This window comes from Equus asinus, chromosome 17, assembly GCF_041296235.1.
Source record: "Equus asinus isolate D_3611 breed Donkey chromosome 17, EquAss-T2T_v2, whole genome shotgun sequence".
NCBI classification, from domain to species: domain Eukaryota; kingdom Metazoa; phylum Chordata; class Mammalia; order Perissodactyla; family Equidae; genus Equus; species Equus asinus.
In genome coordinates this window covers 13,477,317-13,549,405 of record NC_091806.1, presented here as the reverse complement: position 1 = coordinate 13,549,405, position 72,089 = coordinate 13,477,317, and the positions used below count along the sequence as shown (strand labels likewise).

At 39.9% G+C, this 72,089-nt stretch overlaps 1 protein-coding gene and 2 pseudogenes across 1 annotated transcript; all 3 read right to left on the bottom strand.

Annotated features, from left to right (window-relative positions):
* Positions 1 to 6,724: 6,724 nt before the first annotated feature.
* LOC106823630 (olfactory receptor 4B1-like) lies at positions 6,725 to 7,654 on the bottom strand. The gene has a single exon (XM_014829457.1). It carries the CDS (start codon positions 7,652 to 7,654, stop codon positions 6,725 to 6,727), a length of 930 nt encoding a protein of 309 aa, XP_014684943.1.
* Positions 7,655 to 21,334: 13,680 nt separating this feature from the next.
* LOC106823616 (olfactory receptor 4B1-like) lies at positions 21,335 to 22,220 on the bottom strand (annotated as a pseudogene).
* Positions 22,221 to 42,378: 20,158 nt separating this feature from the next.
* Positions 42,379 to 71,771, bottom strand: LOC106823617 (receptor-type tyrosine-protein phosphatase eta-like; annotated as a pseudogene).
* Positions 71,772 to 72,089: the final 318 nt, after the last annotated feature.

Here is a 72,089-nt window from a genome sequence, read left to right as displayed (position 1 = left end):
TCCTGGACCCTGGGTTGAGCGACAAATGGGAAGGGCTGACTAGACACAGCACATGATTGTTGCTGGTGCCCCTTGTCTGTGGGGCACCTTTGTCAGGGGAGGGGGTGATGAGCAGATGGCTATGTGAAGATGCATTAGAAAAACTGGTTAGTAAGAGATGAGATTAAGTGTAATCAGCCAGGGACCCATCAGGCTTTGGTCACTGGAGCAATCTTGTCCCTCATCTGGAGTAATAACTATAAGTTTACAGCACAGGTAAACACTGAAGTGAGGTAGACCTTTGCTACCCAATTTGATAGCCACCAGACACATGTGGTTATTTAAATTTAAGCTAATTAACATTAAATAAAATTAATTTAATTCTTCAGGCAAATGAGGCACATTTCAAGTGCTCCACATGGCAAGGTTCTGCCATATATTAGCACAGATATAGAACATTTCCAGCACAGAATGTTCTGCTGGCAACACTGATTCTAACCGCAGCAGCTTCAGAACAAGAATATTTGCCTAGAATATAAGTTCCATGTAGGCAGTAACCTTTGACTTAAGTAGCACTAGCACTTAGAACAATGCCTCTCCCATAGTACATGCTCATCAAGTCTTGTTGAATAAGTTGTTAAATGAAACTGAAAGCCCTGATGGGTGAATGAATAAGTAAATTATGCTACAGTTGGACTCCGTGATATTACCAAGCCATTATAAATTACCCTTATGAAAAGAACTTTTTTAAGTTAGCTGAAATTTTTTATTGAGATATAGTCGGCATATAGCATATTAGTTCAGGTGTACAACATAATGATTCAAAATTTGTATATATTGTGAAATGCCACAATAAGTGTTGTTAACATCCATTACCACACAGTTACAACTTTTTTTGTGATGAGAAATTTTAAGATTTACTCTGTTAGCAACTTTCAGATATATAATACAGTATTATTAACTACAGTCACCATTCTGTACATTACATCCCATCACTTATTTATTTTATACATGTAAGTTCGTACCTTTTTACACACTTCATCCATTTTACCTACCCCCTACCCTCTGCCTCTGCCAACCAGCACTCTGTTCTCTGTTTCTATGAGCTCATTTATTTGTTTGTTTTTTAGGTTTCACATATAAGTGAGATAACACAGCATTTGTCTTCTTTCTCTATCTGATTTATTTCCCTTAGCATAATGCCCTCTAGGTCCATCCATGTTGTCGCAAAATGGCAAGATTTCCTTCATTTTCATGGCTGCATAATATGCCATTGTGTATATATACCATGTTTTCTTTATCTATTCATCCATTGACAAACACTTAGATTCCTTCCATGTCTTGGCTACTGTGAATAATGCTGCAATGAACTTGGGAGTGCAGGTATCTTTTTGAATTATTGTTTTCATTTCCTTTGGAAAAATACTCAGAAGTGGAATTGCTGGATCATATGGTATGTTTATTTCTAATTTTTTGAGGAACTCCCATGCTGTTTTCTATGGTGGCTGCACCAATTTACATTACCACCAACAGTAGATGAGGGCTCCTTTTTTTCCTACATCCTTGCCAACACATGTTATTTCTTGTCTTTTTAATAAAAGCCAGTCTAACAGATGTGAGGTGATATCTCACTGTGGTTTTGATTTGCATTTCCCTGATGATTAGTGATGTTGAGTCCCTTTTCATGTACCTGTTGGTCATCTGTATGTCTTCTCTGGAAAAATATGTAAACAGATCCTGTGCATTTTTTATTTATATATTTGAGGAAGATTAGCGCTGAGGTAACATCTGCCACCAATCCGCCACTTTTTGCTGAGGAAGACCGGCCCTGACCTAACATCCAGGTGCATATTCCTCTGCTTTATATGCGCGACGCCTACCACAGCATGGCTTGCCAAGTGGTGCCATGTCTGCACCCAGCATCCAAACCAGCGAACCCCAGCCCGCTGAAGCAGAACTTGCAAACTTAGCTGCCATGCCACTGGGCTGCTCCTCCTCTGCCTTTTTAACCTGATTGTTTGTTGTTTTTTTAATTTATTTTTTTGCTATGGATTTGTATAAGTTCTTTATATATTTTGGATATTAACCCCTTATCAGATATGATTTGCAAATATATTCTCTCATTCAGTACATTGCCTTTTATTTTGTTGATGGTTTCCTTTCTTATGGAGAAGATTTTTAGTTTGTTGTAGACCCACTTGTTTACTTTTGCTTTTGTTGCCTTTCTTTTGGTGTAAAATCCAAAAAGTGTTCACCAAGACTTATGTCAAGTAGCATTCCCTCTATGTTTCCTTCTAAGAGTTTTATGGTTTCAAGAATTGCATCTAAGTCTTTAAGCCATTTTCAGTTAATTTTTTGTATGGAGCGAGACACTGGTCTATTTTCCTTATTTTGCATGTGGCTGTCCAGTTTTCCCAACACCACTTATTGAAGAGACTGCCATTTCCCCTTGCATATTCTCTGCTTCTTTGTTGTAAATTAATTGACCCTATATGCGTGGGCTTATTTCTGAGCTTCCTGTCCTGTTCCATTGATCTAGGTTTCTATTTTGTGCCAATACTATACTGTTTTGATTACTATAGCTTTGTAATATTGTTTGAAATCAGGGAACATGATGCCTACAGCTTTGTTCTTTCTAAAGATTGCCTTGGCTGTTCAGTGTGTTTTGTGGTTCTATACACATTTTAGGATTGCTTGTTCTACGTTTGTGAAGATCGCTATTGGGATTTGGTAGGGATTTCATTGAATCTGTAAATTGCTTTGGTAGTATGGACATTTTAACTATATTAATTCTTCCAATTCCTGAGCATGAAATATCTCACCATTTATTTGTATCTTCTTCAATTTCTTTAATCAATGTGTTATAGTTTTCAGTGTAGAGATCTTCACCCTCCTGGTTAAATTTATTACTAGGTATTTCATTATTTTTGATGCAATTGTAAATGCAATTGTTTTCTTAATTTCTCTTTCAGATAGTGCATTATTAGTATGTAAGAATGCAACAGATTTTTTATATGTTGATTTTGTATCCTGCAACTTTACTGAATTTTATTATTAGTTCTAACAGGATTTTGGTGGAGTTCTTAGGGTTTTCTATGTATAATATCATGTTATATGCAAAAAAGGACAGTTTAACTTTTCCATTTCCAATATGGATGCCTTTTATTTCTATTTCTTGTATAATTACTCTGGCTAAGACTTCCAATACTATGTTGAATAAAAGTAGTGAGAGCAGGCATCCTTGTCTTGTTCTTGATCTAATAGGAAAAGCTTTATGCTTTTCAGTGTTGGGTATGATGTTAGCTGTAGGCTTGTCACCTATAACCTTTATTATATTGAAATATGGCCCGCCTATATCCACCTTCTTGGGATTTTTTTTCTCACAAATGGATATTGAATGAATGTTGTCTAATGCTTTTTATGCTTCTATTCAGATGATCATATTATTTTTATTCTTCATTTTGCTAACGTGATATATCACATTGATTGATTTGTGGATGTTGAAGCATCCTTGCATCCCTGGAATAAATCCTACTTGATCATAGTGTATGGCCCTTTTACTGTATTGTTTAATTTCGTTTGCTACTACTTTGTTGAGCTTTTTACGTCCAAATTGATCAGGAACATTGGCTTGTAATTTTCCTTTCTTGCGGTGTCCCTGACTGGTTTTGGTATTAAGGAAATGTGGCCTTATAAAATGAGTTTGGAAGTGTCCCCCACATTCTACTTTTTGAAAGAGTTTGAGTAGGATTGGTGTTAATTCTTCTTTAAGCTTTTGGTACAATACACCAGTAAAGCCATCTGGTCCTACGCTTTTGTTTGTTGAGAGGTTTTAGATGACTAATTTAATCTCTTTACTAGAAATCCATCTGGTCAAATTTTCTGTTTCTCCCTGATTCAGTCTGGTAGGTTGTATGTTTCTAGGTATTTATCCACTTCTCTTAGGTTGCCCAAATTGTTTGCATATAATTGTTCATAGCCATCTTTTATGATCCTTTGTATTTCTTTGGGATCAGTTGTAAAACCTCTTGATTCACTTCTAATTTATTCGAGTCCTCTCTCTTTTTTCTTGGTAAGTCTAGCTAAAAGTTTGTCTTTCTGTTTATCTTTTGAAAAAAAAATGCTCTCAGTTTCATTGAATCTTTCTATTCTCTTTTTAGTCTCTATTTATGCTCTATCTTTCTTATTTCTTTCCTACTAACTTTCGGCTTCACTTCCTCTTTTTCTAGCTCCTTGAAGTGTAAGATTAAGTTCTTTACTTGAGATCTTTCATGTTTCTTTTTGTAGGCTTTTATCACTATTAACATTCCTCTTATAACTGCATTTGCCACATCCCATAAGTTTTGAAAATTTTTTAATTACAGAGGAAATTGTGTACATAATTCACTGCCTCGAACTATATGCTACAGCTTACATTCATTCTCTCCTTCCTCTTTAGGGAAAGAACAGAATGGAACTTTGATTTTTAACAGAACACAATGTCACACAGAATAAAAGTGATACTTTCCAGGTTCCCTTGTAATTAAGGGTGATCATGTGACTAATTTTTATTAAATAAGATGAAGGCAAAAGTGCCATGTGGTGCTTTTGAAGCATCTCCTAAAAGGGAGAGAGATTAGTTCATCTTTTCCCCTTCATCTTGACTGCCTCCTAGAAGACAGATAAAATGCTAGAGCTGTGTTGTCAAATATGGTATCCACTAGTTACTTGAAATTTTAAATTAAACTTATTAAAATTAAATAAAATTTAAAATTCCATTCTTTGTTCTCACTAGCCCCATTTCAACTGCTCATTAGCCACAACCCTATTGAAGAGCATAGACGTAGAACATCTCCAGCATGGCATAAAGTTCCACTGGACAGACTTGATATATATCACTAGCAGCGCTTTGAGATCATGAAGTTGAATCTAGAGGCTGAAGATGGCAAAGTCTGGATTTCTAATAACATTGTCAGACTTCCAAACAGTGCTGGATTTTTTTAAAATTTTTATTGAGTTTATGATAGTTTACAATCTTGTGAAATTTCAGTTGTACATTATTGTTGGTCAGTCATATTGTAAGTGCACCAATTCACCCTTTGTCCCCACCCCCCAACCCCCCTTTCCCCTGGTAGCCACTAATCTGTTCTCTTTGTCTACAAGTTTAACTTCCACATATGGGTGGAGTCATACAGAGATTGTCTTTCTCTATCTGGCTTGGATTTTTACCTCTGTAATTCCGAAGTTCTACTCAATAAGCTTCCTTTTTTCTGTTATAGGCAGTCATATGTATACCTAAAAGGATACAAATAATAAATGGGAAAAGAATACAAAATTGTATATGGAGACTAGTTTGCATCACTCTATAAATTTTTCTTTAATGAAATCACATTATATTTATATTCTAAAAACTGTACTTTTTAATGTTGTGACAGAATCAACAATAAGACCTAACTATGTGGTCTCCATACACAGACATAATTAGTGGAGACACCAAGGGAATTGAGGATGATTTCTTCGTGCCTTCAAAACCATTATTGACCTACATGCTCAACCAGCACATAATGGAAGGGAAAAGTCTCTAAGGCCTATAGTACACATGTCATGCTCCATCCCTCTGCAAGGACATTGCCTCCATTATTTCTCCTGGTCCTCAAGGACAGAAGGCAAATGCAAAGCCAGTCTGTGTAATTCCAAAGCCAACAGGGGCAAATTATATTATGTTCTCTAAATTGCCCACAATCATATGGGTTGATTGGGTGAAGTGGAGTATCTGAGAGGTGAAAAAACAATGCCCACAGGCTGTCTCCTCCACATTCACCAAGAAACATTAATAGGCATGAAAAGAAATGGAATTGGCATGATCACGTAAAATAAATGACAGAAGTCAGGAACAGAAACATGAGTAGACAGTATTTTCCTGTCCTTCATTCTTCAAGTTAGGCCTAAAAAGCATTTTCTACATTCTGTATTTATTTACATCAGGATAAATCTGAAAATGATTTCCTTTTTGTTAAAATGTTTGACTTAATCTTTTTCCCTATTGATAGCTAGAATCGAAACCTTTTTGTTTTGTTTTGTTTTTTTTAATTTATGGATGCTGGGCATTGTGACAAGTCCCATGGAGATATAAAGACTATTGTTTGTGCTCGCATATGACAAGAACCGAAATTACTTCAGGGAATTTTCTGGTACTCATGATCAGATGGTCCATGGTAAAAGATATCAAGAATCAACCAGAAGAATAGAAAAATTCATGGATGCAATTTTCAAAGTGTCCACGTTGAAAGAGATCATATTGGTACCCTCCTCCCCAAATATCCCCTAATAATTCCTCTGTTCAGTTTCCTCTTCTGATGTTACCATGTGGGTGGCTGAACCGAGAGAGGAGCAGGAAGGAGAAAGGAAGGAAGGAGGGAAAGAAGGAAGGGAATCAAGAGAGAAATGATTTTAGCAGACAAAATATTTGTCAGAATGTTCTCATTTGGATTTGCACTTATTTTGAGTCTTAATATTACCCAATCCCAACTCATTGTTGGACATCATGGAGACAATCAAGTTCTCTAAGATTCAGCAAGACTATCTGATCTCTGTCCTTGGAACATACACCAGGATACCAGAGGTCTTTGTTGACTAAGGATAACCACAGTGGCAGTAGCATTAAGTCCTATTTGTTTCTGCCATTTGTGAATGCCCCACTAAAACCAAAATCCATTTAAAGAACAGAGAATAATTAGTCATGCAATTCTGTAACACTCTCTCATTTTCACTCCATTTCTGAATTCTCCTTTTTGCCCCATAACCTCCTCATGGCAATTTTCATCTCTGCATTTCTGAGTGTGTAGATGATGGGGTTTAACATGGGGGTGATGACTGTATAGAACACAGCCACTAGTTTGTCCTCAGTGAAAGTGGAGGAGGGTCGCATGTAGAGGAAGATGGCAGGTCCAAAAAACAAGATGACAACTGTGATGTGAGAGGCACAGGTAGAGAGAGCTTTGCGCCTCCCCTCTGCTGAATGGTTCCTCAAATTGTACATGATGATGATATAGGAAGACACCAAGAGGAGGAAGGAGAAGACGGAGATTAATCCACTGTTGACCAACACAATAACTCCCTCCAAAAATGTGTCACTGCAAGCAAGCTTGAATAAGGGATGGAGGTCACAGAAATAGTGGTCAATCACATTGGGACCACAGAAGGGCAACTGAATGGTGATGAGAATCTGAATTATGGAGTGAAAAAAGCCCCCCAGCCAGGAACCAGCCACCATTACATAACAAAGTAGGTTGCTCATAATGTTCATATAATGAAGAGGCTTGCAGATGGCCACATAGCGGTCATAAGCCATCACCACAAGCAAGAATATCTCAGTGACCCCAAAGAAGTGAGAGAAGAATATCTGAGCCACACAGCCCTCCAGGGAGATGGTTTTAATCTTGGTAAGTAAGTCCGTGATGAATTTAGGGACAATAGTAGAGGAGTAACTGATCTCCACCAGAGACAGGTAGCTAAGGAAGAAATACATCGGGGAATTCAGACTCTTACTGATGTTGACTGTCACAACGATGAGACCATTGCCCACCAATGTGGCCAAGTACACAGCAAGAAACACCGCAAAGCACACTCTCTGCACCTCTGGATCCTGGAAAAGACCGACGATAATTAACTCAGTCACATTATTTTTACTCGCCATGGGCCATGGAATTTGTTCAAATGTGCTGCATGTGAGCTGAGAGACCTGCCATTAAACAAAAACTGATTATCACCAATTTGCCTCATTTGTAGCATGTTATACAGTCTAAACCACTTTATAATAAAAACTTGTCACAAACTCATTTATTTAGCAAATATGCACTCACTCAGCATTAAATATTAGCATTCTAATAGTTTATATATTAGAAAATGAAGGCTCAGAGAAGTGGTTATTTACCCAGGATTACGCAGAAAGTGGTGGATGTTCAGAATCAGAACCAGGCTTTTTCACTTCTCTCTAGAGTTCTGTCTAACTTACCACCAGGTATTCTGAATTTGGGGTCATTCAAGTTCATAGCCCATATTTTTCTTATCTTCATTGTATTTTCAATGCTCTTTCCTGTCAGGGAATCCTGATGACACACTTCTCCTCCTGAATTTCTTCTTCCCTCCTTCTCTACCTCGGACAATCATCTTCCCACTGCTAATCCTTCCAATTCCAAAAGGTCCTCTGTACTGTTTATTCACTCAGTTATATTAATCTTGAATTTACTCAGATGAGATTTCTTCACCTGGCTTGTAGCTTCAATAAGTACATATATATGGCAAATGCTCAAACACCCTGGAGAGAATTTAACTTACTAGGTTTTTCCAGCATTTCACTATTACTTTCACATCTCTTGGCCCACTGCTTAAACTACTGACAGATACTGAACTCATAGAGTTTGTCCTCTAGACGACTGGTATGGCTGGTTAGCCTACTTGTTCAGGTTCCAGGCTGATAGTCAGCAGCAAAGTATATGATAACAAGAGTGAAGATTTCTCTCTAGGTTACTCCCCTGGAACAGGTAAAGCTGTGCACCTCTTATACATCTGTATACTCCCCCAACTACACATAAGAAATATAGACCATGATACACACTCAAGCTAAAAATGTCATGTGATTCAAAACAATATTCTCTAGTTTAAGGTGCCATTTAGGATTTTTTTCTACCACATAAAATCCATGAGAAATAAGAAAGAAATAGTATGAAGATTTTTATTCTCTGCTATAAATTTTATCCTCAGTGCTTTTCTCTTTATCTCTGACTTCATACTGAAATATTAAAGAAATATACTTTTTAAAATGTAAAAATCCACATGAACAGCAAGGACCAGAATCAAAGGAAAAAACAAAAGTCAGTGATGTTGACAGTTGGAAACAAAACAGTGTCTGTCAGAATTCCTCAGATAAGACACTTGCTGAACATTGAATTTTCCTAACGCAGCTGATTATAGGTGTTCTCACTAAAGACAAAGGTAATTATAAGAGGAGAAGAATATGTTAATTAGCTTAAGTGTAGTAATCTTTTCATCATAAATGTATATCAAAACATCAAGTAGTATGTATTAAACATAGGCAATTATTATTTAAAAAATTAAGATTAAATAAAGTAACTGAACCTAAAAAAATTGCGAAAATGGTATTCTGGAGCAAGAAAAATATTAGAGAAAGAGACTATTGTATCTCAGAGATACAGAGAGTATCCTTGATCCTTGATGCTTCCATCCCCGTTGCTGTCCATTGTATACTTGGGTATAAGAGAAAGTCCTTTATTCCTCAAATCAGTTCTTCTCTTTGCTTAAGCTAGTTTGATGCATTTCTGTTTCTTGCAAGCAAAATCCACTAATATAAAGCCAGGTAAAAAATAAACAAATAAAACTTAAAACCACTAGCAATAATAAGAAAGTTCAAAATAAAATTTCTAGTGAGAAAACCCAACTGAAAAATACTCCCTTTACTATAGGCAATTTTTTTTAAAGCACTTAAGGAGCCAGTCCTGTGGTGAAGTGGTTAAGTTCATGTGCTCCACTTCAGCGACCTGGGGTTCACTTGTTTGCATCGTGGGTGCAGATCTACATACTGCTCATCAAGCCTAACTGTGGCAGCATCCCACACAGACGAACTAGAAGGACTTACAACTAGGATACACAATTATGTACTAAGGCTTTGGGGACAAAAATAAAAAGCACTTAAAATATGATATAGTTATGCAGAGAAAAATCACAAAAATGTTAAGGGAAAGAGAATACACATGTATAGAAGGGAGAACATATTCACCAATAAAAATTCTTGCAAAATCATCTTTAAATGATAAAATTCAACACAATGAAGATTTCAACTCTCCCTAAATTTGTCTACAAATTTATGCTAGCTCAATCAAAATCCAATGGAATTTTTCTTTCAAATTTATATTATTACTTTAAAGTTCATTTGCCAAAAAAAAGGAGGCAGGATCAGCCCTCCAGGGAAGCAAAAGTAAACAGCCCAACCAAGAGCTAAAGTTTCAGGAAGGTGAGTGCCTCCGAGAAATTACATTGATACACATGACCTAACGCAAGCAATATTGCTAAAGTCATCATAGTGTGGTGCCCTTTCCTGTAGGAGCAGTGTTGTGGGCACCAGGCACCCAGAACCTTTATGAATATCTGACAACATCTCAGCACCTCAGAAAATCAAGTAGCTGAAAGGCTAGCAGATAAGATTGTGAGACTTCTCAAAAATCTCTTTTTATCACATCACAAGCCCAAAAGAGGATTTAAACAGAGATTAGGGCTGAAGCTGATGGTAAAAAGCTATAGATTAACAGGAGACCAACAGACAAGTGTGAACTGAAAGATACTTTGGTACCACCATTACCCTCCAAGGTGTCCAAGTTGTAGCTGGGATGTCATACGTGACCTATGACCCCACTTGTTCCCGTACCCAGTCATCACCATGTCCCAATAATTTTACCTGTAAACCATCTCTCCTGTGGGCACTTTCTCCCCATTCTTGTTGCCAACACCTTCTCACACACTGTCAGATGATACCTAAATTACCATAGCACCTTAGTTTACAGATGCTCCCACAGCATCCATCCTGCATGGTGCAGCCAGAAAATTGTTTCCTGACTCTTCTTTCCTCAGATCCTCCTCTGCTTGGAAATAACTGGGGAAAAACCTGAACTCCTCTGACCACTGTTAAAGACCTTCACAGACTGAGCTGCCTCAAAAATCACCCTCTTACCCACTAAACTTCTCCACAATTTCGTTCAACTCAGGAACTTGTTCACATCCCACAAGCCCACCCTGATCATTCCCACCACTCAGCCTCCCTTCTCACAAAGGGCCTCTCCTGTCCTTTCAACTCTACCCACCTTCCAAGCCTAACACAAGTCTTGTGTGTTCATTGAAGCTTGCCCTTAATAATCCAACCCATATCTATATTCTCTTCTCTGAGCATGTAAATTCTTTGGTAATTTTCCTTAAATGCATATTAAATCATGTTACCAACCTACCTAAAATCTGTCAACACAACCCCATTGCCCACAGCCTAAATCCCAATAGTGTTAGCATGGATCCAAGGTCCTTCTTGAACTGGCCATTGCCTGTCTTTCCACCCTTATTGTCATTCCCTAAATGAATGTTATACAGCTATTTCCTAACCACGGTATCCTTTATCCCTTCTCTACGGTTAATATTCGTTCCTTCTAGATTGCATGAAGATCCTCACTATTATAGGAATAAGTATTCTCTCCTTTGTTCTCCTACACTAATTTATGATACTTCTTTTTACCAGTTTACAGAATCTTTATAATGGTAACTCTGTGCCTGTACTCTGTGTCTTTCTACTAAGAATAATGCTAGCATGGTATTGAAAATTATCTGTTTAATTTTTTAATCTTTATTATTAATTGCATTTCAGTTGATAATAACACCTAATCTTTCAATAGTACCATATCCCTTACACTTTACAAGTGCTCCATAGACATTAATTCATTCAATTCTTAGGAGCAACCTGTGATGTGGCTATTATTATCATATTTTTTTTAAATATGAGAAAACAAGAGCACAGATAAGTGAATTAACTGACCTCAGGTTACACAACAGTGCAGCCAGGATTTCGATCTGCACAGCCTATTGACAGATACTATGCCCTTAATACTGCCCTATAGAATTTCTAGGTACATAATACATAAGTGAATTTTAATTAAATATGCTCTTTTGTTAGAAGTCCAAGGTATATTTATTATGACATAGACAAATATTTCTTATATTAGTATGAACTCAATATTTCCTGATCCATTAGAGAAACTAAGGAATATATTCTAGGACCAATCTGAGAGCTCACTCAGAGATAAGAGAGGAAACAGGTAGGTTCCAGTCTTTCCAGTTTTCATCCCTTAGAAGGGATATTTGATAGGCTTCCTCTTTGAAAACAAACTTTATTATCTTTTCTGTCATCTCTGCCTGTCTGTATTTATTCCTCTATCTTCTATCCTACCCCTCACCCATTCTACCATCTCTCTCAGATAAGTGGTAAGAAATACATCTTCTCTCCCCAAAATGCTACCTCTTCTAAAAGAAGGAAAAGAAAATGTGACCAGCACGTAAAAGTCTAGATCAGCATTTGAGCAAGTGGACTCTCCATCAGGTAACCTGCTGGACTCTGGACCAGAACATAATGATAGACCACAGACAATGACCAGAGAATATATAAGAGAGAGATTGACGTGCTGATGTGACTGATCCAGAGTGAAGTAATGGCACTTTGTAATTTCTATATGGTTACCTCACAGAACCCGAGAATTATAAAGTACTTTAAATCCATCAAATTTTATGTTTCCTATAATTTTACCACAATAAAGATAAATAAATAAATTGAATTCAATAAAGATAAATAAATAAATTGAATTCATTGCCCCTCCAAAAATCTTCAAACCCAGCCAGATCATTTTACAGATAAAAGTTTGTTGCTCTAAGACAGGAACTGATTTACCCAATGTCCTTTCACTGCTTAGAGGTTGTGCCCCTTACTTCCAGCCATATAACCTACCTTTATGTCAGAAAATATGGTGTGGTTTTGTTCTACTTTAGAACAAATAATTAGATCTGATGCATCCCAAATGCGCTCAAGTGCCTCCAATTCTGCATGAAGTTAGTCACTCCGCTAGAATAGATCACTACTCAAGGAGCTGATCTGGTTTGGGAAAACTGGGATGAGATGGAGCATTGGATTCCTCTCTGGGAATCCTAGTCGTGGACAAGCAAGGTGCCTTGCCCAATATTGCACACACAGCTGATTTTTCACTGAAGGCTCCCAGTGAGCAAAGTTCAGCTCACATTCGGCTAAGAGTGGTCCTGAAAATATTTAGAGAATTGAGCTCAGACCTATGTTTATAAAAGAAGTGACAGAGGCTGAGAGGTTAATTAGCTTCCCAAATCCTCATACTAGTTATTTGCAGGTAACTAACAGAGAAATCAGTTACCTTTCAAAAACACTAGGCTGCCTTGCAAAGGTCCTCGGTGGTAGTTGCTCCTGGATTCAAGATTCAGACCTTGTCCCCAAGAATTAATCACGAGTGTTCCTGGAGCTTTCAGAAAACAAAGTAGATGCTCTCTAAGATGAATCATAAAAAAAAGGAAAATTCAGGGGATCTGGATCTGGATTGATATTTGGATTTACAATATCTAAGAAATAAGTAAATACCACAGAAAGCAGTGAACTCAGAGATTTTAATGTCCCTGATTTTAATGTAGAAAACCAGCCCATCCACTGAAAGTCCAAGGGTTACGATTAAACGCTTAGCTCCTTGAACTATTTAAAATAAATTCAGCCACATACTATAATCAAGAGAACAATTTCCCCATGGACTGTCCTTTCTCTTGGGTGAATCTTTGTCAATTAAACTACTACTTAAGTTCAAAATATGTTTCAATTAGTTTAGTGAGATTTTTATAAAGTTTTTGCACCCAGTAATAAGGTAGTAAGAGAAGAAAGTTGAAGGAAACACATAAAGGGAGCCATTTCTGCTCCGAACTACTGAGAATGGGAAGGAGAATGAATAAAGAAGAAAAATGAGGACCAGACAATGAGCCAGGCCACTGGACACTAGCTGTGGTTCAGTAATTGATTAGCCATCTAACTTAAGCTATAGCATTTCACCTCTCTACTTCTCACCCTCCGCTGTTCCCACTTCTATATAAATCACAGTTGTGCTAGAGTATGTCCATTTAACTTTCCATCTAACACTCCTGGATTCATGTGTACTTCACTTAGTCTCCCTGTACTTCAGCCTCTCCATCAATAATGATAGTGGTAATAATAACGTAATCTAGTGAGAATTTCCTCAAAAAGAGACATCATTCATCCCTCTGTTCATTCACACATTATTTCAGCAAACAGTATTGGGTCCTTTATGTTCCAAGCACTGTTCTATGTTTTGGAGATTTGACAGAAGAAAAACAAACTCCCTAGACTCATGGAGGTTACGGTTTCATATAGCCATCAGGACATAATGGGGATGGAGAAAAACAATGAACAAATAAAACTTGATGTGCACATCAGACAGTAACAAGTCCCATAAAGTAAAATAAAATAGATTAAAGAAGATAGTGAATTATGGTGGTTATTACTTTATACAGGAGAGTAAGGGGAGGCCATGTCTTGTCAAGTCTCTTTCTGATGTCTTGAGAAAAAAGAAGGGGAAGAGGGAAACACAAGGAAACCAGTTTGGAGATCATATGATCCAGTCAAGAGATGACTGTGACTTGGGACATGATGGTAGCAGTGAAGGTTTTAGGAAGTGGTCATATTCTGGAAATATTTTGAAGGTAGAATTAACAATATTTTTATGTTTTGATTGAGAAGAGAGAAAAAAATGAGAGGGATAAAAGATACCTCCAAGGTTTCAGACTTGAGCAATCAAAGTGAAATGTTAAACAGAAAAAGGTAAATGCTATGTCATCTCACTTATATGTGGAATCTAAAATAAAACAAAACGAAGTCCACAGATGTGGAGAATGGATTGGTAGTTGCCTTAGGTTGGGAGTTGGGTGTGGGTGAAGAGGGTCAAAAGGTACAGACTTACAGTTGTAAAATGTGTCATAGGAATGTAATGTACAGCATAGTGACTATTAATACATTGCGTTAATACAATACAGAGTACATTAATAATACTCTGTTGCATATTCGAAAGTAGCTAGGAGAGTGGATCCAAAGTTTTCATCACAAGAAAAAAAGATTTGTAACTATGTATGGTAATGGATGTTAACAGGACTTACTGTGATCATTTTGCAATATGTAAAAATATAAAATCATTACATTTCACACCTGAAACAAAACTAATATAATGTTATGTCAATTATATGTAACTGTAAATTATATATATAGAATAGACTTATGCAATCAGACCAGAGCTGCCATTTACTGAGGTGGGAAGAACTGTGGGGGAACCACAATAACAGGGAGTAATAAGAATTCTGTTTTGAACATTTTAAGTGAAGTCACCTTTCAAAATGCCCAATAAATTACACCAGTGTGGTGACATCGCATATTCATGACTTCAATCCCCCTCACAAGAAGACCCACTAGGAACAATCCATAGACAAGACATCATTGTGTAAATCTGAGAAAAGAAAAGTGAGGTTGAAGCACCCCTCTCTGGACAGCAGAGCCCAAAAGGTCTATTTTGGAAGGGTGAGATGAGCAGTTTAACTTTCACTGTATCTCTCCTCACTCAAATCAACCCAGCACTGCATTGAGAGGGGCTACTTGAGCCTACAGACTCTCCAGTAAGAAAAAGAGAATCCAAGGAAGACATCCAGTTTCCCCAGCATCAAGGGATACTTCCCAGGAGGCCCATTCTGGTCTCACATGATGGGGATCACTATATGAACTTGCAGAACTCAACAACTGGGGATCAGATAGAGACGGAGAAGAGGGTTAGGGCTTACAGCAACCAGTATTCATATCTTGGAGGACCAGGTTCTTCCTTGCAGTGGCTCCAAAGCAGAGACACAAACCAATGGCTCTGCCTACCTGCAGAGCCAACCCAGGGACCCTGTCTGGCCAGGGAGCTCAGTTGTCATTTCTGCCTAATTTAGATCTCCAGCCAATGGGCCAGTCCAACTGTGGAGCCCATTTTATGACCATGACTGGGCAGGTGAGCAAATTCCAGTCCTACACAACTGCACAGCATAATTTCCAGTCACCCCTCTGGGAAGCAAGGCCACAGACACCAAGCAGTCTTGGAGTACTTCCTTTGGCACACTAGGGCAGAGGAGCAAATTTGCAGTCCTGCCCAACTACTGAGCATAGACTCCAGGCCTGCATCTCTGGGAAGCATGGCTATAAACACCTGGCAGCCATCTAGCACACTCTATAGCCTGTCCAGGCAGGGAGCCAAGCCAGCAGCCCTGTCCAGCTGTTGAGTACAACCTCTGTCCTTACATAACCAGTGTGAACATTAATGCTGAGAAGCCTCAGATCCAAGCCTATATAGTAATACCTAACCTTGGAGCCCACCCTACAACCCTACCCACCATCAGAGCCTACCATAGAGGCCTACCCAATTGCTAAACTTATACTTCAGCCTTGACCAGGTAAGGAATGGGCCAATGACCCTCTCCAATCACAGATTATAGCCTGCAGTTCCACCCAACCAGACAGCAACCTCACATAACCATGAACTACTGTCTCCAGCCCCACCTAACTTCAGGGAATAGCCTGAAGCCCCACCTAAACATAAAGCATAGCCAGTGGCTCCCTCCAATTTTGGAAACAGCCTGAGGCCACACCTGACCAGGAACTATTGGATGGTATGTTCCAAAATATTGAAGGTAAAAAACCTTTAATCAAGTACAGTATACCCAGCAAAGCTGTCCTTCAGAATAAAGGAGAGATACTTTCCCAAATGAACAAACATGGAAGGAGTTCATAACTACTAGAGATGCCTTACAAGAAATGCTAAAGGGCATTCTACAAGCTGAAATGAAATTCACATTTCACTAATTAACATAGTAAAAACATATGAGTATGTAAAACTCATTGATAAATTTAAATATAATTAAAGTCATATTCTCTCATATTATAATTGTGGTAAATAAATCACAGTCTAGTAGAAGTTAAAAAATAATTATTTAAAAATAACTATAATTGCAATAGTGTTAGAAGAACTGGTTAGTGAGAGATGAGATTTCAAAGTAGTCAGTCATAGATCTATCAGGATACTGGTGCACAGGAGCAATCTTGCCCCTGATCCAGAGAAATAGCTGCAAGTTTGCAGCAGAAGTAAACACTAAAGTGTTGTAGACCTCTGCTATCCAATGTGGTAGCCATCAGCTGTGGGTAGCTATTTAAATTTGCTAGTTAAAATTAAAAATTTAATTATTCAGTCATGCTAGGAATATTTCAAATACTAATTAGCCACATGGTTAATGACTACCATGTATTAGCATAGCTATAGGACATTTCCATCAACAGAGAAACTTCTTTTGGCAATGCTGATCTAGCCCACAGCAGCTTCAGAAAACAGAATGTTTATCTAGAATGGAAGCCCCATATAGGCAGGGACATTCTCTGTCCCATGTACCACTATGTAGTGTGTCCCTAGCACTTAGAACAATGCCTGGCACTTACTACATGCTCATTAAGTCTTGTTGAATGAATTATTAAATAGATCTAAAAGTCCTGAGATAGGTGAATGGTTAAGTAAATTATGCTACAATTTGACTCTGTGCTATTACCAAACCATTATAAATAACTTTTAAAGATGTTATTTATGTTTTTTAAAGATTTTACTTTTTTCCTTTTCTCCCCAAAGCCCCCCGGTACATAGTTGTATATTCTTAGTTGTGGGTCCTTCTAGTTGTGGCATGTGGGACGCTGCCTCAGTGTGGTTTGATGAGCAGTGTCATGTCTGCGCCCAGGATTCAAACTGATGAAACACTGGGCCGCCTGCAGCAGAGCACGTGAACTTAACCACTCGGCCACAGGGCCAGCCCCTATAAATAACTTTTATGAAAATTTGTAATTGCTCTGTAATAGAGTGCCTGAGAAGGTATGCCAATCCTTTTATCCATTCTCTCCTTCTTTTTTAGAATAAAAGAAACTGGATTTTAGCTAAACACAATTCTACACAGGATATTAGATTATAGTTTCCAGTCTCTCTTGCATTAAGGGTGACAAGATCATTAATTTCAGTCAAATAAGATGAAAGCAAAATTGTCATGTGGCACTTTTGGAAAATCTCCTAAAAGGGAAAATAACCAGTTTATCCTCCTTCCTTCCTTTTCACTGCCTCTTGAATTATAGATGAAATGCTAGAGTGGTATTGCATAATATGCATCCAATTGCTGCATGTAGTATTTAAATTTCAACTTAATCAAATTAAAATAATATTTAAAATTCAGTTCCTTGGTCTCACTAGCCACATTTTAACTGCTCAGTAGCCACTACCCTATTGGATAACACAGGCATAGAACATCTCCAGAATGGCATAAAGTTCTATCAGACAGCACCGGCATGGAGCACTGCCAGAACTTTGAGGATGAAGATACAGACTGAAGACAGTAGAGTCTGGATTTCTGGTAATATTATTGGATAACCACAATCATGCTGGACTTCCCACCTCCGTATTTTTGTAGTTCTATCTCATAAGTGCTTTTTCTTCTGTTACTTGCAGTCAAATCTATACCTAAAGGAATACATACAATAAATGGGAAAAAATGCAAACAGTTTATGCAGAGTAGTTTGCAGAATGTTACTGGTTTTTCTTTAATGAGATTATATTATAGTTATCGTCTAAAAAATGCATTTTTTAATGCTGTGACAATCAATAATTGAGAACTAAATACATGGTCCTCATGCTAAGATGTATTATTAGACTGTTACTACTTCTGTGAATTGAGTAGGCATTTTTATAATGTTAGAATATTCTCTGTCTCTTAAAACAATGGGGAAAATGCTTTCCTTTGACAATTGTGTTTATTCGGTGAGACCAGAAACCCAAGTAATTAGCTCTCAATAGACCCACAAAGTCTCAACCCTCAGTAGGTGAGGTAATCCCTGAGAATGTTGACAGTTTAGTAGGAGTAGATATTACCTGCCCCTGACTCAGAGTTCATTGATGATGTTCTTTCTGTAGCTCTCAGTGAGCAAACCAAATGTGCATATGAGTGAGGGAGTCCTATCCCAGCCTGCATCCTGTAGTCCTAGCCTGCTACAATACAAGCAGAGCATCCAGAGAAAGGGAGCGAAGCGTCACTGAGTTTAGTTCAACCAAATGCCTTAAAATACACATTAACAATGTATAAGTGTAATCAGCATAAAAGATAATGAGGAGGCTGTGTTACAGTCAACATCTATTTAACAAATACTTATTGAACACCTACAATGTGCCAGGTACTGTGTGAGGCACTCAAAAGCAACAAATCAGCAAAGAATGTTTAGCTTAAAGAAGCCTCAAAACAAAAGGATTGAACTGCCTTCATTTGCTTGAAAGTCTTTTGCAGTATAATCAAGGCCTATTTTGAGTAGCTCAAAAGGACATAAAGAAGATATACAAGTGGACAGACATGCAGTCATCATGCAAAATAAAAGTAATGACTAGCAGTAATAATAATCATGATGACAGTTATATTTATTCAGTTCATGGCACAACTCTATACCATGTTCTTTTCTAAAACTTCTACATGTATATAATATTATTTATTATTCAGAATAATCCTATGAAGCTCATTCTATTGTTAATCTTATTGTATTTGTGCAACACGTGCTCAGAGAAGTTATTTAGCTTGGATCTTGGGTTGTAGCTGAGAGGTGATTGGAACAACCTGATGAATTTCAGAAGCTGAGCTCTGCATATTTTAACAGGAAGTGATGTGCTCCTCCCCATAAAAGTGCTCAGAAAGAATTAGTAAGAAGCGACCTAGAAAGGATTACCCATGGGCCTGAAGGGTTGTTTATTCAATGATCACTTATAAACACCAGCTATGTGCATGATGTTTAGATCTGCAAAGAAGAAGGTTAGTGGATAGTATTGCCTTTGAGAGCTTACAGTCTAGTGAGACTGGTGCACATACAAAATAACACAATCAAAGTGATAAGAGCAATGAATAAAGTATGTAAAAATAACCATGGATAGGAGACAAAATTCAACCTAAGGAGAAGAGAGGTTAGAGAAGGCCTCACAAGAAAGATGACTTTAACCTAGGTCATAAAGGATACATTAAAACTTTTCCAGGAAGAAGTGGAATTTTCCTATGGATCAGTGATGGCCACCCATGGCCATGACTAGTGGGGACACCGGGGAAGTGGGAAGATTTCCTGGTGCCTTAAAAGCCACTATTCACCTACATGCTCAACCAGCACCTAACTAGAAAGGGAAAAGACCCAAAGACTTATAGCACACCTGTGATGCTCCATCCCTCTGTAAGGAAGCTGCCTGCATTATTTCATCTGATCTTCAAGGAGAGGTGGAAGGTCAGAGTACAGAGTAATTCTCTGTAATTCCAAAGCCAATAAGCACCAATTTTTCAATATTCTCTAAACTTTTGACATTGATATGGGCAGTGAGTTGAGGTGGAGATTCTGAGAGGTGAAACAACATTGTAGACACAGACTGTCTCATCTCATTTCAACAAGAAACACTAATAGGCATGAAAAGATATGGACTTGATAAGGTCACTTAGAATAAAGGACAGAAGTCTGGAGTAGAAAGATGCATGGACAGTATTTTCCTCTCCTTCATTCTTCAAAATGAAGCCCAATAAGCATTTTCTACATTATTTATTTTTTACATTTGATTTAGTTGAAAGTTATTTCCCTTTTTTAAATGCTTGCTTGATCTACCCCTATTGATAGCTAGAATCTATGCCATTTTGACATTTGCTGTTGTTCATGGAAGTTGAACATTGCGAGAAGACTCATGGAGATTTAAGGACTATCTTTTGTGCCAACATGTCACAAGAACTGAAATTGCTCTAGAGATTTTTACTGTGCTTGTGATAAAATAGTCTATGGTACAAGATGCCAAGAACCAACCAGAAGAATAGAAAAATTCATCGACAAACTTTTCAAAGAAACACTCGTCCAAATTGGAAGAGATCAGATTGGTACCCTCCTCCCCGAATGTTCCCTAATAAATCCCATGTGTGGTTTTCTTTCTTAATGAAAACTAGGTTGCTACCATGAGGGAGGTTGAACAAATGGAGGAAAAAGGGGCCTGGCCCATGGCCGAATGGTTAAGTACATGCATGCCACTTCTGCGGGCCAGGGTTCACCAGTTTGGATCCTCGGTATGGACCTACACACAACTCATCAAGCCATAGTTTGGTGGCACCCCAAGTAAAAGAACTAGCATTACCTACAACTAGGATATACAACTACGTACTGGGGCTTTGGGGAGAAAAAAAAAAAATCAGAGGAACATTGGCAACGGACATTAGCTCAGAGCCAATCTCAACAAAAAAGAAAGTGAAAAACCAGTCCAAAGAAAAAAATAATGGGAGGAACGAGAATGAGAAAGGAATGAAAGAAGGAAGGAGGAAAGGATGGATGGTGGTCATAGGAAGAAATGAATAACCCACAAAACATTTGTCAAGATGTTCTCCTTTGCATTTGTGCTTAGTTTGAGTCTTCAAACTCAAACTAATACAATGATATTGTTGGATATCATGGAGCCAATCTGCCCTCTGTCCTTGGAACATTACATAAACATAACACCAAATTATCTGGGAGCCTTTGTTACTGAGGAGAACCAGAGCAGTAACATTAAGTCCTTATATTTTTTTCTGCCATGCATGAATATCCCACTAAAATCAAAATCCATTTCAAAAATAGAGAATAATCGGACATATTTTAATCACTTTCCCATTTTCACTTTATTCCTAAATTCTCCTTTTTTCCCCACAACCTCCTCATGACAATTCTCATCTAAGTATTTTTGAGTGTGTAGATTATAGGATTCAACATGGGGGTGATGACTGTACAGAACACAGCCATAATTTGTCCTCATTGAAGGTAGAGGAGGGTCACATGTAGAGAAAGATGGTAGGTCCAAAGAACAAGATGAACACCATTATGTGAGAGACACAGGTGGAGAGGGATTTGTGCTTTCCCTCTGCAGAAGGGTTCTCAGGTTGACCAGTATGATAACATGGGAGGTCACCAAGATAAGAAAGGAGCAGACAGCAATTAAACCACTGTTGGTCAACACAATGACCCCCTCCACAAAGGTGTCAGTGCAGGCAAGCTTGAATAATGGCTGGAGATCACAGAAATAGTGGTCAATCACATTGGGACCACAGGAAGACAAGTTGATGGTAATGAGAACCTGAATTTTGGAGAGAATGGGCCACAAGCAGATAATACAGTTGGCAGGTCACAATGTTCATATAATGAAGAGGTGTGCAGATGGCCACATAATGGTCATAGGCCATCCCCACAAGCAAGGGGATCTTAGTGATGCCAAAGACGTGGAAGAAGAATATCTGAGCCAGACATCCATCCAGGGAGACTGGATCTCAGCAAGTAAGTCTGTGATTAATTTAAGGAAAACAGTAGAGGTTTAACTGATCTCAGCCAGGGACAGGTGGCTCAGGAAGAAGTACATGGGGGAATGCAGACTGTTACTGATGCTGACCATCAGAATGATGAGGCCATTGCCCACCACTGTGGCCAAGTACACAAGAATGAACACCTCGAAGCACACTCTCTGCACCTCTGGATCCTGGAAAATGCCAGTGAAAATTAACTCAGTCATGTTTATTTATACTGGACATGGATCACATTTGAAGAAGATGGATCTCAGAGAAGATCCCTGTGACAAAACAGACCAATCATAACACGAATCTTTCATGTTTATTTAGCATTTGCCTGTTGATGGAACCCTTTCACACGCAACATCTGACTGGTTTATCTACTCATTTGTTTGTTTCTTAATATAGCAAATGTTTATCCATTCACTGCTCAATAGCCCACTCTATATGGCACTATTCAATCTACCTCAAAAAAATCTGTGATGCTCATACCCCACGTGAGAAAACTGAGGTTCAGAAAGAATGTGAACTATCCAAGCCCCCCAATCAGAAGTCAATCCAGAACAAGATCCAGATCATTTTGTGCCAACAAGTATGTTGTTTCAAGTATACAATGCAGAAAAAGATAATCAACATTTTCAGCATTAATAACCATCAACATTAATTACTAACAATTCTCCCATTCTCAATGTGTTCTCAAGATGCCTTTGGGTTAGAAATTCTCATGTGAACTTCTGCTCATGAATCTCTTGTTTCCTACATTTATTCCCCAAAAATGCCAATCTCATTCATATTTCTCCCTTTCTAAAGAGTGTTCTCAATATTTTCCTTTCTTGAACTAGATAAGTTTCTGAATTATTTCAGGCCTTATGGATTCACCCAATTCCACAGCGTCATGAATTTTTACAAATATTTTGAGAACATTTTGACAACTGGAACCAAAGTGGATATCTGGAAGTTGTTGAAATATATCTCACTATCAAACAATAATTCGAACAGAATATATGGGGAGTCACCAGTCTGCTTATTTCTCTCCTCCAACTAGTTCCCCAACCATTGGAAAACATTTTTGCTAGCAGCAGGTGAGGATTTATTTTAGTTCAACTCTTTGACCAAATGTTTTATTAAGAATCTATTATATGCAGCGTGTTCAGGATATATGAAGGAAGAAAGAAAGATGACTTTCTCTCCCAGGAAGCTTGCAATTCAGGCAATTAAACTTCACATGTATAAAATGAGGCAGGGAAAATTCTCAAGATTTTCTCTGCCTTTACACTTACTTTGAAGTATCTCTTATTCTTCTTATTTTTCCTTCTTCCACTTGTGCTTCATACCAAAATAGATGAAATACCTCACTCCGAAAGTTTTTCTCATCATGAGAATTTTAAGACATACACCAGCTGAAAACATGCTGAGAGAATCCTCAGTAAGACAGTTGGCTAAAACTGGAGAGGAAATGGGGGACCGCATGGCATAAAAGGGAACCCAGGAAGAACAACTAAACAAGAAAGAGGAAGCAAGATGGGGCTCCCTTACTAGTACAAATGAATGGAAACAAGGGAGGCATTAAAAACAACCCAAAGAGGGGCTGGCCCCGTGGCGGAGTGGTTAAGTTCCTGTGCTCCGCTGCAGGCGGCCCAGTGTTTCATTGGTTTGAATCCGGGGCGTGGACATGGCACTGCTCATCAAACTATGCTGAGGCAGCGTCCCACATGCCACAACCAGAAGGACCCACAATGAACAATATACAACTATGTACCAGGGGGCTTTGGGGAGAAAAAGGAAAAAAATAAAATCTTAAAGAAAAAAAAAAACCAAAGAGACTGTACAATAATGTGGCAGCCTGAAGGAAACTAAAGCGTGTGGTTACCTTATGTTCACCATTTTCATTGTCATCCCAACAAATACAACAGCAGATACGGCTGCTGTTTGTTCAGTATCTACTGTGTGGCAGACTGTGGTAAGCATTTTACAGTCATCCCACATTTAATTCTTCCTGTACCACTTTGAGGTAGCTAATTGATAGATAAGGAAATGTGACTCAGAGAGGTTAAGTAACTTGCCCAAATAAATACAGCTTGTGAGTGATTAAGCCAAGGCTGAAACTTAGGCCTATCTAGAAAGAGAAGGAGAGCCACCATGTCTCAGCCAGAGAAGAAAAGGGTGAGTCACTCCCATGCCTGATAGAAATGATATCAAGGCCCGTGGATGATACAAAACTTATCCAAATCCATTGATTATGCCTTCCCTGTGAATAGCAGGAACACTCTAGGAAACACCAAGTTATTGGGAATGATTTGATGCCACCATCTCTGGAACATGAGAGACCAGGAAGCTATGAGGGATACTGAGCAGAGTGTGAGACCTGGGGATCTGGGTTTCCTCTCTACAGCACGGCAGGGATTTGGACAGGGATGAACGCTCCAGGTGGTGAGACAGTTATAGAATCCATCATTAACTCCTGGCAGGGGTGACTGGCAGAACTCCTCTTCACACCTGGGTCTTATGGCAGCACCACCATTCTCCCCAGCCCTCAGGCTTGAAACCTTGGAATTACCTCCAACTCATGCTTCTTCTGCATTTCCTACATTTACACAATCCTCACACCCCATTTATTTTACCAGTTCCTTCCTCTTTCTTCCTGTAGGCTCCATCTTCAGGCAGATGTAAGCTCATGTGAAGATCACTGTAGTTTTATGGGCTCCATCTGTCTTCAGATGTCTCCAGTTTTCACCCCCCACACTTTATTCTGCATACAGAAGTTAGAAATTCCTCGTGAGTCTCCTTCCACTTGGATCACTAAGAAACCGCTATCTTCCTATTGCCTGGAAATCAGGCCTAAATTCCTCCACCTGACTTTTAGAAACTTCTAAAGTACTTCCCTATATTCCTTCAAGCCAATGTTACGTTACTGACCACTAAACAACACACGTCATTGTTCTATTCAGCCAGTCTCCTCACCTTCTCATGAACACAAGTTGATATTCACCATAAGTTAAAATATAATAAAGGGTGTGAAAGTAAATCAGATAATGAACCAAAGGAAATGAAATGGATTTAAAAGAAGTAAAAAGGGTCAGAGACAAAAGAATAAAAATGGAAGTTAGACAAAGGATGCCCAACATATATATATATATATATATATATATATATATATATAATTGATGTCTCTGAGAAAATAAAATCAAAACAATGGAATAGAAACAAATTAAAACTATTAGCTAAAAAATATTCCATAAAATTTTAAATTACCTATATCTACACATTGTAAAGATCCACCGGATACCAGGGAAAATTGACCTAGAACAATCAACACCAAGACATATTCCAGTAAAACTATTAGACAAAAAGATAAAGAAAGATAGTCTCAGGAACTGTGGGCAAAGTGATTAAATAACATACAAAAGCAAGAAAATTCCAATGGCATTCAAGTTCCCCAACGATCATAAAATGCAAGGCATCTGTGTACCAGCATTTTCAAGAAAATTAAGAAAGTATAAAGAAGAATCATATACCCAGCAAAGCAGTTCTTCAATAAACAAGACTATAAAACAAAAATAGTTTTGACCATGCAATAGCTCAGTAAACACTGTCCATGGGCACCATTTCTGAGGAATCTACTACAGGATGAGCTTGATCCAACCAAAAGATGATGGGAAAACTTCAATTAAAGGATTGTAAGTTCTATCAGTTTTTTTCATGTATTTTCAAGACTTTGTTGTTATGTGCATATACTTTTAGGATTATTATGTCTTCTTGGTGAATTGATCCATCTATTATTGTGCAATGTAACTTTTTATATCTAGTAATATTACTTGTACTAAAGTTTACTTTGTCTGATATCAATACAGTTTCTCTAGTTTACATTGATTACCATTTTTATTTTATATTTTTTTCATAATTTTATCCTTAACTTATGTACGTCTTCATATTGTAAGCATTTCTTATAGGCAAGATAAATTTTGGTTTGCTATTTTATAAAATTTTATTTTTTTAAATTGGTGTGTTTAGACCAGTTAAATTTAGTATAATCATTGGTTGGTTTTATTTAATTCAAACATCTTATGAATTGTTTTCTATTTTCCATTTGGTTTTTGTTCTTTTTTTTTCTCATTTTCTGCATAATTTTGGATGAGTTCTGCCTTTTTTATGATTTCATTTTACCTTACTCTTTGTTTATTATGTACACTTCTTTTTAAATTATTTTTTGGTTGTTCTCTGATATACAATATACATCTTTAATTAATCATAGTTTACCTTTAAATATTTTTATACAAATTTACATATAATCAAGGAACCATACTTTCAATTCCTCCCTCCTAGTTTTTGTGTTGTTTTCATGTAACTTACTTTTACATTTTCTATAAACCCACAATACATGCTGCTAATTTGCTTTAGAAAATCACTTATCTTTAAGAGTAATTAAAATAAGAAAACAAGAGTCCTTCATATTAACTCTTTTTCAACCATTCTGGAGTTCTTCCTTTTTTTGTATACATCCAAGTTTCTATCAGGTATCATATTCATACTGCCTGAAAAATGTTAATATTTCTTGTGATGAACACCTGTTGCTATGAATTCCCTCAGTTTTTGAATGTCAAATATATCTTTACTTTTGAAAAGTATATTCCCTGGTATCTGTAGTTTGAATATATTTCATTATTTTCTTAGCCATTTGCCCTTCAAATATTTCTTTTTTCTCCATTCTCTCTCTTTTCTAATTTGGGATTCCAATTATACCAATATTGGGCTTTTGATATTGCCTCAGAGCTCCTGGATACTCTGTTCTGCAGTTTTTTCTGCTCTTTTATCTGTTTATGTTTCAATTTGGTAATTTATATTAATGTGTCTTTAAAGTTATCCTTTGCTGTGTCAAGTCTACTGTCAAGCCTTCCTAAAGCATTTATCATCTGTTATCATCTTTGTTATGACAGGCAAATTTTGACTTACATTTCTAATGAGTCTTACATGGAAGATTTTACCACCCCTCCTACAGGCACAGAAGACCTTATATTGTATTGGCATAGGATTCTGGGTCCAGGCATTTCTCTCACTCTTCCTCAAGGATATATTTTCTCTTTTACTCTTCATCTTGCCTCAGTGGATCTTCATGTGTACACGGGGGCAATAGGCTTCTTCCTTAGAGGCCTTAGGCTTTTGTGCTATAAGAGAGAAGGGCCTGAGTCAGTCTATGTGCTTTTCCCATAATGTCAGCTGCTCTCCTCATCCAGACTTGTATCACCAATATAGATTTTCTCCAGTCTCTTCCCTGTCCCCGGTATTTCTCCTAAGAACCTAGAGGATGTCCCCATAGTGAAGATCCTACAAGTGAGCACGAACTCCCCTTGTGTCTGTGGCTTTCAGAAATTCTATACTCTCATGCTAGCCCACATTTGACTTATAATAGATTTATTTTTAAAATTTAGCTGTATTTTTCTTACCAATTTATGTGGCTGTCCGCATTTCTTCCTTCAGTATGCTCCCAGTGAGCCAGTGCTTGTGTCCCACCTGTGCTTGGCCAGGTCTGTGTTTCTTTATATTTCAGGATACTTGGTTGCTATGCGGCCTCAACTCTTATAAGTTTTTTAAATGTTATGAATTTGTAATTTATCTAGACTCTTTCCAGTTTTCTATATCCTAGGCAAAAATAGAAAATCTAGAAATAAATATTCAATTATTGTACACACCAACAATGCAAGTTGGAAAATATTTAGAAAGCATTTAGAGAAATTAAGGGAGACCTAAATAAAATAAGGGACATACCATTTAAGTAAGATTCTACCATTTAAGATAATTAAAATGCTGAGTATTCCCAACTTGATCAATAGATTAATTACATTCTCAAATAAAATTCCAGAAGGTATTTTTGTGGAAATTTACAAGTATATTCTGTCATGTACCTTAAAATGCAAAAGGCCTAAAATAGCTAAACTAAATTTGAAAAAGATCAAACTTAGAGGACTTATATTATTGATAATCAGCATTATTACAAGATTATGGTTGTTAAGATAGATATTGATGTAAAGATAGACAAACAGTCCAATAGTGTAGTTTAAAAAGTCCAGAGGAAGACAATACTTATATAGACACTCAGTTTATTACAATGGTACACATAAGGGCTATGGACATATTGTGCTCTCAGGTCCCTCACCAGCTATGCTCCAGAGATTGCAGTCTTCTGTTCTTCAAAAGGGCCACACTCATTCCTGCCTCAGGGTGTTGGGACACTCTGCCCCTTCTCCCACTTCCTCTGGGGCTGCCTTTTCATTCTAGCTGCAATGTGTTAGCAGATATATGTTTGATTCCTTTTGAATTTCTTGTCTCTCCAATAGGCCCTTAAATTCCACAAGGGCAATGATCATGCCTGTTTTGTTCATAAATGTACATACCCAGAGCCCACTGCCAGCCTATCACAGGTGATCAACGAAAATTTAAGTTGACAAATGAATAGCAACCACTTACTGTGTGTTTCATAGTTCCCAAGCAATATACTGCCTGTCTCAGCATGTTACAGCATCAAAATTGTAACCAAACTCATATGTGCACAAAATTTACCTGTCATCTTTTTTCTTACTGAACTTACCCTCAAGCCCACTTTGCTGCTGAGTGGTAGGGTCCAGGACATAAGGGTGGACCCCTGGACACTTACCAATTGAAGATGTGATGGCCAGATGACACTGGGGCTCAAAACACCCATGGGAAGACGTCCTACTGGGGACCTACGCCTCTAAACTTCCTCAGCTTTGTGGAAATTAATTTTAAAACTTAATTAAATTGGAGTTGAGAAGGCCTGTAGGGGGAGCTCTCACATCGTAGCACATGTGATCAATCAACACCAAACAAGAAGAGATGGAACCTTGCATTTATACAGGAGGTAAAACTAATTTACTATTGAAGGAAGACTTCTCTAGCCACCCGGACACAGCCCAGCTAATGAGAAGTTATTGCCACCTTGAACTGTGACTTTCTGCCAATGGACTTTCATTTAGAACAGCTCTGCCTCCTACTTTTTCCTCTATAAAAGCAGTTCCCCTCCTTTGTTTTCCAGATTCGCCTATGGTTTACCATAGCGCACACATCCCAAATTGAAATCCTTTTGGCTGTTCTTGAATAATCTCACTTTGAGGATCAAATAACAGGTGAATTTGCTTTTTAAGTTAATAGCTTTAACAAGAAGACGTCAACCCAGGCCCACATCTGCTCAGGCACACAGGGCTGTGTATTCAACAAGTCACAGATACTGCACTCTCAACACTCTGGACAACCTTCAGCTCATTGCCACGTAAGGCTTATCAAAAGTAGAAAGGTTCTGTGATTTCCACTCAGTCACTCTGGGTAGGGGGAGAACTAAAGCTCAGGTCTCCAAACTTTTGAACCCACATCATTCTCTGTACCACTGTATATCCAGAAGCATCTTTTTAAAAACAAAATACTTTCTATCCTCAGTCAGGGGAGTATTTATATCTGAAATAATTAAACCATGATATGCTCCAGATCTGTGCTTTTTGCCTGAACAGAAGAGTATATACAACAATGGACCTCGGGCAGACCTGGATGTGCTTAGGGATGCCATACCTGGAAAACTGACCTTATTTCACCCAGTAATTCCCAGTAAACAACTCAGGAATGTGCTGAAATTGTAATTATTTTGTGCTTGGCAAGCAGGCCAGCATTTAGCTGTAGTCTCCAGATGCTGGGAGAGGTGAGGAGGATGGAAGAAAGAGAGAGAGCAAACAAGAGTGGGGGGGAAGGCGGAGAGAGAGAGAGGGAGAGAAGGTCAAGGCCAGCTCCCAGAAAGCCCTGATAGGACCCTGACTGGTCTGTCCACCGTCAACGACCAGTGAGAACCCGGCATGACCTAAAGGCAGGGAAACATGCATCCCACTGAAAGTGCTGCAGTGTGCCCTGTTCTGTGCGGTCACATATCCTTTACTCTCACTCTTCAGTCAAGTGTCCGATGGTGTCCTTCCCTCCATCCGATATGACCACCATGCAGTTTCCAGCCAAAGAAAATTTTTGTTGTTAGTGCTTTCGAGTCGATTCTGACTCCTAGTGACCCTGTGTACAGCAGAACAGAGTCCTGACTGATCTTTCTGCACCATCCTCTAACTTCCCAACGCTGTATCAGACAATGCTCCACTGATATTCATAGGGTTTTCCTAGGCAATTCTTGGGTGGCCAAGTACTTCTTCCTAGTATGTCTCAGTCTGGAAGCTCTGCTGAAATCTGTCCACCATAGGTGACCCTGCTGGTATTTGAAATACTGGTAGCATAGCTTTCAGCATCACAGCAACACACAGCTGCAAGAGTATGACAACGGACAGATAGGACTTGTGTTTCCATGACCAGGAAATGAACCCAGGCCACAGTGGTGAGAGCACTTAATCTTAACCATTAGACCAGCAGGGCTGGCTTCCAAAGAAAACAGTGAAGGTAAAATTGTATGTGTGTATATATGTATCTGTGTTTATATATATATATATGTGTATGTCTACACACACAACACATGCACACAGGCCTAGTATAGTGTTTTGAAAGTGAGACAGTTTCAGTCAACCACACATATAATCCTAGAGCTCTTGCCCTTCAGGGTCATCATCCTCACCTCACCTCACCCTCCCCACCCGCTCATAGTCCCATCACCCTGAAGCACTCACCATTCTCCAGGCAAAGCGTACACTTTCACACCCCAAACCTTATCCCCTTTTATCCTCCTGCTAAAATTCTGCTTAAGACTCAGCTCAGATACCACCCCTCTTCATTCTTCTGGGAACCCTGTTATCTGTTCCTTTAAACCTCCTCTGGTATTTTGAGGGGTTCATTTTACATTTGCATCACATGTGCCCCTGACCCCTCCCTCTGGATTGTCCACTTCTTACAGGTAGGACTTCCACTGCATCCATCTTAGTCTCCCTGATGGGGCTGAGAAGTGTGCACTGCTGATGTACAAACAGTCTGTTTCATTTTCCCCCAAAGCAGGGGTTTTATGGAGAGTGTGTTACAGAGATCTTCTTCCTTGACACAGTGTAACCACACTGTCCGTCAAGTGAAAATGACAAGTTTGGGCATCAGGGTGTGAAATGCTATATTTCTCCATATTTTCACCATCTAACATGCTAACAATTTTTTTTTAAAGATTTTATTTTTTCCTTTTTCTCCCCAAAGCCCCCCGGTACATAGTTGTATATTCTTCACTGTGGGTCCTTCTAGTTGTGGCATGTGGGACGCTGCCTCAGCGTGGTTTGACGAGCAGTGCCATGTCCGTGCCCAGGATTCGAACCAACGAAACACTTGGCCGCCTGCAGCGGAGCACGCAAACTTAACCACTCAGCCGCGGGGCCAGCCCCTAACATACTAAAAATTTTATATACATATGTTGTTTGTCTGGCTGCCCTTATCAGAAGATGAGCTCCATGCAGGCAGAGATTTTTGTCTTTTTTGTTCACCTTTGAATCTTCAGCCACTGAGGTATAGTGCCTGGTGCACAGCAGGCACTGAGGTGTAGTGGCTGGTGCGTAGTAGGCCCTGTGGTACAGTGGCTAGTGCTTAGTAGGCCCTGAAGTACAATGGCTGGTGCATAGTAGACACTCAATATATCACTGTTGAATGGACTAATTAATTTGCCTCGGGCAAGAGAAACAAGAGAGATCTCAAAACAAAATCATCTTAGTCTGCTTAGGGTTTGCATCAAGATGTAATGGGATTTCCCAAATCTGTTAACAAAAAGCTTGTAAAAATCCAAGGGACTTGCCTAAGGCATGCATGTCACCACCAAGTGGGTGTCTATGCATCTGCAGACCCATGTATCCGACCCTCTGAGAGCACACACAGCCCCATGTTAGATGCACAGCACTTATTCCAAGTCTCCTTTTCACTGTGTCACCCTGGATGCATGTTTGGGGCTGACTTATGTCCCCCCAAAATTCATGTTATAGTCCTAACCGCTAGTACCTCAGAATGTGACTATAGTTGGAGACAGGGTCTTTCAAGAGATAAATAAGATAAAATTAGGTCATTAGGGTGGGCTGTAATCCCATGAGTGGTGTCCTTATAAGAAGAGATTAGGTCACTGACACTCTGAGGGAAGACCATGTGATGACAGAGGGAAGATGGCCATCTACAAGCCAAGGAGAGGCCTCAGAGGAAACCAACCCTCTGACACCTTGATCTTGGGCTTCCAGCCTCCAGAACTGTGAGAAAATAAATGTCTATCGGTTAAGCCCCCCAGTCTGTGTTATGTTTTGTTATGGCAGCCCTAGTAAACTAATCCAATATGGAAAATACCCCCAAAGAATGTGTTTTTGTTAAGGAGGCCACAGTTGAATGCAGACCTCAACTTCTTGGTCGATGAAATGGTGTGGCCATAAAGTAAGAAGGGAAAAAAAAGAAACAAACAAAGGTACGATGCATTGATATTTTTTATATTTGGGATTTCTAAGTCTTTTTAAAAAATTCTTTCAGGCCATTTTTTCCTTAAAAAGCGAACAAAAAAAAGCAACCGACAGCAATTTTCTGTAAAAGTATAACAAACATTAGAAAGATGTGTTATCCCAAAAAAGCTACAAAAAAATTACAGTATTAGAGTCCACATCAACACATCCCATCCATATGTGCCCCCAGGGGGAACAGCTACAGTATGTGGAACACTCGGCTGCTACACAATCTGACTACTTGGAACTTGGACTTTTGAGGCAAATCAACATCAGTTACCAAGACATCTTAGCTCAATAAGCACAATCAAGCATTTCAAAAGAAAACCATCCCAGATGAAAAGCGAACGTGAGTCAGCTGCATAGCTGGCCCCCATGCTCCAGGAGAGTCTGACTTGATGGAGCCCAAATCCATTGGAGTCAATGATGTCACAGTCTAGCTGGAGGTCACTACATGGCCACAGTGAACAGACCCCAAATGTCATTTCCTACTGGTGCCAATCGTCACTGGATTTGACTTTGGAGGCAAAAGGTCCTTGCTCTTAGGAGAAGATAGCAATGGTCCAAATCCCTCAAACTAACTAACCACCAATCTTTAGTCCTTTCAAGTAATCCCCCGACTATTTTCCTGTATGCAACTGTCAAATATTAAGCAATGGCGATCACACCATACCCTCAATTCCACTGGACTCCTCACATTCTGCTTCATTGTTCCTGGAGGGTTTGGAATAGGAACTCAAAAACACTTCTCTTTTCTATGACCAACCCCCAGCCCATGTGTCCTTTATATTTACACATCAATCTTCCCTTTTCAATCACTGTGCTATAGATACCCTCACCACCCCCACTGGCCCCAGCCCCAGCCATCTTCAGGATGCACATCAGTATCATGACCTTCCTGCGACCTGCCTATTTGGAACCCAGACCTCTCCACCATAAGCTTTCCTCCCAGGAGTGGGAATGACATCTGAGAGTGGCTTTTGGGGCTACTGCCCATTTGCCAAGCCCATACCAGATGGAAGAAAGGGGGGTTTCTGTTTTTTTGAGTTTTTATCCAATACGTTTATAATTATTGTACTTTAATCTTTTAGAGTCAAGTCCTTCCCACTGACTTCTCCATGGCAGCCATGTGGCAGGGCAGGGTGGAACATCTATGGGGATTTGACACCTAGACACCCACCACAATGGTTTCCTGACAAATTGGAGTGGGGAGGGTTGTGGCCCACAGAACTGCTGCCTGAACAGGGCCTCCAAATGAAGTTTGGGAACTCTTCAACATCTGCATGCATTGAGGGGCAGACCAGTGTGAAGGTTTGGAAGCGATCTGCCCAAACCCAGCTTTGCTCAACACCCCAGGATGGCATGGCCTCCCTGATTCAGACCTACAGAGCCAAAGGCCCCTCTGAAGTTGAGTCAACAGGGCCTGACATGGTCTGGCAAACCCACTCCTTTAAGGGCCTGATACTACCAAAGAGAGCAAAGCCTTCAGCAAAAAGTGCAATTTCCATTTGGGAAGTAAGGTTATCCCAAAACAAGACATCACTTTCACCACCTCTCCTTTTAATCCTTTAAGTACCTCAAACGGAAAGGGAGACAAGACATATAGCACGAACCTTCTGAACCAACTCAAGGGCTTTGAGTACATTGTGGTTTTCACCCTTCATAACCCTAAAACACCCACTATCATGTCCAGTCAGTTATCAAAGTGCAGGCAAGCTGAGGAGCATGGCAGGAGAGGGGCTCCCACAGGTCAACGGTGACCAGGGCCCTCAGAGAAGACCCACTCACATTTTCAATAGGACACAGTGTCCTAAGTTTACAGCAGGATTTATTACTGTGGAAAACAGCCACAGGACTCCAGGAACTTCATAATTCCTTCATAAGACATTGTATACTTCATTGCCTATTGGAGGGAAACTCAAAACTGCTTCAAAATATAACCTAAGCCACAAGATAAAATAAAAGGAAACAAAATCTTTCATGTTAATGCCTTGAGAAGTTGATACATTATGAACCAATAACATAAATCCACATAAATTCTGAAATTCTTCATGAATACACATCTGAAGCCAAAAAACCCCAAAATAATCTACATTAAAAAAAATCAAAGTGAAGAAGAGCCAAGATGGCGCCATGAGTAGTCCTCTTTGTCTCTCGCCCTTCGAGTCTACAATTATTTGGACACTTATCGCTTGACAAAGGATATCCAGACAGCATCTCAGGACGTCTGAGACACCCACGCGACTATACATCGGAAGGCGGATGGACTTTCCTCCGGGAGGATGTGGAAATAGGTGAAAACTCTCCGACCCCGACGGGCAGCCTAGTACCCGCAAGCGGCTTTCTTCCAATGGACGCCCCCAGAGGATCCACACACATCTAGGGCAGGAGCGAGAACACAACAGAGGAGCGACGGTGGAAACAGGTGACCAGAACCCTACCTAAACCCCCTGCAATTACTCCTAAACGCAGAGGGAAACTTTGGAGTTGCACACCTGAGCCCGCGGGGAGAGTCTCTCCCTGCCATTGGCGGGGAGACCCAGCCTGGTGCTCGGGGCGCCCGGAGGGTCCCAGAGAGAGACACGGAGGGCACGGAGATCTCCCAGCTGCCGTTGCCCGCCCCATGGGACTAGGGATTGCCGGAGATCTCGGAGAGGACCGGGGCTGGGGGAACTTTCAAAGGCCGGTCCTGCGACCCGGAGGGGAAGCGCCGGACCTCCGCCGGGGCAGCAAACAAAACTCTCTGTCTGTCGTTAGCAGAGGGGCCACGCTGAGCATTCACGGCTCCGGGAGAGGCCCGGAGAGAATCCCAGAGGGCGGGGCGACCCCCAGCTGCCGTTGCCTGCCCCGTGGGGCTAGGGATTGCCAGAGATCTCGGAGAGGACCGGGGCGGGGGGAACTTTCAAAGGCCGGTCCTGCGACCCGGAGGGGAAGCGCCGGAGCTCCGCCAGGCAGCAGACAAAACTCTCTGTCTGCCATTAGCAGAGGGGCCACGCCCAGCATTCAGGGCTCCCGGCAGAGGCCCGGAGAGAATCCCAGAGGGCGGGGCGACCCCCAGCTGCCGTTGCCCACCCCGTGAGGCTAGGGATTGCCAGAGATCTCAGAGAGGACTGGGGCTGGAGAGAGTTCCAGAGACCCAGCTTAGTAGCCTAGGGGGAAACCCTACAGGCTCACAGCAGCCTTAGGGAAAGCCTCTGCACAGCACCAGTAGAAGGCACCCAGCCACCAGCCACAAGGCTGGAAGACCCCAGGGCAAAAGCAGCATAGCTAGGTGTACTAACCACAGACTGTAGAAGATGCCAATAGCTCTCCTGCGACCCATAGAGGACAAGTGAGATTTGGTGGGTGCCGACAGCAACGGAGCGATAAATATAAGCGATCCCACCCCTGGCCGCTGGAAAAGCCCATAACACCGTTGCAGACCCCAAGGAGAGAGCACATCTAGGTGGGCTCCAACAGTAGGCACCTGCAGCCTGAAGCCCCCCTGTGACGGCCCCCACGGCAGAGGAGGGAATCCAAAGGGCCACTGTGGCTACGAAGAGGGGCCCAGGCCCAGTTAGCAACTACGGACAGGGTTCTTGGTTGGTGAAATATAAACAGCTGCTCCTCCCACCGCAGCAGCTGAAACAAGTGAAAGGAGCAACTAAACTCTATCTCCATGTGGAGGCACAAATCAACAACATCAAGCAATAGGAAAAAGTACATTAAATCTCCAGAACAGAAAGAAAGCAACAAATACACAGAAAACAATCCCAAAGAAAATGAGATATATAACCTAAATGACGATGACTTCAAAACAGCCATCATTAAGATTCTCAATGAGTTAAGAGAGAATTCTGACCGACAACTCAACGAGTTCAGGAGCTATGTCACAAAAGAGTTTGATACGATAAAGAAGAACCAAACAGAAATATTGGAAATGAAGAACACAATAGAGGAGATTAAGAAAAATCTAGATGCTCTGAACAGTAGGGCCGATAATATGGAGGAAAGAATTAGCAATTTGGAAGATGGCAATATAGAATTGTTGCAGGCAGAGGAGGAGAGAGAAGCAAGACTTAAAAGAAATGAAGAAACTCTCCGAGAATTATCAGACACAATTAGGAGATGCAACGTAAGGATTATAGGTATACCAGAGGGAGAAGAGAAGGAGAAAGGGGCAGAAAACCTATTCAAAGAAATAATGGCTGAGAACTTCCCAAATCTGGTGAGGGAGATGGATCTTCAGGTGACAGAAGCCAATAGATCTCCAAACTTTATCAATGCAAGAAGACCAACTCCACGGCATATAGTAGTGAAGCTAGCAAAAGTCAACGACAAGGAGAAAATATTAAGGACAGCCAGGCAAAAGAAACTAACCTACAAAGGAACCCCCATCAGGCTATCAGCAGATTTCTCAGCAGAAACTTTACAGGCTAGAAGAGAGTGGAATGATATATTCAAAAATCTGAAGGACAAAAATCTACAGCCGAGAATTCTCTACCCAGCGAAAATATCCTTCAAATACGATGGAGAAATAAAAACTTTCCCAGATAAACAAAAATTAAGGGAGTTCATTGCCACAAAACCTCCTCTTCAGGAAATCCTCAGGAAAACCCTCATTCCTGAAAAATCCAAAAAAGGAAAGGGGCTACAAAACCAAGAGCAGAGGAGATAAGTAGAAGGACAACAACAGAGAGTAGCAGCTCTACATCAGAACAGATTAAACCATGGGACGAGAAACAAAGGAAACTGAAGAAAACCGGAAAACAAGACACAAAATGGGAGTGGTAGGCCCCCACGTCTCAATAATCACTCTAAATGTAAATGGATTGAACTCCCCAATCAAAAGACACAGAGTGGCAGGATGGATCAAAGAACAAGATCCAACAATATGCTGCCTCCAGGAAACACACCTCAGCCCCAAAGACAAACACAGACTCAGAGTGAAGGGATGGAGAACAATACTCCAAGCTAATAATGAACAAAAGAAAGCAGGTGTCGCTATACTAATATCAGACAAGGTAGATTTTAAAGCAAAACAGATAAAGAAAGATAAAGAGGGACAGTATATAATGATAAAAGGGACTCTCCACCAAGAAGACATAACACTTATCAATATATACGCACCCAACACAGGAGCACCAAAATTTGTAAAGCAACTCTTAATAGAACTAAAAGAAGACATCAACAATACAATAATAGTAGGGGACCTCAACACACCATTAACACCAATGGACAGAACATCCAGACAGAAAATCAACAAGGAAATAATAGAATTAAATGAAAAATTTGACCAGATGGACTTAATAGATATATATAGAACACTTCATCCAAAAACAGCAGGTTACACATTCTTCTCAAGCGCACATGGAACATTCTCAAGGATTGACCATATTTTGGGAACCAAAGCAAACATCAATAAATACAAGAGAGTTGAAATAATATCAAGCATCTTTTCTGATCATAACGCTATTAAACTAGAAATCAACTACAAGAAAAAAGCAGAGAAAGGTGCAAAAATGTGGAGACTAAACAACACGCTTCTCAACAAACAATGGATCATTGAAGAAATTAAAGAAGAAATCAAATATTATCTGGAGACAAATGAAAATGAGAACACGACATACCAAATCATTTGGGATGCAGCAAAAGCAGTCCTAAGAGGGAAATTCATCGCAATACAGGCTCACCTCACTAAACAAGAAAAAGCTCACGTAAGCAACCTCAAACGACACCTAACGGAACTAGAAAAAGAAGAACAAACAAAGCCCAGAGTCAGTAGAAGGAGGGAAATAATAAAAATAAGAGCAGAAATAAACGATATTGAAACAAAAAAGACAATAGAAAGGATCAATGAAACAAAGAGTTGGTTCTTTGAAAGAATTAACAAAATTGACAAACCCCTAGCCAGACTCACCAAGAAAAGAAGAGAGAAAGCGCAAATTAATAAAATCAGGAATGACAGAGGAGAAATCACAACAGACACCAATGAAATACAAGCGATCATAAGAGAATACTATGAAAAACTATATGCCAACAAATTGAACAACTTGGAAGAAATGGACAAATTCCTAGACTCCTACAATCTCCCCAAACTGAATCAGGAAGAAATGGAGAATCTGAATAGACCAATCACAAGTAAGGAAATAGAAACGGTAATCAAAAACCTCCCCAAAAACAAGAGTCCAGGACCAGACGGCTTCTCTGGAGAATTCTACCAAACATTCAAAGAAGACTTAATACCTATTCTCCTCAAACTGTTCCAGAAAATTGAGAAAGATGGAGAACTCCCTAACACATTCTATGAAGCCAACATCACTCTGATCCCCAAACCTGACAAGGACAACACAAAGAAGGAGAACTACAGGCCGATATCACTGATGAACATAGATGCAAAAATCCTCAACAAAATTTTGGCAAACCGATTACAGCAATACATCAAAAAGATTATACACCATGATCAAGTGGGATTTATACCAGGGACACAGGGATGGTTCAACATCCGCAAGTCAATCAACGTGATACACTACATCAACAAAATGAAAAACAAAAACCACATGATCATCTCAATAGACGCAGAGAAAGCATTCGACAAGATCCAACACCCATTTATGATAAAAACCCTCAGTAAAATGGGTATAGAAGGAAAGTACCTCAACATAATAAAGGCCATATATGGTAGACCCACAGCCAACATCATACTCAATGGACAAAAGCTGAAAGCCATCCCTCTGAGGACAGGAACAAGACAAGGGTGCCCACTTTCACCACTCCTATTCAACAGAGTACTGGAGGTGCTGGCCAGAGCAATTCGGCAGGAAAAAAAAATAAAAGGAATCCAAATAGGTAACGAAGAAGTAAAACTCGCGTTGTTTGCAGACGACATGATCTTATACATAGAAAACCCCAAAGAATCCACAGAAAAACTATTCGAAATAATCAACAACTACAGCAAAGTAGCAGGGTATAAAATTAACGTGCATAAATCAGTAGCATTTCTATACACTAACAATAAACTAACAGAAAAAGAACTCAAGAACTCTATCCCATTCACAATCGCAACGAAAAGAATAAAATACCTTGGGATAAACTTAACCAAGGAAGTGAAGGATCTATACAATGAAAACTACAAGACTTTCTTGAAAGAAATAGGCGATGACATAAAGAGATGGAAAAACATTCCTTGCACATGGATTGGAAGAATAAACATAGTTAAAATGTCCATACTACCTAAAGCAATATACAGATTCAATGCTATCCCAATCAGAATCCCAAGAACATTCTTCACAGAAATTGAACAAACAATCCTAAAATTCATATGGGGGAACAAAAGACCACGAATTGCTAAAGCAATCCTGAGCAAGAAAAACAAAGCCGGCGGAATCACAATCCCTGATTTCAAAACATACTACAAAGCTACAGTGATCAAAACAGCATGGTACTGGTACAAAAACAGGTCCACAGATCAATGGAACAGAATTGAAAGCCCAGAGATAAAACCACACATCTATGGGCAGCTAATCTTCGACAAAGGAGCAGAGGGCCTACAATGGAGAAAAGAAAGTCTCTTCAACAAATGGTGCTGGGAAAACTGGACAGCCACATGCAAAAGATTGAAAATCGACCATTCTTTTTCACCACACACCAAAATAAACTCAAAATGGATCAAAGACCTAAAGATTAGGCCTGAGACATTAAGTCTTTTGGAAGAGAATATAGGCAGTACACTCTTTGACATCAGTTTCAAAAGAATCTTTTCGGACACTGTAACTCCTCAGTTGAGGGAAACAATAGAAAGAATAAACAAATGGGACTTCATCAGACTAAAGAGCTTCTTCAAGGCAAGGGAAAACAGAATTGAAACAAAAAAACAGCTCACTAATTGGGAAAAAATATTTACAAGCCACTTATCCGACAAAGGGTTAATCTCCATAATATACAAAGAACTCACACTGCTTAACAACAAAAAAACAAACAACCCGATCAAAAAATGGGCAGAGGACATGAACAGACATTTCTCAAAAGAAGATATGAATATGGCCAATAGACACATGAAAAGATGTTCATCATCGCTAATCATCAGGGAAATGCAAATCAAAACTACACTAAGATATCACCTTACCCCCGTTAGATTGGCAAAAACATCCAAAACCAAGAACGACAAATGTTGGAGAGGTTGTGGAGAAAGAGGAACCCTCATACACTGTTGGTGGGAATGCAAACTGGTACAGCCACTATGGAAAACAGTATGGAGATTTCTCAAAAAGTTAAAAATAGAAATACCCTATGACCCAGCCATCCCATTACTGGGTATCTATCCTAAGAACCTGATATCAGATATCTCAAGAGTCCGTTGCACCCCTGTGTTCATCGCAGCATTATTTACAATAGCCAAGACGTGGAACCAGCCTACATGCCCAGAAACTGATGATTGGATAAAGAAGATGTGGTATATATACACAATGGAATACTACTCAGCCATAAAAAAAGACGAAATTGGCCCATTCACAACAATGTGGATGGACCTCGAGGGCATTATGTTAAGCGAAATAAGTCAGTCAGAGAAAGACGAACTCTATATGACTCCACTCATAGGTGGAAATTAGTATATTGAGAAGGAGATCTGATCGGTGGTTACCAGGGAAAAGGGGGGGGTGGGGGGAGGGTACGGAGGGGGAAGTGGTGTACCCACAACATGACTAACAAAAATGTACAACTGAAATTTCACAAGCTTGTAATCCATCATAACATTAATAAAAAAAAAAAATCAAAGTACTTACAGCAACAGTAGAGTGAAAAGAGGTTTTAAAAATAATCATTACATCTTTGATACAAATTCAAACTTTGTACACTTCAATTCAAAGGAATGAGTGTTTTAAGAATTTAGTATATATTTATACTGTAGATAGTGGTATGTGTCACTGCAGCTACCGACTAAAGCCAGAGGACTTTGAGGAAGGAGGGATTGGTTTGACACTTTTTTCACACTGAAGTATTCAGATTGTCATGTGTTTAAACACACACACAAAATGACAACCTGAGTAAAACGTTACTAAAAACCTAGAGTCTCATGAATCGCTAAGTCACATATTGCACCTTTAAATAATCTTTCTTAAGAAATACGTAATTGAGAAAATAATAAAACAGGGACAAGAAATGGAGACTACATCACTGAATAGGGTTCCTTTACTTCCCCTCTAGAAATTCTCAGGGTGATATTTAGTTTCCACTCTCACTCAACCAATGGGCTGAAAATGTAGCCAACAGAGGTGTCTTTTGGGAAAATTGGGAGAGAAAGGAAAGAGAATAAAGCACAAAATGGGGCTGTGGGAAGTGGGGCAAGGGCCTCCTCTGATCAACTGAGAACAGGAATGTTACTGAGAAGGCTGAACCTCTGATACTAAGCTACTGTTTAAATATTTGTATATTCCAATTACGAGATTCAATACAAAAATATAGATATCTACTAAGTTTTTCCTATGGAAGCATAATTCAGAAAAGGCACATGCTCAAATAGAAAACCCAGGCAGAAGAGGCACTATGTACCCCTCCCTACATGATCACCATCCACAATTATATATTTTCCATCAGCTAAATCCCAAGATACAGTAGGTAAAAATAGACCTCTGATAAGTAAAATATAGTCAACACAACATAATCCTGGCTTTAGCATGTGAATCATATAAAATAGTCTTTTTTAGAAAAGAATCCGTTTTGAAAAGGAAAAAGAAAATCATAGCCCACTTTTCCTGGTGTTCTGTAATTCTCACAAAAAAACAAAAAGTGTAATCAGCCCACTGGTAATTGGGAATATAGCTGATGTGATAACCACCCAGCCACAGCCGCTGACAGCCTCAACATCTCATTTGTGGTGTGTTATACATGAAGTTTCATCCTCAAGTTAGTTCTAACAAAACAGAACAAAGAATTAAAATATTAAACATATAAAAACATGTCAACATCTGGGCATTTTTCTTTGCTGTGGGTGTGATGTTCTGGTTAAGTCCAGAAAGGTTTTCCTTTGGAATTAGGTGATGTAACCATTTGTCTTCCCAAACGTGCTCACTGGGGCAATGTTTTCATAGATTGTCATTGCATTGTGTTCTGGTAGATGAGATCTACTTTTGAGTCCCTCTGGGATATGATAATATGCAAAAAACACTGATTAAGGAAAATACACTGGTCTTATTAGAAAAGAAGAGAGAGCAAATGAGCACAGGCTCCAGAGATTAGCGCCAAAGGTTATTTTCAAACAGATAGCCAACCCCCCAACCCCACCCACCAGTGAACATTTCAAGTTAACGTGTGGCAAGAGGTATGGCGTTCTGGTGAAATCTGAAACCACAGAGAACAAGAGTCACATCATCAATGTGTCTCAACCACAAGGGCAGACTACCCACATCTTCCTCTCCAGGGAGAAATACCAGAATCTTGGAGAAGAAGAAAGAAAGAATGTGGAGGAAATAATCCACAGGTACATTCAAACAACAGAAAGTCCAACAAGGTTTTCTTGGCTATTGAGGATGTGCAGAATAAGGAATAAATTGTGGTTCTCAACAGAGAGGATGAGTTAAGGGAGATGATCGGGGTAGAGTTAGGTGGAGACCACTGTTCAGGCAAACATATCAGAATCTGCAGGTAGCCATTAGAAAGAGGAAGAAGAGGTATATGCTGACATAGAAAGATATCCATGATGTCATAGGAGAAAAACAAAATCACAGGGCAGCATTATATATAAAATAGGATCCAATTTTTAAAAAATACTATGTGTATGTACATGTGTTTTTCTACAGAGGTACATAAAGAAGCCTATAAAGATATACACAAACTGTAAACATTGACTATCTCTAGGAAGTGGGATTGGGGAAGAAAAAGTAAAAGAGAAAAATATACTCTATATAATCCTGTACTGTTCAGTTTGTTAATATGAACAGGTTTATATTACTTTCAGAATTTAAAAAAGAAGACAAGCAAAGAATTTGTGGCAGGTATAAAATTTCTGTGTTTCTCAAGAGATACAAGATTGAGAACTACTACTCTATATAATCATAGCAGAAAAAAGCAAATCTCTCTTCTGACCAACACAGGAGGTGAATTCCACTCTTTCCACCACAGCCACACCGCTCACCCCAAAGCACACAATGTACCCAGACCTCCAGAACATTCCCTGCTAGACTCAAAAACACAGCGCATATTCATAGAGTTCTAAATTGGTACAAGGCGACAATCTGATGCAAAATTAATATTCTGCTTTCATCCTGGCCCAGATATATTGAGCCCTACAGCACTGAGGAAGGCTGTTTCCCAATGTATTTGTTGAGAACATGCCTCAAAAACAATGTTTATCAGGACCATTTTGGGGAAAGCCAAATCTAGCAGTCTTACACAAATGGCAGCATGGATATTAAGCTTCATTTTCTCAATCGTCCAGCCATCTTCTCTTAGCTATGCTAATGGACATTTTTAACATTTACAAGGCTGGGTGAGGACACATTGCTGCATTAATACTTAAAGCAGCATTATGCTATTTCATATCATTAATATTTGATAAGTCTATTTCATTAGTGTATGTTAAAGATGGTCAGACTTTCTTAGAAGCAAAGAGTGAAAATACCAGTTCTAAGGGTTTAAAACCTGGAAGCCAAAGTTCAGAGATTTGTTAAGATTATTTGGTGAGTCATGGCTGAGAGGTAGGGATCCTGATACCTCTTGGTTTGTAGCTCCATTGCTCATATCAGCACCACTAAGGCACTATATCAGTTAATTCAACCCACATCAGTTTAGCACCTTAAAGAAATCCAGGGTTACCTCACAGCCAAGAGCCAGAAGATCTAGAAAGGTGAAATATTTTAACACAACTGTGTGACACGATGCAAACTTTCAAAAACAGATGGGAAGGTTGGACTGTCCAACACAAATCTTGGCCTCACCTCTGTTTACACCGTTAAAGGCATGTGCATTCGACGGTCATACACAATCCCGTACACATCCACAGAGTTCTCATTCTCTATCTGATAGATAAGACGATCAATGACAATGAAAGTGCCGGTCCTTCTAATCCCAGCACTGAAAGACAGGAAAATGAGCACATCACCATGGGTTACCTCTACTGTAAACTCTCACATTTCCCCAGTTGTACGTATATCTTGCTCACCTCCACTATCAGGCTTTGAGGGCAATGCCCAGGATCATTAAATATTTGCTCAGTTGAAACCTCAGCAAGTCATACTATGAAAGCTTGGGGCTGGGGCCCAAGTTCTAAAGCATTTTTGAGTCAAATGCCACGAATAAAACACCTTGCTGGAGCTTCTTGTTTCTCAGTCTAATCTAAGTTGCTGCATAACCTAAGATGCTGAGTTTCATCAGTTTATTCACCATAGGACAACAAAGCCCCTCCTTTCTTCTGTCCTAAATTAATCCCTTTAACTTTAAAGCTAATTTCCTTCTGTTCTAGAGGATGGGGAGCAAAACATTTTCTGTAAAGAGCCAGATAGTAAATATCTTCAACTTTGCAGACCAAATAGTCACATTCTGCCATTGTAGCAGGGAAGTAACTATAGACATTATGTAAACAAATGACCAAGGCTGTGTTCCAATAAAACTTTATTTACAAAAATTGGCAGCTAGAGAGATCGTGTTGATGGTTTCATGGGTGGATACTTATCTCCAAATTCATCAAATTGAATACATTAATTATGTACAGCTTTTTGTATGTCAAAAAAATACTTTTAAATACATAAATAAAATGAACTGGAGAAATGTGTTTCAACGTTGTTAAACACTGAACCAAACACTGAATGAAGAAAGCAAGTTGCAGAATGATGTATCGATCATAAAGTCTGGCAAAAATTTAAAGCTACATAAATCCATAGAGACACGCACATATGTAATAAAATATAAAAGCACACAAGAGAATGATAAGATCAACTTTAGGACCACGTTTACCTATGTAGGAAGGAGAATGGGATAGGAGACGAGTAAGCAGAGAATTTAATTATATCTGTAATGTAATATTAACAAAAGGAAACATATATGGCTTCATGATATGCTTTATTAAATTAGTATTCTCCTCTATATTTTTGCAAAGTTGAAATATTTTACAAGAAAATATTATAAATAAGAAATAAATTAAAATACATTATGGTTTAAAAAAATACAAGAAGTCAACCAGACCTTTCCCATGGGCTATAGTTTGCCAACCCCTGTTCTAAAGTCTCAGGACCTAAGGACTAAGTCCCTTATCCAGACCTGTCCTGAATTTGTAAATTCCTTTTGCATTTTCTCCTGTTTGCTTTTCAAAAGTGTCCATATCTATAATTATGTTTGAAATTTGTCATACACAGGTTGCCATCTGCATACCCGCAATGCACCAGAACCAGCAATTCAGGAGGACTCTGCTTCATGTAGTCACGAACAAGGTACCAAATGTTGATGATCAGGTCAGTGGTGTCAGGAACGCCATGGTCCGGCCATGAGGTGAAACGGAACTGTTGCAGAGGGTGACTCTTACTTATCTGGATCTAAAAGCCAAAAAAAGAAGTTAGATCCAGAGAGAAAGGCTCCCTAACAACATCAGAAAGGCAAGTGAAATCAAGTGGTCCTTGAATGCTGAACTGCACGGGGCAGCTGAAAGGCAGCTACATGGGAGTGATTACTACTAAAAATGAAAATTTTACATTAATATAACAGCTGAGAAAGTGTTTACACACACCTTAACGTGCTCATCAAATCCTCATTATATGCCCAAGAGGGAGGGTTTATTAGGCCCTCTAAAGACAAGGCAGCAAAGGTTCCAACAAGTGAAGTGACTTCCCCAACACTCAGTTCAGACGTAGCTGAAGTCCCTCATCCTCTGATTCTGAGTTCAGATCTCTTCCCCTCCCGCCAAGCTGCCTGTCAATAGCGTACTCACATTCTTACACCTTCACCTACTTAGAGCTTCATAAACCCCATCCCTGAGCCCACCTGGGAATGTCACCGACCAGAACACCAAACATGAATTACACACATACAATTATGATAATTGGTCTTCATAGTTCCCATCTTCCAGAGAATCTAATAAGTGAGAGGGAACTAGCAAGCACCAAGTAAATATTTAGAACTGAGAAAGGACCCCTCAAAGTAACCATCCATTTCAACATCAGCCAGACAATATAAAGTGGACCTTGTTATAATAGAGTTAATTATTACACAGATTGGTAACATGTACCTCTAATTACAAGAATTCTGCCCAGGCTGGACCATTCCTGTCCCTGATTCAACTGTACTCATCAAGCCCACACTGGGGCACTGACCTTTCCTGTGTGCCTCCAACCCAACTGCAGGATTTCCATCTCCTTTATGACAGCTACCTGTTGACCCTTATTTATTCTTTTAAAAATGTATCTACATTATAAAAGTAGTGCATCCACATTATTCAAAATGTGGAAAATAGTAGGAAAAACAGCAAAAGTGAGGGGAGAGGGCATTACAAAGTCTCATCATCACAACCATTAACATTCACACATTTAACCAAAAGTAGTCATCCAAAGAAAGCAACCAGCCATGAGAGATAAGAGGAGAGAAAGATAGATAGGGGGAATGAGAGGGAGTCAGGTTTTTCAGCATTTTCTCTGCAGAAAGGCCAAGGGGCCCAGATTAGGGGCGACAGACAAAGGAAAAGTTTTAGCTCTATCTATTATGTTTCCACTTCTAAAAAGGAAAATATATTCGTGCATTTTATGCAACTAAAAAGTAAAATGTTACTAAATGCTATGTGGTATCCTGGATCGGCTCCTGGAACAGGAAAGGGCTTTAGTGGAAAAACATGAAATCCAAAGTCTGGAGTTCAGTTAATAAATAATAATAGTAACAGTAATTTCTTTTAAATGATGTGGACAACTCCACCCACAATTTCCCTCCACAATGGCAAATGCCAAGCAGTGAAAGTAACCCCTCCGTTAAAAATGGGTGAAATCTACAGAAATAAGTATGACATTTTAAGGGATTCTCAACTATTATGAATTGCATTATTTATGTGGCCAATTCAGTGCATAACAGCTTTGACAGCATCTCCAGGAGAGGAACTGAAATATGAATTGAGGTCAGAGCCTTTGAGACACAGCACTTAGTAAAAATTTAATACTTAATATACCACGTTATATTCTTTTTTTTTTTTAAAGATTGGCACCTAGGCTACCGACTGTTGCCAATCTTCCTTTTTTTTTTTTTTTTTTTGTAAGGATTGGCACCTGGACTAACTGTTGCCAGTCCTTTTTTTTTTTGTGCTTTAATTCCCAACCTCCCCCCCACACACACATAGTTGTATATGTTAGTTGCAGGTCCCTCTAGTTGTGGGACGTGGGACGCTGCCTCAACGTGGCCTGAGGAGCGGTGCCTTGTCCACGCCCAGGATCCGAACCCTGCGCCTCGGCAGCTGAGCGCGCAAACTCAACCACTCGGCCATGGAGCCGGCCCCCCACGCTATATGCTTGATTTATGAAATCAAGCATAACTCTCAAAAATTAGAACCTAACCCACTAACCCCCCATGAGATTCAGCTCCACTGAATATAAATCCAGGCTTTTCTTTTATGCACTATTCAAAATATGCATAAAATTTTCTCTCCTTGTGGGGCTGGCTCCGTGGCCGAGTGGTTAAGTTTACGCTCTCCGTTGTGGCGACCCAGGGTTCGGATCCTGGGCGCGGACATGGCTCCTCTTGTCAGGCCACGTTGAGACGGCATCCCACATCCCACAACTAGAAGGACCTGCAACTAAGATATACAACTATGTACAGGGGGTTTGGGAAGATAAAGCAGAAAAAAAAAAAAAAGAAGATTGGCAACAGTTGTTAGCTCAGGTGCCAATCTTAAAAAAAAAAATTCTCTCCTTGTATCTTTCATTTAATTGTATACTAACTTCTCCTTATGGTAATTATGTGGTCTACATAACCATCATTTCTAATAGCTGAATTATGATATACTGACTAGATAACCCACAGTATAGTTATCCATTCTCCAAAAGCTAGATATTTGCATAGTTTCCAAATTTTCCCTCCATTATAAATAATGCTAAGATTCATCTGATAGGCCTTCTCATATATTTCAGATCATTTCTTTAGGACAGATTCTCAAACTTGGATCCACCAGGTCAAAGGGGAATGGACATTTTTACGCCCTTGATATAAACTGCAAAGGGTTATATCAATTTACATGCTCATCAAAAGATATTAAGTTGCTTCATGACACTGCTGCTATTTTTAACAGTCTTATAAGAAGAAAAAGGACACATAAACTGACTTCCTAGAATGCCTACACAATTTAACTGCATTTGTTTTCATAACTTTTGGGGGAAGGGAGGCCATGTGTTTGAGCCCTGGAATCTTCCTGATGTAACTGTTATCATAAATTGCTCCAACAGCAATTTTCCACTCCTGATGCCATATTTATAACCAAATAATCCAAAAAAGCCTTTGTTTGTAACAAAAATCCTGTAAGTAAGTCACCTAGAAGGGGAAGGAAAGGAGTCACTGATGCTGAGCCTTGCTCTTAAGATTCCTTTTATTCAAGAATAACACAAAGTTCTCCTTTATATAAAGCTAAAGGGTTGCCTTAGAGTGGATGTAGATATGAATTGTTCCATTCTGTATAGAAGAGAGCAAAAATATTTTTCTGATGCATTAAAAAAATTGGTTAATATCAACGCAAAATGTAATATCCCAAAGTTAATTTATAGTAATTTTATGAGAGACCTTTCCATCCTGACTTCTTACATACACGTTTCATCGTGAAGTCTCTGATGGTTCATTCGGAAGGAACAGTTTCTGACGTCATTGCTACAGTTATGTCCCAGTAGTCCTGAGTCTGCTTGGAGGGCCTGTACTCCTCACATGTGGTCAAGAATAAAAGTGGATTCTTACACAAAGACTCACATCATGCCATCTGCCATCACTACAGCCTCACAAGGGAGACCAGATATTGAAAACTGAATAGTCCGTTAGGTGGGTCCTGTTTTAACTCTTCGAATTATTTTAATTGATAATGTATATGTTTATCATTTATAACTGTTGACAACTCTTTTAAAATTGGGAATTTTCTGATAAAAATCCAAATTTCTATATTCTCTTGAAAAATCAAAATTTGTAGCCAAAACTGAGCTGACATTTCTGCATGAAAATTGATTTAGAGCAGCTGTTCCTTCACAGGTGACGCAGTGCCAACCCAGTCCCCTTCAGCCCCAACAACAGCCAATCTACAACTGTTCACCAAACTAAACTTCTCTGATTGACCCATAACCCCAAGCATCTAGAAGAAATGAGAAGTTTCCCCAATTCTTTTAGATACACATGAGTTGGAATATAAATACAGACACCAACAAAGAGGATCAAATGAAACCATTTTTGGATCTTTGATTTTTATAAAGTCAGTGAGCAGATATGAACAGAGATAAAAATCAGGAAACAACTGCTCTCTGAGAACATCTGAACCCCCATTCGGCAAATGACTTAAAACACACACAAATACACACCTTCCTGAGGCGTGCCCCACTGCAGGTGATTTCCAAACCAGATCAATTACCTGACTCACCAACGAGGTTTGTCTACTTTAAAAACAGATGCCTTGGTCCCACCTGCAAAGATTGTGACTCTGGCCGGGATCTGTATTTGTTTAAAGATCCTGGTTTCTGGACCCCTGCTCCATCATGGGAGTAGGACACACATTAACATTGAGTTGATGCCCAGCTTGGTCTCTAACTAGCTGGATTTTTGTTGCTACTTTTTGGACAAGTTCTTAAACTCTCTGAGCCTTAGTTTCCCAGCTATAAAGTCATAACGTTTCCCAGGGTTGTTTTAGGAAAGAAACAACATATTTGGAGTATCTAGTGCACTGGCTCCCTTCCTCTTTCACCAAGAGTCAGTAACATCCACTTCTCTCCTGACTTAAGATGAACAAGGGCCCATCTAAATTCCCCTTTGTCATTCTCCATAATTTAAGTACATCATTTTCTTTTGTCTAACTGATGTTTATGAGAATGTTCCATATACAAGGCCGAGGCTCAACAGCAACATAAAGTTTATCTGCATTCATAAACACTGCTCTTTTGTTTGCATAAGAGCCTGTTCTCCTGATGCGAAGAAGTGGCCGCAGAGCCCAACTTTCTGTATCACAAGTAACATGAAGGTGGGACCACCTCTTACTGCTCTTTGTTACCTTTCCCTCCTTCAGCCCCAGCCCCTGGCTCCACCATATACATACTTGGGGCTGGATAAATATCTGCTAAATTAAAGTGGAATAGAGAACATTAAAAGAAATGATGCCCACAGGTTCCCACTATCCCCCAGAACAGGGCTACTCAAAGCGAACACCCTAGAGCAGCTGAGGCAGCAGCACCTGGGAATTGTGAGAAATGTAATTCCAGGCCCCACCACAGCCCTTCTGAATTAGAAACCCTGGATGCCAAACCACCTTCCAGGTGATTCTGATGCAGACTAAAGTTTGAGAACAATTTGCTTAGGGATTTGACTCCTATCCTAATTCCTCGTGTAACGAAACTACGTGAAAAAATTCACAGAGCTACACTGCATCCCATTCCTCCTATGCATATTTTCTTAATTTAGCGCATTATCAATTCTCTTTCATCCATTTATGGAAACATTGGACTTTATTACTAGAAGAAATCTTATCTTTGATGGAAGTGCCCATAGGATTCCAGGCCATCACAGTGGGGAGGAAACTACTGAAACTTATCTGGGGAGAAGTCTGAGATTTTGTGTAAAGAAAGGGTTCCGGTGCTAAAAAGTAACTTTGAAAATCACCGATTTGGTCCAATCCCTCATCTCACAGATGAAGAACCTGGTTGCATAAAGACATGACGGGCGTGCACCATCCACAGAGCTGATGAAGCACGGAGCTGTACCATGAACAGCATCTTCCCGCTGCAGGCCTGGGAGCTTTTCCATTGCACTAACCCAACTCCTGCTATTTACTAAGCCCAGCTACAGTGACTTACTGAATAATGAACATACATATTTGTCCACTAAGGAAGCTAAAGATAAAATCATTTTTTAAAAAAGTTTTCTCTCAGAGAAGAAAAAGACATTCTAAAGACAAGTTTCTAAGAATAGAGGTACTAACGTTTGGAGGGGTGTTATTTTTTAAAAGACAAATGGTTTTGAAGATCATTTTGCTTCCACCACAGTAAAAGTGAATGAATTTTTTTTTTTTTAAAAAAAGGTACTTACCCTTCCCTGTTCAACACATTTGGTCAACGTAACAACGGCGCATATCTTTTTTTCTCCCAAACCCTACGCCAAAAATCTTTTAAGGTGTTGGATAAAGGTCCTTGCATGGCAATAAAATCTTTCTTGTAATGGTAGTCCTAAAAATGGAAAGCATGTTCAATCTCAAAGACACAGAAAGAAGAACTCTGAAGATTTCATCCTAATGAGCCAGTGCTGTGGGAACATCTCCCCACTCAGGAGTGTGTTTTTGGCATTGATGTAATCATCAGTTGTATGGATCTGCACTGAAAGCTTGACATGGGAAATATCATCTACAACATTAAGAGAAAAAGCATCCTCATTAGAAATAAATGTTTGAGGAGAGTTATATACAAGAGAGAAAAAGTACAAAATGGTACAATGGGGCTTCTGTCACACCTTGAGAGCTTGACATTTTACAAATCTGACCTCATTTAATCCTCACAGTTACCAAATGTGACTGTGGCACACAAGTTACATGATTACCTGGGCAGAGCTAGTAAGTGGCAGAGCCAAGGTTCCATCCCAGCAGCCCAGCACCAGAGCCCAGACTCAACCACACTAGACCACCTTCTCAGATAAAACAAACCTTCCACCATTAGCATCCTGGGGTGTGTGCCATGAGCCAGGGAATGCCCTAAGCAATTTTATTTATTCCTCAAAACCAGCCTACAAGCTTGTATGCCCATTTTACAGATGAAGAAACTGAGGGTCAGGGAGATTAAGTGATTTCTGCAAGCAACATCCGTTAAATGTCAGAATTCAAATCTAGTGCCCCTCCCAGTAGGAATAAATAAAATTGTCCTAGTGGGTAGACACTCAGGTAAACCTTTCCACACTTTCTCTATTCTCATAAATAAAAGTTGTTATAAAAAGACAGCACCAAATTCAAGAATAAACTGAATATATAAGAATACTATCAGTGGAAGTATCCAAAACATAAAATTCTCATGTTTTCTAAATGTTATTATCTCAAACACACACACACACACAAACTTGTCCAATTCAAGGAATGAAGCAATATCCTTAAAATTTCACATGACAGGCTGAGGTATAAGCAGCACCACCTATGTTTTCCTGTCTTTGACAGGACACTCTCTCATTCTCCCGTGGATAAAATAACAGAATAATTCTAAACCCAGTTACCAATGTGAGTTTCAGCCTAAAATCTTCACAATAAAAACAATACTGGAACTCTGGATCTGAAAGTCCCCACAGACATTCACAAAAACAGGCCCACAATCCCGAGTTCCCCCTAGAAGGGCAGTGTTGGGGCACGTCTCACCAGCTTAGTTTCACAAACATTTCTCTCAGAACATGGGTCAATGTCTGCTGTCAGTACAACAAGGGAAAATGAGGAGAAAGAATACAGTAGCTAAAAAATTCTGAATCTAAGCAGGAGTTAATGTTTTAGGCCAGCAAGGAAAAACACAGTTTCAAATAAAAAAGACAATGTCTCCAGTTGTCCTAGAGTAAAACTTATCAGTAAGGCCTACAAATTTGAGCTAAATAAGAACAAAGCTTTGTTTTGTACTGACACATCTTTCTGTGCCCTAACTCCTGCTCAAAAGAGAAGCCACAAAGAACTTTCTGTGGAGAAGGATTTACGTTTCATCTTGATGGATGACGTGGTAAATAGTTCTCACTTTAAACTCAACTTGTTGTTATCCCTGCGGGTTGGGCTGCAGACATTATTAATTCTCAATAACAGGAAGAAATCCAAATATACTTCGTATTTAGCTGTGGAATGCACTCAGCCAACCACAGATGTGTCAGGAAAAGCAGAAAATAGTACTCCCTGCCTGTCCGCCTCCCACTCCATTTCACTCCAGAAATATATTGACCGAAATAATAGAGTTGCAATATAGAGGGGTTAAGAGCACAAACTCTGATCTTTTCCCTGAATGACAATGGGTCCAAAGCCTGGTCCTGCCATAACTATCTGTATGACTTTAGACAAGTCACCTGCCCACTCTGTGCCTCATTTTCCTCATCTGTAAAATGAACCCTCTACTACTTATTTCATAAGGTTGTCATGAGGACTGAATACAATGGAATATGCCTAAATCAGTGCTTAGCACATGGTAGGTGACTAATGAATGGTTGTGGAAGTGGCTACTTAGTACCATTGATGCACTTCCCCTCTACTGTTAGAGCTGTGATGGCCAGTGTCAGAAAAAAGGGGAGATAATGTGGATAAATCAATTTACATGGCAGAATATTATTATAGCGATTCTTTCCTCTATTCTCATCTGGTTCAGCTGCATATTCGGGTAGACTAATTCCAACAAGCTTCAGATCCTGAAAACCAAACAAATGAGTTGTTCATTTATTTAGTGTTCAGATATTAGTCCTATTGAGCATAGACTATGACAGAATAAACTGGGAATACAGGGATATTATGGGTTAAGTTGTGTCCCACAAAAAGATATGTTCTAACCCCTGGTACCTGTGAATGAGACCTTATTTGGAAATACAGTCTGTGCAGATGCAGTCAAGATAAGATGAGGTCATACAGGAGTAGGGTGGGCCATTAATCCAATATGACTGATAACTTTATTAGAGGAGAAGAGACACTGAGATACAGACACTTGAAGGGAGACAGCCATGCAGAGATGGAGGCAGGCATTAGAGTCATGCTGCCACAAGTCAAGAAAGCCTGGAGCTTCCAGACGCTGGATGAAGCAAGGAGGGATTCTCCACTAGAGTCTTTGGAAGGAGCAAGGCCCTGCTAAACACCTTGATTTTGGATTTCTGGCCTCCAGCACATGAGAGAATAATTTTCTCTTCTTTTAAGCCACCAGTTTGTGATGTTGTGTTATGGCAGCTCTTGGAAATTAATACAAGTTGTGAGCAGGATTTCAATAATGGCAGAGATGCTGCTGCAGGGGCAGCACAGGGAGGGTGAGTGTGTGTCACCATTGTGAGGGGCATTTCCTGGGCCAGTTTTAGGGGGAGAGCATATGAAGACTGAAAAGCAGGAACTCTTTCTGTAGGATTTCGCATAATACTCAGGAGCCAACCTCAACCACATAGTTGTCAAGTCCCAACCCCCTAAATACCCTATCTGGTTTCTTTCCAGCTCATACAACCTCCTAATTATTCTAGATAGTAGCCCTCTAACTTGAAGTCCCAGTTTCTATGTCTCTCTGGATAATCTTCAGGTATCAACGAGATTAGACATATAATCCACTAGAAAGAAGATACCTTTTAGTGCTCACAGCCAACCTGGTGACAGTGCAACTCTCAGGAACATGCAGGAGCTTCTCTCTCCCTCCAAGAGGGCCACCCTTTACCCAAAGCTTCACCATAAGACAAAAATGGGAAGTTTTCCAACTTTCAGGAAAACGAACTATAAAGCAATTAAAAACACAATATTTACAACCACATACCTCATATTCTTCTGCAACCCGACAGTTGAAGTTGGCTTCCTGTTTCTTAAAGTAGGCCTTGAAATTCTCCACTTTGATTAATTTGGATCTAAGAAAATAAAATGATATATTAGCATTTTTTTACATTCAATAAAATTCATACTCCAAATAGAAAAATACAAGTTGTAAAAAAATTAAAGAGGTTACTCACTTTTTAGGTCTCCATCATAGAAAGGGAAAGAAAAATACACAATTAGAAAAACTGGCTCAACCATGACTCTGAGAACTACATCTCTTCGCAAAAGAACAAAAACTACAGTATGATTGGGGATAGTTGGGGGAGGAGTCAGTATAATGTTATTTACCAAACACTGAAATCTGAATCAGGACGTTTGACTTCTAGACCCTATCATGTCACTGATTAGCTTTGTGACTTTGAGCAAGTTCTTCTCTTCTCCTAGATCTCAATAAAGCATTTTCTTCAATCACAAAATACATATTTATTGGTAGAATTATTGGTGGAACCATACTTTCCATAGTAGAACGTGGCAGGAAGTTAGCTTCAGGAGACTAATGAACACAGATTCCTTGCAGAATAACAAAGCCAGCAAGAACTTTTGGAGGATGATGGCCAAATGTGTCAATCAGGAAAAATGACAGCAGGTTCCATCAAAAGTCCCCTAGACAGTCACTGAACAGCTTGGGGATTAAATGTCTTAAAACAAAGTTCATCACTCAAGAGCCTTACTTAATTTGAGAAAAGGACACTTCACTGTTCTTTGCATCTTTCTTCTGACAAAAGAAAAAAAAGAACATTAGACAAAAAAGTTTAATTCTGTGATTTGCTCCTTTCATGTGTCTACAAAATGGCTTTTCCCTGGGCATGAGTTCATACATGACACTAATCCTTAATGGTCTAAGCAGCAAATTCTGAGAACAAATCTGTGAAGTTACTCTCTTTTACACCATCTAAAAGTATGGGAGAATCTTACTCAAGCAACTTCTAGGAAGTCCCCTGGGTAAATATATATCAGCAGCATTACCTTAATGTAAACTGAGACTCATTATTTCATACTCTGCTTTTCTGAAAGCCTTTCTGATAAGTTAATGGAATAAACCAGAAAATAAATCCAGTGTTGGTAAGGCGGTGGGGCACCTGGTGCCCTCCTGCACTGCTGACTAAACTCGATATTGGTATTTTTTAAAAAAACTTTCTGGAAGGCAATTTGGCAGTACAAAATTGAAAGCATGCATACCCACTGACACAGCAACTGCCAATCCTTGATTGAGCCTAAGGAAATAATCATTAATGTGCCCAAAGATTTAGCTACAAGGATAAGTATGAGGGAGAAAAAAAAAAACAACTGAAAACATCAGGAAATTGGTTAAATAACAGTCATATAGTTCAATACTCTATAGCCACAAAAAGTAAAGAAGAAACGAGGCCTCCACAATGTCTTAATTGAATACAGTAGGCTGGAAAATAATGTATAGTATAATTCCATTTGTGTGTGTGTGTGTGTGTGTATTTCTGTGGGAGTTCTGTAATCATGTCAATGTTAAGAGTACTTTTATGGGGGTCCTGCAATTATAGATTATCATTTTTATCTTTTTTTTTTTTTTTTGGTGAAGAAGATTCACCCTGAGCTAACATCTGTGGCCATCTTCCTCTTTTTTTTTTTAATGTGGGTTGCCACCACAGCATGACTGACAAGTGTGTATGTTTGTGCCTGGGATTTGAACCACGAACCTGGGGTGCCAAATCGGAGAACTCTGAACTTAACCACCAGGCCATGGGGCCAGTCCCTGGATTATCTGTTTTCTTGGCTCTTCTTTTCTGCATTTTTTTGGCCATAAGCAAGTATTACTTCTATTTTGAAAGTAAACAGTAAAGCAGTTTTTTGACTTCTCCCTCACCAAAACAAAATGAATAAAAAAATCAGAATCTAATGCAAGACCTGGAACCTGAGCACTGTCTGTCAACTCAGTAGGGGAGGTGACAGCAGAAGAACCAGGTGTAGCCATGTTAGAAACCCTGGGCCAGGATGAAAATTCCCTGGCAGGCAGGACCTGATGACTGAGAATGAATCCCAGCTGATACACAGAGTTCACCTGCCATACGGTTGGGCAAGAGGGTATGCAATGAAGAGCAAAGATCAGGTTCAAGGACATTTCCACACTTCCTACACTCAGCGTCTGCATCCTTGCAATGAGCTCACAAGACCTGCCTCACAGAAACTCATGAGTGAGAGAATTCATGGGCAGCACAAATCGAGGTACACAGTTCACGCTCAAAACAGAATTATTTTTACTATTTAAGGACCCAAAAGGGTAGCTGTAGATATAAAATAATAATAGCATATAAGGTACAAGACACTGTCAAAGCACCTTATTTATTTAATGCTCTGCAGCATCACAAGTAGGCACTGTTATTATCCCAGTATCATAGAATGCCATAGGCTAAGCTCCCTAACAACCAGTCAGAGACTGAGCATGTGTTCAAACTTGCCCAACTCTAAAACAAAACCTCTTCTCAATAAGAAACTGATTTGTGAACTAGAATACACTGTTTGACAGTAGTACCCTACATTGCAGAGTCTACCCATGACCTGATGTCAGGGTTCGGATCCACTTTAAAACCTCTAGCTTGGGGGTTGGGATGACATAAAACTGGCTGGAGAGTCAAGATCATAGATGATGGGAACATGGGACCTCATTACACTATTCCTTTCAGCTGCGTGAATGTCTGAACTTTCCCATAATTATAAAGCTCCCTTGAAAAGTAGGGTCTTCTTATTAACATAAGCAATAGTCACCTGTTCTCTCCAGGAGACGAAGCCTCCCAAAGCCACAATAACCAGGGCACCAAAGATACATGCAAAAACTGCTCCACAGCTGACACCTGGGAAAAGTCCAAATGGGAGGCACTTTAAGAGGTGTTCACAACCTAACAACCTGAGAGAGTGTGTGTGCGTATGTGTGTGTGTGGCAGAGGACAGTTAAATCACTTTGAACCTAAAACCAGTCCAGGCATTTGGGAGCGGGTTCCTTGTTCCCAGTCTACCACTAACTGGATGGTCTGAGGAAGTCACTCCTCTTCTCCATGTCTGTTTCCTGAACTGCAAATTTAGGGAACTGGGCTAGATCAGTGATTTTTCAGGTTGTTCTTACCCGCTGATTTCTTTCTTCAAATGAAATTGCATGTAGCAGCCCAATGAATAAAATAGAAAACCAGGCAGAAACACTTAGTTGAGGTAGGGGTGGGACCAGGGAGCATCTCAGGACTCAGCCATGTTTGATGGAATAACTACTGTTTGAAAACAACTAGAATTGATGTTCTACGTGGTCCCTGCCACCTCTGACTCTTTGAGACTAACACCCATGTACAAGCAGCAGGACCTACAGCACCGTGCTCAGGGAACATAAAATCCACTTGTTTATTGGGGAAGGGTGTGGGGACTCCCTGAACTTTGCTTCTAGGGCAGGAATTCTTTCCTGTAGCCAATAACTACTGAGTATGAAAACCAGACAAAGTAACAAACCAGGTGGCCAATTGTCTGTGGCCTGAAAATAAGGCGTGTATCCCTTTGGGTCCTTGAAATTCATAAATCACTTCCCTCTGTGCAACAAAAGACAGGAGTACTTGACAAGGAGTCTGAGACCAGAATGATAGGCCTGCCTCTAAGCCACTTTGTAACCCTGGGCAAGTCACTGGGCCTCTCTGGGCCTTAACAGCCCCATTTCTAAAAGGAGGGTTGGACAAGACTATTTCTATGGCTTCTGCTGATCTCAATATTCAAAGGTTCTATGCCTTACAAGTCACAGTGCACGTCTGGCACGTGGGCACACAAATGACTACACTGAGACAAAAAGGACTAAATAGTCTTTGCAGATTGGAAGTACAACTGGCACTCAGAGAAGGGAGAGTGGGGGGGCAGGGGTGTTGGGACCTCAGAGGCAAAAGCTGAGCTGGGCCCTGATGGCCAAGTGATATCTCAGCCTCTGAGAGGAGAGATGAGGCTCTCAAACCTTCCCAGGGGCCAGAGTGCAGACACCCGGCCTTCTGTGGACACTGGAAGCAAAAACCTACGGAACTGCTAACAGCACTGTGGTTCTTCCTCTACCTGGGTCCTGGGCCAGGAAAACAGCATCTGAAGAGCGACCGAAGGACATGTAGATCTTGGCCCTATCTATGAGGCTGTCATTGGGAGGGTTAAAGGTAACATTGGTGAAGCTGGCCACACAAGCCCTGTGGGATGACAAGAGGAAAAAGAGGTGGGTGAGATGTGTCCAATGCCTCAGGCATGTAAAGCTCTGCATGCAGAAGGCTCAACCCCAAAAGACCAAGAACCAGGAGCCATTACCGATAGGAGCCCAGGGGTTCCAGCTTCCCGTTGTAATAGCTGTGTGTGGTTGACTCGTTTCCAAAATGGACTTCATATTTCAAGACTTCAGACAAGCCCTGAGAATGTCTCTTTCCTTCTATTGTTATCAGGTATGTCACATTGGTGTCTGAGGTGCCCTTTTTGAAATCTTCATACGTATATCTCAAAACATCTGCAGACAGATAGGTAAACAGCTAAGAAAGGCACACAGGAGGAAAGTCATCAGAAAGTGATAGCAAAGACGTAAGCCTCCCATGCACCTAAATAATGATGTTGACACTGGATGACGATGATAGGTACCACCTCTCAAGGATGCTCTCCATGCCAAGATTTACTGATATTAGGTTCTAAGTGCTTTACTGACATCAGCTCATTTAAACCCAATAATAATCTCAACACATAGGTTTACTATCCCCATTTTACAGATGACAAAATGAAGGCACAGAAAGCTAAAAGGTCTCCAGGCCACACTTCCTATGTGGTAGAGCCACAATTTTAGCCCAGCTCATTAGACTGGGAGTGTGTGCTCTCAGTGACCACAGGCTGGTATTGGTCAGTTTGGGCACTAAGCAATAATGCCTCCCTCATCCAGCAAAGGTCTGAGCTTGGGATTTTCTGAAAACCTTCACAGCAAAATGACTGGGTTTGAAACAGAACCAAAACAAAAAGACAGAGAGAGAGAGATCTAAACATCACTTGTGAAATTTTGCCACAGGTTATGATACTAGTAAATTCTGAAATCAGGAAGCCAAGGAGTTGGGCATAGGAAGCTTCAGTTTCTTGATATTCTCTGGATATTAGTTTCGCTGTAAAGGAACTTCAAGGTCCTGGGATTAGCTTCAACTTTAGTGGGAGCCCAGTTTGAGGCCATCTGGACTTTAGAAATTTGTAACTTCTATGTAGTTGTAAAGCTCAAGGGGTAAGAGGTTAAAGAAACAAATATTTACACATGAGTGTTACTAAAGACCCAGGGAACTAGGATTGCAGGTTTTTAGTCTTAATCCCATACGTGCCAGGTTCACTGTAGGGGAACCAATACCAGGGCTGATATTAACTAAGAGCTGGTAAAATTAGGGGATCCATTTGGAGAAATGGGTCTGAAACAGAACAAAACAAAACATGATCACCCAACATTTAAAACCAAAGGGACAAAATTACTAAGGAAAGAATTTGCTGCAATGCCTTCCGCAGGATCTGACCTTGATCAGGAAGCTGTATGCTGGGCTCATGCAAAGTAAGTCCAGAAGCAAGGGGCAGGAAAAGGAAGTGCTGGAGTGCAGAGAGGGTAGATCTCTAGGGGAGCCTGCCTAGCTCACAAAGGCCCCTTCAGTGTGGCAGACACGTCCCTGAGGACAAGTTCCCTGCAACCTTAGTGGTTGAAGATAACCTGCCTTTTCTATCTTGCTCCAGCTCCACCCGACACAGGTGAAACCAGAGGGCCGGGATCCTTATCCTGAGAACTGGAGAAGAAAGAAAGTGAGAGAGAGACTTTGTGGGTGGAACTCTAAAGTGGGGACTTGGGAGCTGTACACAGACATCTGCCCAGCACCCGACTTGGCACCAGATTGGTCGGTCAGCTGAGAACAATGATGGGGCAGAGACGACATAGACAGAACACACTTCCTCCTGAGACCTGGCTGCATTCCTGCTCCACATCCTTCACACCAAAGTCCTTACTTTTGCTGCAGTTGGTTTAAAACAGCACCTGGAGAAACCCAACCAACCCTCTTCCTAGACACCAGAAAAGCCCACACAGGAGCATTCCGTGGGTGACCTTCATGATGAGGTACCTCGCCTTTCCAAGCTAGGCTTGTGAATCCGCTCTCTGAATTAACACAAAAAAGAAGAAAACACTGAATTAAAGATGATCCCTCTCCACACACTCTCTCTCTACCTAAATTTGTCTCCCACATGCAGTTGAGGTGATTTCTTATTATACTCAAGATCAGGGAGACTGAGAAAACTGAACTCCAAAAGAACCACAGCACAATTCTCCAAACTTGTGCTGTCCAATATGGCAGCCACCAGCCGCACGCAGCTGTGGAGCACTTGAAGCATGACTAGTACAAATTCAGATGTGCTATACGTGTGAGATAGAGACTGGATGTCAAAGACAGTGTGAAAAAAGAATGTAGAATATTTCATTAATAACTTCCTTTATACAGATTGCATGAAATACCATTTTTAATATACTAAATTAAATAAAATGTGATTGAAACTAATTTCAGCTGTGATTTTCATGTTTACTTAATGTGGCTTCTAGAAAATTTTAAATTATACATGAGGCTTATATTATTTTCTATTGGACGGCACAGCTCTAAACCTGCTTCGGCAACCTCTCATGTAACTGACAGCGGTGGCCACTTGGAGGCGCTGTCCCCATGTCTGTCAATGGCCTCCCCAGAGACTTCCTAACACAGTTCCCAGCAGCCCATATGCTCCAGGGGCCTCTCTGCCAAGTGCATGGTGTCCCTTACCACCGTCCCCCACCACCCAGCACACAGTAAGCAGCCAACGGATGTTGACTAAAAGACCATCATTCCAACTCTCTCAGATTTACCTACCCACCAATGCTTCCTACCTCTCTCAGAGAAAATTCAGCTCTAGTTTTATGTTAAATTAAAAAGTGTTAAATTTGTACATTAAACAATCATGTTAAAATAGTACATAAAAATCCACCTGAGAAAAAGCAGCTACAGATCACGGAGTGAGAGAATCACTGGACTAGATGAGAAGTGGGCATTATCCATCCCTCCCACCCATGGTTCAGCTTCAGGAATGACGAATTCTGAGGAGCTGGTCCTCTTCACCACTCCCTGCGCGCAGCCCTGAGACACCAAATCAGACACGGTTTCTGTTCCTCAGTGGCTTACACCCACTGAGGAGATGACAGCATAAAGCAGAGAACTACAAAAAAGTACCCACAAGGGTCACTGTCTCTATCATGTTGTAGAGTGCTGCAGAAACCAAAGGAGTGTGACTCAGGGCCATCCTGTGCAACTGTGTCCTACACACTCCACAGAGCTTCAAGCACATCGTAGTCCGTATGATGGTGTCTCCTGGAATTGTGCAGTGCATCACCTGAGCGGCCATATATGGCAGCTCTGAAGTGGCCTTCCACACACATTACCTAATCTTATGTTTACAACATTCCTAGAAGGGAGGTATCATTTCCTCTTTTACAACTAAGGAAAACAAGGCCTAGAGAGATTAAGCAACTTTTCTGAGATCGCACAGATGGTAAAAGGCAGATCTTAGAATCAAACTCTAATCAGCCTAAATCTGAGGCTCTGTCCACAGAACCCCTCCACCACTTTCCACGTCAGTGTCTCTGAAGTGAGAGGCCTTTTTTTCTCGCTATTACAACCACTAATTCTTTAGGAATTGTCTGGAAACATTCTGATACTCTAAAGGAAACATACCTAGGAGTCAAAAAGCACAAAGCAAAACCAACTCAACCAGGTTGATCTAAGACGTAACTTTGGCAGGACATGGGGAGCAAAAGACAGACAAAACTGAGGCAAAGATGTAAGAAGCAATTTTTTCAAAGTACCAGAAAAAATATATATGTGCATGAAGATTAACTATGGGGACCCCCTGTGCAATAAGTGATCCCCTGTTTCCCAAAACCACTGAGGGACTTGTAAATACAGATTCTGTCTTAGGGAGTTGTAAATAGGGAAATAGGAATCTTGACTGAATATCTGATAATAGTGAAAAAAAGGATTGTTATGTTTTTAAGTGTGATGATAATAGTAACGGGGTAATGTCTGAAAGAAAGAGAAAAGGAGTCCCTATCTTGCAGCAACACATGCAGAAATATTTACACATAAAATTACAGAATGACTAGGACTGGCCTCAAAGCAATCCAGTAAGGGAGCAGGAGACATAAACGTAACAAAATTCGTCAAGTGCTGACAAATGTTCAAGTGGGTGGTGATGGGCATGTGGGTTTCTTTATACTGTCCTCTACTTTTGTGTATATTTGAATATTTTTATAAAAATGCTTCTTTTTAATGCAGTAAGGGAACTCACTACTTAAAAGAAAATGTGACAATGAATTATTCTGTTAAGCAAAGCAAACTTGTGTAATGTAAAAAATCATTCCCTCTTATTCTGCTTTTGTAGACTAGATTTCTAAAGAACCAGGTTAACAGTCTATGCCAACAAAAATATTTTAGCTGAAATTTAAAAAAAAGAACACAACAGATTTCTAGGCCACACTTGCAGACCTACTGGGTCAGCCTCTCTAGGGGTGATGAAAATGCCACCTGGCCACCCTGTTGTCACGAAGGCCACCTGTGATGCCAGTGAGGCAGGTGTTTTGGGTGGCGAGTGCTGTCTTATTACAGGACAAGGCAGTGATGCTGACGTATAAGGTAGAAAAATTCAAATATGTGACTTCCATCCTGTACTCAGTGCTGTTCTCCGAGCAGCTCTCCAGGTATGTCAGATTTTGCCAGGCCTCACAGCTGATCTCCAGCCTGAAGCCTGCGTTGGTGCAGGAAGGTCAGGCCCACTTGAGAACCAAGGTTGGCTCTTTGGGGACCACCTCACAGTGGAAGGAGGCTACTGGTGCAGGATCTGCAAAGCAAGCACAGCACATCATGAGACTCTGGGACGTCTGTCTTTGCAAACACTGACACGTGTTGGGCAGTAGAATTCTGGCCCATTTGTGAGGGGGGAGTCCCGTGGTATGGGAGAAGAGGCAGAGGCTGACCCTGAATCGGGTATTACTGAACTGGGTGAACTTGGATCAGTCACCCAACTGTTCTGAGCCTCAGCTCAGGCCTGTTTGAGGATTAAATGAAACAGTGGTTGTCAGTCACTGAGCTGGAAGAGAACAGGGCTCCAGGAGAGGTAGGTATATCATACCATGGGTGGTAGCAACTTCTTCACCTGTGTCATCTCATTTTGCGGCCCTCTTGACAATCCTTCTGGAACAGGTAGAGTTACTACTGTCCCATTTTGCAGATGAATCAACTGAGGCCTAGAGATGTAAAGTAATTTGCTAAAGATGTGACATGGCTGGTAAGTGACAAAGCAAAAATTGGATCCCAGGTTTTCTAAATCCCAGTCCAGGGAATTTTCTATACACACAACATGCTGAATGATCAATGGTAAATGGCATCAGTTTCCTCATCTTTAAAATGGGGTGTTATTTGTTTCTGCTTGAAGATCAATAGAGTTTTATTGAGGGCCAACATCAAACGGACATAAATGGAAAAATCTGTTTTAATATCCTGGGGGAGAATAATGTCATTACTTTAATGTTGCCAAATTTTAGAGCAGAAAAAGCACTAATAAGTCACGTAGTGCCTCTCCACACTCTCTACTGGAGGCCTGGAAAGGTAGCCTCCCCAGTTCATACCTTCTCCCACAGCTGCTGTTCCCTCCTCCCCTAGTCATAAATGCTCACATATGTTTTTCTCCTGCTACAGGCTGCCATAATTATGGCTAAGAAAAGTATCAGCAATGGAAGCCACCCAAATACCAAAGATCAGAGTCTAGACCAGGTGGCTGGAGCCTGAGGCAGCAGAGGTGACTCAAAGCTTCAGGGATTTCTTTAGCCACTCCACGTGAAAGGTCAGAGGGTCATCAAGGTTCCTACATGACCAGGGAGGCTGATCCAATGAGACTACACCCCCCTCTAAATCAGTCTGAACACACTCGAATAGCTTGGTCTAAGGAAGGGAAGATGCAGCTGAAAAGAGGATAGAGAATAAGGTGATACAGGGGCATCACAGTGACAAAGGCGCCACCGTCAGAACTGCAAGCAGAAGTCCTCACAACTCTACAGACATTCCCTGGGTTCCTTTCTGAACGTCCTCAGTTAAACCCAGGGCTCTTCTCTTTATCACACTTTTCGCTTTGAGAAATAAGGATCAAGAAAGGTGAAAAGGCTGAGCATCCATTTTAACAATATCCTTTCCACCTTCTTCAGTGTAAAAGCTAAACTATGAACTACAAGCCTGGAAGTCATCCATGCCCTAACTCATTACCTCCTGGGTCTCACCACCTACTCCTCGCTCTCTTGTTCCCATGGATCCACTCCTGCCATCCTGGCCTCCTGCTCTGCCCTCAACAAAGCAGGCACTCTCCAGCCTCAGGGCCTTTGCACCGGCTGCACCTCTGCCTGTAACGCTCTTCACCCTGACATCCACATGGCTGGCTTTTTTACTTCCTTCAAGTCTTGGCTCAAAAGTCACCTTTTCTTTGAGGCCTTCCCTGGACACCATAGGTAAACATCTCATTCTCCCTTCCTTGTCTTTCTTGGCCTCTCTCTAGCAATAATCATCACCTGATAATTTATTCACCTTGTTTATTCTGTCTTCCCCACCAGAATAAAAGTCCCCGGAAGGCAGGGACTTGTCTGTGTCATTTGCAAGTGCCTGGTATTCAAGAGGTGCTCAATAAATATTTGTTGAATGAATAAATAATGAGGGCAACAAGAGAGCACTAATAAGCTAACAGGAGGTCTCAGAGAGCTCAGTGTCCGTTTTTGCACACCACACAAAACCTGATATACTAAGGATTGTGGAGGACCAGCCTGCAAGGTAAGCACCACACAGGAAGGAGTCCAAGAAGCACCTGGGGCTACTTACCTATACACAATGACTGCCAGCCAGGTACCAGTGACTCGGTGACATTCCCCACTTGTGTGAAGATCTCTACTGTGTATGATGAGCCAGGTATTAATCCAGTGACAGTTACATAAGTGACACCAATGACTGTGACTGTTGCGTGGCTGGAATTTCCATCCTTCCCAATAAGAAGGCGGTAGGTGTACCTGGGAGAGGCTTCGTCAAAGTTCTGTCAATTTAATGTTACTGCTATGGTGTTGGTACTTATTTCAATGTTAGACACAGTGCTGGGCCCTTGATTTAAAACAAAATAAAATAAAGCATGGATTAGCTCGAATCCCAGAACTATTTTATTTATTGCATCTAAAAAGAGCCTGAGTCTTTTGGGAAATGAATGAATAAAGCTAATATTTGTTGGCTCAAAAGATGGAAATATTCCCAAGAAGACATTCAGAAAATAACTATACAGATTAAATCTCAAAAGAATTCAAGTGTTTCAGGCTTATTTTCATATTTTGAGTTTACCTGAAATATATTTTCAAGATATAGTTTCCTGTTTGTTTTTCAAATCTGATTAATGAAAGGGAAAAATATACTAAAAAGAAACTATAAACTACCATCCCTACCACATATTTAGATCACATATGAGCAAAACACCCCCTCCCCTCTTGCATGCAGAGCTCCTCATTTGAGCAGTATCTTCCAATGCCAACATGACAAGGTGACCTCCTCTGGTCTAGATTCCCAAGGAATGAATGCAAGGTTAGGTTCTCCATGACTTATGGAATCACTTCCTGCTTCTCAAGACAATTCCAAGTGCACATGGCTCAGCACCAGTGCCCCATGAAAACGGCAGGACGTTTGCTGAGGCTGATGTTTTCAGCTTAAGCAATTTCACATTCTACCTGGAGCCCAGAAACACCATGGGCTCTGACCGCATCATCTAACCAATGCTTAGTTCTCACCCTCCAAGTGAAAGTCAGGGAGACTACTCCCTTAGGTGGGCATCCTAAGACACTTACGTGTATACTGTTTGGTGAAGCTGTAGATCCCACGAACATGGTTCACTTCTGGAGAGATAGTGATGTTTTATAAGGTGCCTGGGATCAGGCCCCAGAGAGTGACTGCTCTGTGCAAACTGTTTGTCTTATTAGAGCCATGCTCAGATGGTATGAATAGATGGTAGGTGTACTCAGAAGTACTGTCCGTATTCTGCCACTCCAACACCATTTCAGTCATGGTGACGCAGATCACGCAGATATCAAATACTGCACTGGGGGCTGGTCAGAAGAAATGAGGAGAAAAGGAAGTCTGTTCATGACCGTCATAACATCCAGCTTTATTTCAATCTGTCTGTCAAAAGAACTTGCTCTTTCACCATCAAACTCTCAAAGGAGTTCACAAAGGGCAAACCCCAAAACATAGGTGAGAAACAGACACGCTCAGTTCTTTCAAGACTTTTGGCTCTTCTGTAACACAGATGAACTTTCCAGTTCATTGTATCAGTTCTCTGGTCTTTTGCTTTTGTCATAAAAACACCCCCTTCTGGGGTCTTCTGGACTGGGAATCATGTTCAGTTCTTGTTCTGAGTGTTGGTGACCAGACAAGTAGAGTTTGTCGAAATTCATCAAACTATGCATTTAGGATGTATGTGCTTTACAGTAAGTATATTATATCTCAATAAAATGTTTTTAATCAATGTTCTTTTCTCAAAAGAAAACATCTTCCTATAACATGGTCAGGCATACTGGAGAGAAGAACTGAAATGGGGAGTTGACATTTACTAAGTGGGAGCATTGGAGGGGGGAAGGGAAAAAAGACACACACCCTTCGATCCCAGAATTGGGAGTCAGACGAGAAATCACCCACATGAGTGCCCTGGGGACTGTTATCTGACCGTCTCACCTGACACACTGAAGCAGTTGCAATACAAATGCACAATCGAGGCTGAGAAATAACATATGCAGGGTCTCTCTACTGCCCTTGTTTTCAAAACTTTTGTCTCTTGACCCAGTAACCAAGGTCACTTCCAGTGAGAAGAAGTGGGTCATTGGGGGACAAAAGAAGGAAACATTTTCACCGCAAAACCTTTTGCATTTGTTTTTAATTTTATACTACATGCATGTACTATCTATTCCAGAATCAATTTTTTCTTTTAAAATGAAATCTCCTAAAAGGGAGGTAGCTTCTAGAGTCTTCTGTCCCTACACCCAGATTCCTGATGTCAAAAGGATTCCACAGACAAAAAGCCAGGAAAGGCAGCCACTTTCTGTAAACATAAATAAACTACAAATAACTTAAATACTACATAAGAAGAGAAGGGCTGTGTAAACTGTGATCTGGCTCCATGATGAAATATTCTGCAGCCACTAAAAATAGGAAGACCATACTAACTACGGGGGAGGCTATAGTATGCACTGAGAAAAAAAGTTCAAATACAAAATAAAATTATTTTCATAATAGTTACAATGGTGTAAACAAAACATATGACTGTGGACACAGAAAAGGAAGTTATTTGGGTTAGAAGAGTGAAGTTATTTTGTTTCCCTTGCCTCTTATGTGGCAAAATATACATAATAATATTTATCATTTTAACCATTTGTAAGTGTACAACTCCATGGCATTAAGTACATTCACAATGTCATGTAACCATCACCGTTATCTGTACCCAAACCATTTCATCACCCCCAACATAAACTCTGTTCCCATTAAACAACAACTCCCCATTCCTCCCTCCCCTAACCCCTGGAAACCTCTGTTCTACCTCCTGTCTCCATGAATTTGCTTATCTTAGGTTCCTCATATAAGTGGAAGCATACAATGTTTTTCCTCCTGTGTCTGTCTTATTTCACTCAGAATGGTCTTTTCAAGGCCCATCCATGTTGTACCATATATCAGAATTCCATTCCTTTTTATGGTTGAATTGGTTCCATTGTATGTAATATAGTACATTTTGTCTCTCCATCCATCTATTGCTGGACAATTGGTTGCTTCCACCTGTTTTCTATTGTGAATAATGCTGCTATCAACAGTGATGTACAGATAACTGTATGAGTCCCTCCTTTCAATTCTTTTGGAAATATTTATGCGCAGGAGTGGAATTTCTTGGTAATATGGTATTTGTTTCCCTTTTTCAAATTTGCCCTTAATGTTGTTACACTGACTTCCCCAATAATAATGAATGTTGTTCAGTAATTTAATGGTATTCCCTAGGAGTCTAGTGCCTTATTACAACTCTTCTTAACTTCCATTCAAAGGGACCAAACTATAGGCTGTAGTACAAAAGATATTTTCTCATCAAGAATAGTCCTAAATTACTTTGCAGCTGTGCCATAGCAAAGTGTCAGTCCACATTGTGGTTAGGACCTCAGTCTTCAAAGTCAGACAGAGGCCATTTTACTAACTGGGCCAGTTACTTAAGCTTGCAGAACTCCCATCTCCAACTCTGGAAACTGGAGATGCTAACAATACCTACCTCATGAAGTTGTGTTAAAAATTTTAAAATATAAGATGAGAGACCAGCACATTATAGATCTCCAATAGATTATATTATTATTACATTTAGTTGGAGGCAATGGCAATACACACAATATCAAGAGTATCGCCACAGAGGGGATCCTCTTATCGTTATCAATAGTCTCCAAAAGAAAGAAGTAATATATTTTAATATTAAGACCCTGCTTTAACAGTCTAATCTAAAATTCAGACTTGAAAAGGAATTACTACATTTTATCTGACAGATGCATTTTAGTGGTTCCCTTTTTCTGCAAGCAGATCTTTTCAAGTAACTATCAATGCTTAACTCAACCAGCAGGGTTGAAGAAACCTACACAACGGGGATCTCAAAAAACCAACTGACTTCAATGCAGCTTAAGGAATCAGTCTCATTTTTTTATTCTTCCTCTCCTTATAAAGGATTTCAATCTTGCAATTAAAGATCAAGGAATACTGTATGTTTTCCAAGTTTTGTCAAAAAATGTATTTCAAATTTTATAAACATAATGAACACCAAATTATTTTCATGAAATACTTTTATCAATATCAATTAGCCTTATAGAAGTAACAAAACTATTGCATCACAATGTTGTTTTCGAAATATTGTAAATAATCTACCTGTCCAACAATAGGGGAACAGTTAAATAATTTACAATACATCCAGTCCAGAGATTCTTAAACTTTTGGGTCCCAGGACCCCTTTACCTCCTTAAAAATACTTAAGGTTCTCATCGATTTTTTAATGTAGCTTATATTTATGGAAGGAGAAATGTGAAATGAGGAAATTGTTAAAACATAAGAATACACAAGGAATATAATGGAATAATACTCAGCCGTAAAAAAGAGAAAATCGTCCCATTCACAACAACATGGATGGACCTTGAGGGTATTATGTTAAGCAAAATAAACCAGACAGAGAAAAACAAACACTGTATATTTTCACTCATATGTGTAAGATAAACTAACACATAGACTAAGAGAACAAATTAGTGGTTACCAGAGGAGAAGGGGGTTGACGAGTGGGCATAACGGGTAAAGGGGCACATTTATATGGCGACTGACAAATAATAATGTACAACTGAAATTTCACAATGTTATAAACTATTATGACCTAAGTAAAATAAAAAATAAAATACTGAAATATATTAGCAACAATAAAATGTTTGAACCTGAAAGAAAGAATAAAGAATACACACGCATATGTACCATTAGCCGTCAGACTGATGATATCATCCCTTGTTCTTCAGCATCTGGAAAACTCTACTGTACACCCATGATGAGAGAAAGAGAGTGAAAAAGGCAAATAACATTTTAGTGTTATTATCATAGTAATACCACACAGGCTCCTTGAAAGAACCTTGGGGACTCACAGAGCTCCCTGGATCACCCTTTGAAACCACTGATCTAAGCCAGGGGTCAGCAAACTTTTTCTATAGGGCCACAGAATAAATATTTTAGACTGTGTAGGCTATATATTCTTTGTTCCAACTACTCATTTCTAGCACAAAAGAAGCAATAGACAGTATATAAACAAGTAAACCTGGTTGTGTTCTAATAAAACTTTATTTATAAAAATAGGCAGTGGGCCAGATTTGGCCCAGGGGTCAATATTATCTGTTGACCTCTGATTTAGACAATGGAATGCCAGGCAAGCACTAAAATTATCCTGCAGAAATATTTATATTGACAGTGAAGAATATTCATAACAAACTGGTAAATGGAAAAAAGCAGATTATAAAACCACATGTATAGGAGGACTTCAATGTTTGTAAAAGAAAATCAATCAATCAACATATATGTATATATATATATACACACACACACGCACACACCTGTAAATATTATAAAATTGTAAAACATTAGACACCAAAATTTATCAGTGGTTACCTCTGGTTGATTGTTTACATGTGATTTTTTCTTTTTGTTTGTTTTACTTTATACAATAAATATGCATTACTGTTTTAATTTCTTTTAAATATTTTTCTTAGATAATACGTTAAACAGAAATACTTGGAAATCCTGACATCTATAAATTACACTGATTTTCTTTAAGAAATATCCTATTTGCTTACCAGTTATACTATAAAATGTCTAGGAATCCCCTTCAGTTCCATTTGGTCCTTGTGGAAATAGTTCAAAATAATACTTGATTCCAGGGTATAAGCCACCAATGACAGTACTCTGGTTGGTCGTTCTTTCCAGCTAAGGTGCTCCAGCTGAACCCCATGTGGTAAGCATCTTAAAGGAATCTGAGTTGTTGCTGCTTCAAGCTAAGCCACTCTCCCTCATGCTGACATCACCAAAAGTTGGGAACTAGAACAGGGGCTGAGGGAATAAAGTAGACAAATGGATTAAGAATCTATTTCTCCAGAAGACAAAGGTGACTGAACCTCAGAAAACATTTACCCTGAGATTAAATGCACACTTGGGACACCTGAGCTCTCCTTCTGTCTTCTTTGTATTATCACCTACAACACCAGCCCCTCAGAAACTGGTATTTCTGGCCACTGAGAGGACACCTGGCTACAAAAGTGCAGAAATTGTGTGCTTAGGTTGTACAAAGTCATTCTCAGGAAATGAGAGGAGGTGTAAGGCCCCATAGACAAG

Bases quoted from the DNA above. Each gene is read 5' to 3' on its own strand.
- LOC106823630 (XM_014829457.1), bottom strand. From the start codon at position 7,654: ATGGCGAGTAAAAATAATGTGACTGAGTTAATTATCGTCGGTCTTTTC.